This window comes from Stegostoma tigrinum, chromosome 3 (assembly GCF_030684315.1).
Source record: "Stegostoma tigrinum isolate sSteTig4 chromosome 3, sSteTig4.hap1, whole genome shotgun sequence".
In the NCBI taxonomy this organism is placed as follows: Eukaryota; Metazoa; Chordata; class Chondrichthyes; order Orectolobiformes; family Stegostomatidae; genus Stegostoma; species Stegostoma tigrinum.
The window spans coordinates 25,054,666-25,126,754 of NC_081356.1; the positions used below are offsets into that span (position 1 = coordinate 25,054,666).

A 72,089-nucleotide genomic window follows, 5' to 3' on the forward strand; every position below is an offset into this window, starting at 1 on the left:
GACCTTTTGGGCCTACTCATCCATGATGACCAGATATCCTAAATAAATCTCGTCCCATTTACCAGCATTTTCAGAAGGATGTGGTTGCTTTGGAGGGGGTACAGGAAAGGTTTACCAGGATGTTACCTGGTATGGGGGATTTTAACTATGAAGTAAGGTTGGATAGACAGGGTTTGTTTTCACAGGAATACAGGAGGTTGAAGGTCGGCCTGTTAGAAGTTTATGACATTTCGAACGGCATAGATAGATCGGAAAGTATGAGGCTTTTTCCCAGGGTGGAGAGGTCAGTTACTAGGGAGGCACAGGTTCAAGGTGCAGAGGGTGGGGTGGGGGAGTGGTGGAACAGACTGCAAAGTTTAAAAGAGATGTGCAAGGTGAGTTTTTCACACAAATGGTGGTGACTGCCTGGAAGAGGAAGTCGAAGTGGACACAATAACAGCATTCAAGAAGCACCTGACAAATACACGAATAGGAAGGGAATAGGGGGATACAGATCCTGTAGGTGAAGACAGAATGGAAGGACAAAATGTGTCAGCACAGGCTTGGAGGTCGGAAAGGCCTGAAGCTCTGCTATGTTATTCTTTGTTCTTCGATTGGTTTATTGGTTGAGAAATCATGGCTTCTATTTCTGACAATAACAATAATTAAAATGTATTCAAAATACCAATCTGTGAATATATTATTTAAGTAGATTACAGATCAACTACAGGTTTACTGAGAACAAATGTCATTGAGATCAGCCAGGTAAAAGATTTCATTTATTTCATAATTTTAAATGTGGACAGACTTTACTCAAGTTGGAGTGGGAAGAGCGATAGAATACATCAATAAAATTCATCTCAACTCATTTCCACTAAGGATCTTAGGACTTTTAATGTAAAAAACTCAGGTATCTTATTCATGCAGCAAACAGAAGTCAAATTCACAACAGATCAGAGATTTAACCAGTTCCTGATCTTAACATCATCTACAGTTAGTCACTAACAGTCCCCATTAACAGCTATTTACCATCCTAATCAGATCATTATCAACTCCTTTGTGTATCCAATTGCTCTTCTCACTCTTTGGACTCTATCCTTTATGCAATCATTTACTCCCTACCCCATCCCCCTCCCTATTTTCTGCACATAAACCAACATTTTGCTGGTATCAAAAAAAATAGTTCTGAGGAAGGGTCAAAGAACCCAAACATTAGGTCTGACTTCTTTCTTTACAGAAGCTGAACTTTCCAGCAACTTCTGTTTTTGTTCCTGATCTTAAGAACTTCCAACAATATATTTTTTAAAATTATTTTTTAACAAGTTGAATGCCGTTTTCTAAAATATATTATCACCATTCTATTGGGGAAACTATTGTCCCTTATTTGATACACAGCAAAAATGAGAGATGACATGTCCCTGCTGGAATATACATGATGTTTCAAAGTTTCATGGCATAACGTACTTAACAAGAGTTCGAAACCACATTGCAAACACATGGTAGAAATAATTTAATTACCATTTGATTGTTTATTATATTGTTTGTTATATTTGTATTCATTACAGGGGGTCACTGTCAAGGTCAATTTATTGTCCATCCCTCGTTGTCCTTGACAGCCTAGTGGTGAGCTGTCTTCTTAAACCACTGCAATTTATGTCATATGTTCCAACAATGCTGTAGGTAAGAATTTTGATCAAGCATCAATGAAGTAATAAGCTGGATTTGGTGTGTCACTATTTGTTCAATATGGGGTGGAACAAATATAATTGGCTGCTAGAAAAATAATTTTGATAAGTATGCTTTTGCCCTTAAACTGTATTCCTGGGATTAAGAATCAATGTTGAGTACTCCCAAGGCCAAACCAAACCCTCCCTTACTGTATAAGCATAATATATCTTTCCTGTAAGTGGACAGCCCACATTCAGGGGCTTGAGGGCTCCAGCATTCTGACTAAGAGATGACTGTGAATGTTATTATGACAGGCTATTGCTTCACTGGTCCATGGAGTTGGCACCTGAAATTTGGTACCAAATTCCAGAATTGAGTGAGTAAGTGCAAAAACCAGCAGTCTTCTTTATATGGTGTAATTACATAAGGAAACATCCCAAGACAGTTCATAGAGGCATTGGAAAACAAAATGATACCAAATCACATAAGACAAGGCCAGATGGCCTATGGCTTGGTGACAATGGAAGATTTTAAGGAGTACCTTTGAGGAGAAAAGTGAGATACAGAAATGGCTTAGGGATGCAACTGAACTTTGTGGCATAAGCAACTGAAGATATAGTCAACAATAGAGGAGTCTTTAAAATCAGGGATACTCAAGTGGTGAGAATTAGAGACCAGATATTTCAGGGGGCTGAAGATGGAAGGAAAGGTAGAGACTGTTTGAAGGGGTGAAGTTATGGAGGGACTTGAAAACAAAAATGAAAATTCTAAAAAGGTTTTGCTTAACCACTGGAGGTCAGCCAGTAACGGGTTGATGTGCAAGTGGAATTTTGTGCAAGTCAGTACAAAGGCAGCAGACTTTTAGATGGGTTCAATTTGGATGTAGGATGTGTATGTCAGGAAAAAATGTGTTTAAATAATCAGGTCTGGGGCTTACAAAGGCATAGATGATGAATCACCAGAGAAGCTGAGGCAAGGTTGGATTCAGGAGATGCTATGACTTGGAAAGATGTGTTCTTAATGATGACACAGAAAAAAAAAGTCAACTTCTTGATCCTGATGACAATCCACCCAAGGTAGTGAATTTTACACCCCACTTAGACCAGTGTATTTGAAGGTCAGGGAGCTCAAAAAATAAAACTGGTGGTTTGCCCATCAAGTTCTTGTCCACCTGAGATCTGTCTCCCAAAGTATATCTGTGCGTGAGCCTATTGAAGCTTTTTGGAGGCCAAATAGTTAACACATCTTCTTTTGTGCCCTCCAGGCTGTCCATCCAAAATCTCCAAACTTCATGGCACACTAGCATCCATAACACTTCTCTGGCTTGTGACTGTAGTTCCAGCAGGAGTCACAACCCAACACTGGCCAGAGTCTTTGTACAGCAGGGCTTCCTCCGAGCTGAACATAGAAGACCAACTCTTAAGGCTGTTCTTAGTATACTACTGTGCATGACAGCTGGGTTTCTAGTTGGTGTGTTGTCAATAACTGTTACAAGAGAGACTGTATAATCCATCCTTATAACATTCACCCTATGCAAAGATATTTCTAGAGCATGACAAATAGTTTTACTTATACCCTCAAGGAAATATATGCTGTCCAGGAAAGGTTAACTGAGCTGATTCCTGTAATGGGGACAATTATCTTATGAGAAGAGACAGAATGACCTAAAGCTATATTTTCTAGAGTTAAGAAGAATGAAAGGTGATCTCAACAAAACATACGAAATTCTAAAACAGCCCAACAGAAGTGACAGTGGATAGACTTTCCTCTATCTGGGGAGTTATAAACTAGGGGTCACAACTTCAGAATTGCTCAATTTAGGACTGAGATGAAGAGGCATTTTGGAAAACTCTCGAGTATGCTCTGAATTGAGATATTGAATATATTCAATTAAAATAAAGTAGGTTTTGATCACTCAGGAATAGTGCGCAGGAAGTCGAGCTGAGGTAGATCATCAACCATGAACTTAATGAGTGGCGGAGCAGGCTCTTGCTGCTGACTGGCTTATTCCTGCTCCTATTTCTCAGGAGAACTGTGGGGAACACCACAGTTTGGTATTCCTTTATTGCATTTTGATTTGATGCCCAGGTCACAACCAAGTTGTCGATCTTAGTTCTATTTTTGTTTTCTTTTCTAAGTGTTTGATACAGCTGAGCAATTTACTCAGCTATTTCATCAATCAACTCAGTTAGATACCTAGTGGTGATAGTAGAGACATTCATAATCTATCCTAAGTAATAACAGATTTCCTGTTTAAAAAAATTTGGTTGTTCAGACAATCAAACATCGTACTCCCTCCCCCACCCCCCCACCTTGGTACAAACTTCTATTTCAGTTTCTTCCATTAAATTCTCAAACAGTCGATGGAAAACTTAAGTGTAAAATAATTTGTGAGGAAAATGCAAAAAGGTTGCAAAGGAATATATTTCAGCTATATTATTGGACATAAGGGTGACAAATCTAATATAAAGTTGGAAGCAAGGAAAAGGACACAAGGTTCTTACAACAAAAATCATGAAGCTAAAAGCACGCACAGCAAGTACTGAGGGCAACAAATGACTTGTCTTTGCAAGGGGTTTGTAGCACAAGACATGGAGGACTTGCTACAATTTATATGGCTTTGGTGAGACAACACCCGAAATGGCTTATTGGTCTTGTTACCAAGGGCAGGATATATATGCCTTAGGAACGAAGCAACCAACAATCACCAAATTGTTTTGTTGGGATGGGAGGACTGTCCCGAGAGAACATAGTGCAAATAAATGTGCCTATGTTATTTAGAGTTAAGTAATGAGCTGGAGAATTAAAACAAAGATCTTGAAGGAGTTTTACAGTGTAGATGCTGAGATGTTGTCAATGCAAATACGGAAAGGTGAAGGTTTCTTAGTTCAGCCATTATATGTTTGCACACTTCTGTATGGGATCTAATCTTAATCAATGAAAATAAGTATGTATGTTCTGAAAACTTTGAAAAGTATGGATTTGAAATACCCTAGAACATGCTAGCCTTGGAGTACTGGATTCTATCAATGTTATTTTGCACTAGGTAAAACCCGAGATTGCATAAGATGTGCTCATGGGCAAGGTGTTCTGATTCCAGTTTTGCAGAAAGGGCAATCAGGACAAGAGATTTTTTCCTATTGAGACGCATTCAAATCATCTCACATAGATATGGAACTAAGCATTCTTACGTTTGATACATAGTTTATTAATATGATGCATTCTAATAGGATTATGACTGAAGGCGGCTGTAGACGCCAACTTCATATTTAGCAATGATGTGATGGGATCTCCCATTGAGGTTTGGGACATTTGTGGAGCCTCTTCCTCTGATTAGTTGTTTAATTTCCCACCACAGTTTGGCTTCCTAGGTTCAGTGCTATTAAGTTTTATTTATGGACTGCTGCTCCATGGTTGTGTCAAATACAAACATTCTAAACTATTTGTTGGTTTGACACTAATTCAATACATGCATTATCATAATTACATCTTCATGTTAATTAGCTATCTGCAATAAGCAGATACATAATCATTCACAATGTGAAATGCAATACACTTGTCTCTAAAGTGACATTAATACATCACGTTCTTGTACACTTGTGTAGAAAGATTTTCCAAAAATAAATGAATGTAAGCCTGGCTTTAATTTCTCAGCTATAGCCATGATAATAGCCAAGTCACCTTCCACTGCAAGGTCAAGATCAGTTTTCAGATTGCGCAAGGATTTGAATGGTTTCTTTCCCTTCTGGCTAAAGAAATAAACAGGAAAAAAAAAGTCAGTATCAAAACAAAACATCAGATTTTATCAAACACTGCCATTCAGGTCATCATGCTTGTATCAGCTGTCAAAACAGCTACCTATTTAGTTCAATGTCACTGCCCTTTTATAAATAGTCTGTCTTTTTTTAATAATTTATTATGCATTAGGCCTAAACTAACATTTCTGGCAGAACAATTCAAGTCCTAACAACCTAGTTTAAAAATGCAAGTACTGCTTTGCAAAACAGAAATGAAGGGAGTGCAACAACTGTACATCTATACCCTCCAGTCAGGTATTAAAATACTAAGCAGTATTTTACCTATTTATGTTATAAACACCCACAATTTTCAGCACTTCCAAATGGTGTACTTGAACTTTTCTGTGGTGTAAACCAGTTCCAACCATCTTCTAAATCAGCGTGTTTCCTTGCTTTTCCAATACATTTTGTACTGTGCTCGAGTTCATAAAATTACACATAATACTGTGTTTTGTTTTATCATATGAAAACAGTTCTAATATTTACCCACGTTTAAAGTTTAGCTATTTGGCATATATGTCTTCACTTTAATCTTTTACAACACCTTTAGAGGTTGAGGCATGGGAATTGGAAATACATGATTTCATCATCTACTTATTCTGCCTGTACAGGTTAGAAGATATACATTACCTTTGATTAAATGCATTATTTACCTTCATAAAGAGCATTCTTAATGAATACCTAAATACTCTCATTAAATTTAAAAGTAAATGACTGCATTTAAAGGTCCTGGGTATGATTTTAAATTTTCTATTCAAGAGGAAAACTGAACAATAATTACACATGGCAACTTTAATAATACTCAATATTTTAATCAAGATGCATGTAGTCACTATTTCTAAAGAAAAGGAAACCTTTTTATTGCCATGGCCAGGTGCACTTCTAATATCACCACCTGAGGGAATCGATTAAATATTTAATTATAGATAATTCTAGGAAAATAACAATAAGCTAAGGATAGTTATTTAGAAGTGTAATCCCAAGTACATCAATACATAAGCAACAGTAAAATATATTTTTACTCATTGAAGATATGACTTTTGGCAATGGCTACTGAGCAGAGAACACCTGCTGAAGGTAACAGCCACACAAAACAAGTAAAACAACAAAATATGTTATTGCTTCAGACAACTGTTGGCAGTTATCCTGTCTAACTGTATAAAATATAATCAGTTGTGAAAAAGCGCTAAACACACTGGCAAATGTTATTTAGCCAAAAAAAAACAAATTTTATATTTTAAAAAGCTGCAAGAATATTGCCATAAGAATTGCAGCCTATCTGGTTAGTCCTATGATCAAATATCCCCGTGAACAATTTATTCAAACATATAATTTTCCATTATGTTTTCCAAGCCATCTTTTTTCTGCAAAACAATGAAAAAGTGTGTTTACTGGAAAATTATTTAACTATTTTTACTGCATGATAATTCTGAATTTATGACTAAGTACTGAAAGCTTACATGAGGATCATTATATTTCTGCAGCTATGATGTCACAGCATCAAACCTGTACAGAAGTTTAAGCAGAATGCATATTGTTATTTGATACAATTGACAAAGTTAATGCTTACTATGCTCTTATTTATCAGAGCTGGACTTTTGTGTAGATTATTGTTGAATTTACTTTTTAAACAAGTGTTAATCCCAGCTCAGTTACAGGAAACTGTTTCAGGATTGTAATGTTTTGATGGTGTGTACAATTGCTTTCAAGTGGAAGGTAGTATGCAGAGAATTACAGAACTAGTCGGCTTATAGTTTGAGACAATATTAAAATGTTAAACCATCAATGAGATTAAGCTGACTGGTTTCCTCTTTATCAGAATATCTTGTAATGCTCAATGGCAAGGAAATGACACAAGTAATAACGAAGCAACATTATGGAAGAGAGGGACTGCATTTGCATTTATCAAGTTCTCATTTTTAAATTTGTGTTTGTGTTCCTTAAAATTGCGACTAAGAGAAACAACACTGTGAATCATAGGTTCCTACAGACACCAATGTTAAAACTGCAGCTGGGCACCTTTCAGATATTCATTGCCCAGAAATAAGACGACACACAGGTTCAAGTGCCATATCTTAAGTGTACATTGCTGCATATTCCTCGGAGAACCAGCTTTCAAAATAAAACTTATCATTAAACATCTATAGGGCGGCACAGTGGTTCAGTGGTTAGCACTGCAGCCTCACAGCGCCAGGGACCCGGGTTCAATTCCAACCTCGGGCGACTGTCTGTGTGGAGTTTGCACATTCTCCCCGTGTCTGCGTGGGTTTCCTCCGGGTGCTCCGGTTTCCTCCCACAGTCCAAAGATGTGCAGGTTAGGTGGATTGGCCATGCTAAATTGCCCATAGTGTTCAGGGGTGTGTAGGTTATAGGGGGATGCTTTAAGGGGCGGTGTGGACTTGTTGGGCCGAAGGGCCTGTTTCCACGCTGTAGGGAATCTAATCTAATCATAAAAGAAATTCTTGGGTACTTCAGGACCTTTCATGTTACAACATTAACTTGGAACAGTGTACATTCTTCAATGCCTACATTTATAAACAAAATAATCCAACTTTTTAAAAAAGTACTACAATATAAAGGCAAATGCTGTAAATAAATACTAATATTACATTAACCTGAAGAAGTGTTAATTAACCAGGTTCCATCTAGTGGCAGCATTGTTCAGTGCAGATAGTAGCTGAAGTCCAGAACTACTTGCACCAATGAACATGTGCTACCAGGATTTCAGGCTGTCTTCAAAAATAGGAGCTAGGAAAACAGTTGCAAGTTCCCTGTGGTGGAAAGAGTCACCAACATTTTAAAGGCTAAAACCCGGGTGGGGGAGAGAGGTGGGGAGGAGTGAGGACAAGAGCAGGAGTTGGGGGTGATGAAGGTCTGATGGCAGGTGCAGGAATGAGAGGAAGGCCAGTGTGCAAGAGTAGTCCCAAGTGGCATGAGACTTTAGAAGTAAAAATGGAGGATGGGAATGGAAGTCAGAGAAAAGACAGATTTCAGGAGTAAGTGGGGAAGCAAAGGGAAGAAGGTTTTGAGGGTAGGCAAGGCTCAAAACAGGGTGGACCGTGCAAAACAAAATTAAAGAGAAACAACAATAAACAGTATATTGTCACTATTTTAGCAAACATTACCCAAATCAACTTTAAACGAAGACTTAATGTTAAATATTTAGGAGGGCAGTTACTCAAAGCGTTTAGATAAGTAGAGATATATTCAAAATCCACTAAATCCTATGATTTTAAAATAATAAAAGTCAGAAAATAAATTTTTGCATACGTTTCATCCTCAATGTATTTTATCACTGTTTGAGCCTTTCTGTGAAGAACAAGGAGGAACTGTGACAAAAAAATGCTCCTGAGGGTCAAGCCTGATTTGAGCTGAAAAATCTGTAAAACAGAAATGTTCAATTCACAATTTTACTAATCTAATTCAAAATTTATATCAAAACAGCTGGTTTATGTGAATATTTTGAAACTGCTATTTTGTAACATTTCATAGAAAACAAAAAACTCTTGGTCAAACTATATTCTAGATAATACTGTACCAAAGATGTTTGTGATCAAATACAAGAACTAATCTTCCATAAAAATATTAAAAAGCTATTATACAAAGTCAGCAGTGAAAATTGTTCACCATTACATCATATTTCCACAATTTCATACCTGATCTAAAAACGACTTTACCAATGTATCTCGATACATCATGTCCTGGAAGATATTCCTGAAACAATTTATTGAAATGCAATTTAAACGTAAATACCAACAAATTACAGAAATAAAGTTATAATAGAAAAAGTAATTTACATAAAAATTAAGCGATTTGTGTATTGTTTGTTTACTCCATTTAATGAAATTAATCTGGGGCTAAATTACTTTAAACTGCAGTATTCCACAACCACTTAGGGAAAAAAAATTTAATTTCTTAACATTGAATTTATTAGTATAGATGTTTACTGACAATTATTGGCATCTACCACCCACGAAGGAATGACGTAATCTGTAAATAATGGTACAGCCCGTCAATCTAGCCTAATCCATATGGATGACTGACAACTTCACAGTTTGTTATGCATGACTACAGTTATACCACTCCCAGAAAAGCAGTGGTGTGACAGCTGCAGAAACGTATGATGTTTTAAGTACGATTTGGTAGCAAATCTCAAGGTAAGAAAACTTGTGGTTCACTGTTGCAATGTTTTCTTGCACTTCTTTAATTTGGGAATGAGGGGTGTCAATTATTTCCAAGTTGGAATTACTTAGGTAACTATTTAACAATAAACACAAAGAAATATTGTACAGAGAAGCAACACACGTCAATCCACAATAAAACAGCAAAATTCTAGGCTGGTGAATTAAAACCACAAAACCAGAAAACCACAATTATCCACACATATTCCTGTATTGATTTTTACAATAAGTGGAATATAGTAAACAGTAGATGGATTCATTTTCAGAAACCATAAATAACCAAAGTGTGCTGTGTGTACAGAGCTATGAAGTGACTGCAAAATAATTACTCAGGCCAAGGAATTATACGAAGTCATAGGAAAATATAGGAATTAAGTTTTTAATACTTTAGTTTCAGCCCTTGTTAAAAATGTATACTGAGAACAGGGCTGATATCTAAAGATAAAGTTTTAACCATCTTTTCTTCGAAAACACTAAAATCACTTCTAAACAGGGATGCCTCCATGATAGATATCATTTTTTAAAATCATATAGGATTTCACAAGTATCTGGAATATATCATGAGAAGGGATGGGTAATCAATATAGTTAGGTTGCTGTGAGTGATATTCTTCATTGTATCTGAACTGCGTAAACAAAGAAACCCCGATATTAGTGACAGCGTTGGATTGTGTCATTATAGAATATGATGCAAGAACTGTGGCTTTGGCAATTTTAATCCATGCCAGAGCCACACAGCTCCTGACCTCATTATAGCATTGCTCCAAACATGAAAAAAAATGACTTATGGAAGAGAGATGACAGCAGCTGCCCTTGACAGCAAGACAGCTTTTGACTGAGTATGACATCAACTGGAGTTAATGGAAATCAGGGAAGTTAGTTGGATTGTTGAAATCAATCACCACAATTCAAGGAAATCAATACAGGTCAAAATCCTGGAACTCCTTTCCTAACAGCACTCTAGGTGCCCCCACACTCCAAAGATTGCAGCAATTCAAAAAGGTAGTCATGAGCAGCCTTCGATGGAAGCTGCAAGGGTAATAAAAATGCTGGTCTTGATAGTGTTGTCCACAACCCATGGATGAAAATAAGTAATGAAACATTACATAAATCTATAAGCAGGGTACATCATTTACCCAGATTTGATTAATAACTTGCAAAACGAGAAGACATTGCTCCTGATACTTTTGATTTCTGAACTGTACATTATATTGAGATTTCTAAGCTGTGACCATTTCAAAATTTTGAAACTTTCAAGGTGAGCAGAAAACAGAATCTAGCATATCTCACTTAATTCCTAATCTTGTCAATAAATGATGAAAGAAAATTTCTATATTCCTTCACCACAAATACCATACTAAAGGCAATAAAGTGTGTAACTTAAATAATGAGTCACCATATTCAGCATGCTTTCTTCCAACCTATAGGAAACATGATGCTTTGAATAGTGATAGCATCTTGCTTCATTCCTAGTATTTGATTTGGCAAGGTAATGTAAAGCCAAGACTGAAAGGTGGAGGAAAAAAAATTGTTCTTTTGGTAAATTTATTAATGAGAATTACAGTTTTCTTTCGTTGCTTCCACTTCTTCAAAATATTGACAAAAATATTGAATTTCAGGTTAGCTTACTAAATTGTTACACATTCTAGTAGAAAATATAATACAGCACTAAAGCAAAACACCTAGCGTTGCAGAATATAACTATCAAATATTGGATGCTGTTCCAATGTCTTTGCTCTAAAAATAATCCAGCTCATCCATTCCACACAAATAAACATAACGTATGTGTTTTCTTGCTGTTTTTGAAAAAAACCTTGATTTGAAATACTTACAGATCAGGAGTAAAACTCTCATCCATATGTATTACAGTATCAGGCATCACATCTTCTTCTGATGCAGTCTTTTGCAGTTTGTGAAGTTCCTGGCTAATGTAATTCTGCTGGTTATAAATGTGTTCATGACATGGGGCCATCTGCTTCACTGTATTCACATCAACATCAATGTGCGTGGTTGGGTATGGAGCATACATAATTTGACGGAAAGGCAGCACAAAGCTACCAGTAGCATCCTGAGAACATTAAAGTTCACATTTGTAATTATCAGAACCATCAATTCTAAGTACTTGCTTTTAGTAATGATTGAAGGCAAAGAGTATACGGTAGGACAACTGAGGAACAGTGGATAACTTTCAAAGTGATTTTTCACAGTGCTCAACAAAAGCATTTACCAGTGAAAAGGAAGGACTGTAGAAAAAAGGATAGTCAGCCATGGATAACTAAATAAGTAAAGGAGGGTACCAAATTGAAAGCAAATACATACAAAGTGGCAAAGATTAGTCAGAAACTAGAGGATTGGAAAATCTTTAAACGTCAACAGAAAGCTGAATAAAGCTATAAAGGATTAGGACGGTAAACTAGCTCGGAGTATAAAAACAGATAACAAAGGTTTCTACCAATGTATAAAATGAGAATGTGTGGCTAAGGTAAACATTGGCCCTTTAGAGCATGAGAAGGGGGATTTAATATTGGGAAATGAGGAGACGGCCAAGGCGTTGAACAGATATTGTGTGTCTGTCTTCACAATGGAAGACACAAATAACATGCCAAAACATGATGACAAGGAAATTATGGTAGGTGATGACCTAGAAACTAACATTATCACTGAAGAGGTAATGTTAGGATAAAAAGTGCACGGCATTACAGGCCATAATTGTCATGGACTGAGGATTGGCTAACTAACAGGAAGCAAACAATGGGGATAAATGGGTGTTTTTCCAGTTGGTGATTAGTGACTAGTGATGTGCCTCAGTGTTCAAATTGCAATTGTTTACAATTTACATAGATGGTTTTGAGTTAGGGCCAATAGCAGTGTGTCAGAGTTCACAGATGACATTAAAATGAGTGGTAGAGCAAAGTGTGCAGAGGACACAAAGTCTGTAGAGGAATATAGATAGGTTAATGGAGTGGGCAAGGCTCTGGCAGATGGAATACAATGTTGGTAAGTGTGAAGTCATCCATTTTGGTAGGAATATCAGTAAAATGGATTATTATTTAATGGTGAAAAATTGCAGCATGCTGCTGTCTTCAGGCTACCTTGCTGAATGTTTTTAAGACAAAAATAGATAGATTTTTGAACAGTAAAGGAATTAAGGGTATGGTCAGCAGGTGGATAAGTGGAGCTGAGTCCATGAAAAGATCAGCCATGATTTTACTGAATGGCAGAGCAAGCTCGACAGGCCAGATGGTCTACCCCTGCTCCTATTTCTCATCTTATCACTGTAACGGACCCGGTCATTTAAGCCAAGCTGTTAGCTCTTAATAGTTACAATCATGATCACAGTAAGAAAATGCTGAATGAGCCAACAGCCTCTTGAAGTAAAGTCCATCAATTTCCAGGCAGTAGGCAATAGCTACTGATCAGAACTCTGCCAAAATATTCAGAAGTCATTTGTTCATTCAGAAAGAAAAGCAGTAGAGCACATTATCTCGGGTGACATGAAAGGGAAAATAAAAATTGAGCGGAAATCAACCCAACACATTGAACATCCTGAGATAATGGGAACTGCAGATGCTGGAGATTCCAAGATAATAAAATGTGAGGCTGGATGAACACAGCAGGCCAAGCAGCATCTCAGGAGCACAAAAGCTGACGTTTCGGGCCTAGACCCTTCATCAGAGAGGGGGATGGGGGGGAGGGAACTGGAATAAATAGGGAGAGAGGGGGAGGCGGACCGAAGATGGAGAGTAAAGAAGATAGGTGGAGAGGGTGTAGGTGGGGAGGTAGGGAGGGGATAGGTCAGTCCAGGGAAGACGGACAGGTCAAGGAGGTGGGATGAGGTTAGTAGGTAGCTGGGGGTGCGGCTTGGGGTGGGAGGAAGGGATGGGTGAGAGGAAGAACCGGTTAGGGAGGCAGAGACAGGTTGGACTGGTTTTGGGATGCAGTGGGTGGGGGGGAAGAGCTGGGCTGGTTGTGTGGTGCAGTGGGGGGAGGGGATGAACTGGGCTGGTTGAGGGATGCAGTGGGGGAAGGGGAGATTTTGAAACTGGTGAAGTCCACATTGATACCATATGGCTGCAGGGTTCCCAGGCGGAATATGAGTTGCTGTTCCTGCAACCTTCGGGTGGCATCATTGTGGCAGTGCAGGAGGCCCATGATGGACATGTCATCAAGAGAATGGGAGGGGGAGTGGAAATGGTTTGCGACTGGGAGGTGCAGTTGTTTGTTGCGAACTGAGCGGAGGTGTTCTGCAAAGCGGTCCCCAAGCCTCCGCTTGGTTTCCCCAATGTAGAGAAAGCCGCACCGGGTACAGTGGATGCAGTATACCACATTGGCAGATGTGCAGGTGAACCTCTGCTTAATGTGGAATGTCATCTTGGGGCCTGGGATAGGGGTGAGGGAGGAGGTGTGGGGACAAGTGTAGCATTTCCTGCGGTTGCAGGGGAAGGTGCCGGGTGTGGTGGGGTTGGAGGGCAGTGTGGAGCGAACAAGGGAGTCACGGAGAGAGTGGTCTCTCCGGAAAGCAGACAGGGGTGGGGATGGAAAAATGTCTTGGGTGGTGGGGTCGGATTGTAAATGGCGGAAGTGTCGGAGGATAATGCGTTGTATCCGGAGGTTGGTAGGGTGGTGTGTGAGAACGAGGGGGATCCTCTTGGGGCGGTTGTGGCGGGGGCGGGGTGTGAGGGATGTGTCGCGGGAAATGCGGGAGACGCGGTCAAGGGCGTTCTCAATCACCGTGGGGGGGAAGTTGCGGTCCTTAAAGAACTTGGACATCTGGGATGTGCGGGAGTGGAATGTCTTATCGTGGGAGCAGATGCGGCGGAGGCGGAGGAATTGGGAATAGGGGATGGAATTTTTGCAGGAGGGTGGGTGGGAGGAGGTGTATTCTAGGTAGCTGTGGGAGTCGGTGGGCTTGTAATGGACATCAGTTACAAGCTGGTTGCCTGAGATGGAGACTGAGAGGTCCAGGAAGGTGAGGGATGTGCTGGAGATGGCCCAGGTGAACTGAAGGTTGGGGTGGAAGGTGTTGGTGAAGTGGATGAACTGTTCGAGCTCCTCTGGGGAGCAAGAGGCGGCGCCGATACAGTCATCAATGTACCGGAGGAAGAGGTGGGGTTTGGGGCCTGTGTAGGTGCGGAAGATGGACTGTTCCACGTAACCTACAAAGAGGCAGGCATAGCTGGGGCCCATGCGGGTGCCCATGGCCACCCCCTTAGTCTGTAGGAAGTGGGAGGAGTCAAAAGAGAAGTTGTTGAGTGTGAGGACGAGTTCCGCTAGGCGGATGAGAGTGTCGGTGGAGGGGGCCTGGTCGGGCCTGCGGGACAGGAAGAAGCGGAGGGCCTTGAGGCCATCTCCATGCGGAATGCAGGTGTACAGGGACTGGACGTCCATGGTGAATATGAGGTGTTGGGGGCCAGGGAATTGGAAGTCCTGGAGGAGGTGGAGGGCGTGGGTGGTGTCACGGACATAGGTGGGGAGTTCCTGGACCAAAGGGGAGAAAATGGAGTCCAGATAGGTGGAGATGAGTTCGGTGGGGCAGGAGCAGGCTGAGACGATGGGTCGACCAGGGCAGGCAGGTTTGTGGATTTTGGGAAGGAGATAGAAACGGGCCGTGCGGGGTTGGGGAACAATGAGGTTGGAGGCTGTGGGTGGGAGGTCCCCTGAGGTGATGAGGTCATGAATGGTGTTGGAGATGATGGTTTGGTGCTCGGGTGTGGGGTCATGATCGAGGAGGCGGTAGGAGGTGGTGTCGGAGAGTTGGCGTCTGGCCTCGGCGATGTAGAGGTCAGTACGCCATACTACCACTGCGCCACCCTTGTCTGCGGGTTTGATGGTGAGGTTGGGGTTGGAGCGGAGGGAGCGGAGGGCTGCCCGTTCTGCGGGGGAGAGGTTGGAGTGGGTCACATTGAACATCCTACTGGCCGGAGGAAGGAGATTAAAGAAAGTAATGGAGAAAAAAAACTAAAAATTGCAGGTGTGAAGAAAAAAATTTGATTATCACTATGAACATAATCTTACCTTTAAAAGGCCCTGAATAAAGAGACCTGAATCATATTTGAAAGAACCACAGGCATTAGCAAGTCGTGAGCATTTTCGTTCAGTTGGAGGCAAGAAAAGGCACAATGTTCGAACCATCTGTGAATACACAGAAATAGACAACAGATTATACATCGGTTATAACCAGTCAAACAGGCTAAATGGTGATACAGTGGTTTGCTCTGTTCACACAAAGGTTCCAGGCCACTGCATCAAAATGACCTTTCAATCACAATTTCTAGTTTTCAAAAAACGTCACAGTTAATTTGTGGCTAAGTGTAAGTAGTGATGAATAACTAACACCGGTCATGAAATGCTGAACGTTAAATCCAGTACATTTTGTACAACAATTACTATATTCTGAAATAATAATTCATTATTTGATTTCTAAAAGGAGTTGGAGAGAGCACTTTGGGTGAAAGGGTCACAGGACGTGGGGGAAAAGCTGAACGATTGATCGAGTTGCATGATCAGCCACTATCATAGCGAATGGTGGAGCAGGCTCGAATGGCCTACTTCTCCTTTTCTCTTTGTTTCTATGTAATTGGATATACTATTTTACACTCTAATCTGCATGCCAAAAGTTGATATTTTTCTCTTGTGCTGTAAAATTTCTGCCTCTATTGTGTTAATCTCTGGCCAATAAAAAAAAGATGGCATTGAAGTAAAATTAAATATTTAGTAGACAATAGATAGAAGTAATATTTTATTTAATATGTACACACATTGACTGGAATGAATTATTATTCATAGGATTACTGATATTAATAGTATGATCTATCGCACAGAAGAGCAGGATTATTACACGTTTAAATAACAAAAGCATCAAACAGCAAGTTTAAGCCAAAAATCAGTTAACTTTTCTTTTTTATTCCCTTAAAAGTTAATAATCAGAATGCCTGAAGAAAAAGTGAAATAATGCAAAAACACTTCCATGGTGAAAACAAATTATTTGGGATACTAGATACTTTAATATTGTTCATCAAAAAAATCTTGGAATAAACAATAGGTTTGAGTATTTAAATGCTCTCTAGAACAACAGTTATTACAAAACTTCAAATATTTATTTCATCCTACAAACCACGTTATAAATTTGTGTCCAAAATTTTATTTTGATGCCCAATGATATCAATCCCTAGCTAAAAACACCAATGCAGTGTAATATACAAGCTTGGATAAAAGACTGCCTAACCTACAGAGAACAGAGTTGGGATACAGGAGTGATTTTTAGGTGGACAAACAGTAGCAGAGCAATGCTGGAATCAGTGCTGGGCTTCAACAATTTACAAATGATTCGGATGAGCGGACTGAATATATTGGAGCTAAATTTTCCGATTAAAGAAAGACAGATAGGAAAGAAAATTATAAAGAGGCTGTAAGAAGTCTGCAAAAGGACGTGGGCAGGTTAAGCAACTGGGCAAACAAACTGGCAATCGAGTATAAGATGCGAAAATGTCAAATTGTCTACTTTGGCAGAAATAATAGAAAAGCAGGATATTAATTAAATGAAAAGAGATGGCAAAAGACTTCAGTGCAAAGGAATCTGCAAGCTTGTACAAGAATCACAAAAGGTTAATATTGCAGCACAGCAAGTAATTAGGAAGGCAATGGTTTATGGGGAAGTCTTGTTACAGCCATACAAAGTATTTGTGCGATCGCACCTAGCATATTGTGAAGAGGTTTGTTCTCCTTACTTAAGTTTTTATAAACTTAACTTTGGAAACAGAAATGCTTCACCAAGCTGCTTCATAAAAATGAGGGAAGGGTGAGCAGTTAGCGCTTGTATCCATTAAAGTTTAGAAGCATGACCGATGATCTTACTGAAATATAAAAGATTTGGTTCAAACATGACAAGATAAAACTGGCAGGATGGAGGGAATCTCAAACTAAGTGACAGTTTAAAAATAAGGGGTCTCCCATATAAGATGGAGAGGAGGAATATATTTTCTCAGAAAGCTATTATTCTTTGGAATTCTTCAACTCAACGAGCAGCAGGAGCTGGGTCACTAACTGTTAGACAGATTTTTCTTCGACAAATGAGTTAAGGGTTATGGAGGACAGCCATAATCTTGTTTAATGGTGGAATAGGCTCAATAGGCCAAGCCAATATCCCGAGTGCTCCTCCAAGTTTGTAGACAGTTTGCATGCATTCTGTGATAGAACACCCTTAGAGTGAGAGGTGTCTCCTAAGCAGTCTTTGCCCTCCTTCTGTGCCATTTTCTGTGGGGTATTTGACTGGCCCATGGAAGAGGAAAGACATGATATAGAATTGTCAAGATAATATAAAGTTAACCCATCATCGATCAAATTTCATTGGATGCTGACATCAAACCAACACAAGTGACGGTTTTCTACTGTGTGACGGAAATATTTAAATTCACCACTAGGCATCTGGGAGACATGATGATCAAGCATTCTGAGACTTGGCTTCCTTGTCAGAGTCACCCCACTTCTGTAGGTGACAACAGAGAGAAGGCTGGAGGGCTGCTCCCATTTACACAATTAGAGACAAACAGCACAGAAACAGATCCTTCAGTCCAACTCACCCATGCTGATGAAATTTCCCAAAGTAAACCGGTCCCATTTACTTGTGTTTGGCCCATATCTCCCTAAACCATTCCAATTGATGTACCTATACAAAAAAGTCTTTTAATGTTGTAAGTGTACCTGCATCTAAATTCCCTTTGGCAATTCATTCCACGTACAAAGCACTCTGAAAAAAAGTTGCTCCTCAGGTGCACTTTAAATCTTTCTCCTCTCACCTTAGAAATATACCCCCTAGTTTTGAACTCCTCTACCCTGGAGAAAAGATCTTTGCTTTTCACCTTATCAGTGGCCCTCATGATATTAGAAACCTCTATAAAGGTCACCCCTCAACCTTCTATGCTCCAACAAAATAAGTCCCATCATAATTTTATAACTCAAACCGTCAAGTCCTGGCAATATCATAGTAAATCTTTTCTGAACCTTCAAGCTGATAGAAGCAGACATAACTCTACACCTCCTGTACAACCTCAACTCAACTTCCCAAACCCCACACACAATGGACTGCACAGGGAAGGCAGTGTGCTAAATGCCTTCTTAACCACCTTGTCTACCAATTCTTTTAAAGTTGTCATTATGTACCTGAACCCCTAGGTCTCTCTTCGACAAAACTACGTTGGGCCCTACCATTAACTATAGAAGTCCTGCCAGTATTTGTGTTACCAAATGTAATACCTTGCATTTATTTAAATTAAACTCCATCTGGCACTCCTCAGCCCATTGATCACAATCTCTTGGTTATCTTAGACAACCTTCTATTTCTCTGTCTCTCCCTGGTGTTCTGAACTCTATTCTGCAAGGAGGAAGAGAAAAGGCCCATCAGTGAGAATAATGGCATTCACTGAATGGATGCCCGGGAAGATTGTGAGAAAGTAGACTGCAAGGGAAAGGCTTAGCAATGTCATCATATTCGAATAGGATGTGTGTTAGATTGTAGATCAGAAGTGGAAATGCCTAGAGAGAGAGTAATGGGTGCACCTGAAAGCCAAATTGGTGTCAGATTGACATGCAGGTGTAGACTTGGGAAGGCACTGCGACAGGAATTCGAGTTAGACACACATCAGGATGTACTTGAATGTGTTGTGCAACTCACCTTTCCTGATTTGATCAGGTCACTAAAATCACAGCACTAAGCAGGAGAGGGCACCACGCACCTGAAGCTAATCTCTGCAATCTCCAGTAACATCTCAATCTTTGCAACACGTCCTTCCTCCCATTGGCAGAGAGAAGAATCTCCCTGCAGACCCTTAAACAGTGGAAGATTGGCAAGGAGAAAATATCAGGAACATCCTTAAGATGTTGAGGATCTATTGTACTAATTTATTTCTCAGCTGAAACTGTGGACCTTCAAAACAGAATATACTATTCTTTTGAATAACAACACTTACTTACAAGCGTAAAACCAGAACAGCAGTCAATTTGGAACAGAAGAACAAAAATGTCATCACCTCAAGAGAAGGTTGTTAAAAACAAGTTCTGGTTTGAATGGAAAGAAATACCTTGTTCACTTTTTCTGGATTGCTTCCTATGACAACAGAACACCCACATGTCTGCAAGTGAGAACTAATGGCCCTGCAAAACAAACAAATGTTCCCATCATTAGAAGAGAACACATCTCCAATATGTACTTGTAACAGGATTTAATACTTAGCTTGACATCTAAAGTAGCTGATACGATTCAGAATCTCTCTCATAAGTCAGGTTCTGTAAGGAACAGGCAAGTGCAATCCAAGAGACCTTTGCTTGCATATACTAAAAGCAACCCAGGCACCTAAATTTCATCTTGAAGAGACCAACATTCCAGTTGTTGCATGACTAGCATCATAGCTTTCCCCTGCCTCAGTGTGGCTTCCTCCTTTGTGTAATCAGCCATTTCTTCAGCAGGAAACTAACATCATTCATCCTTGTAGGTCTGAAGGAAATAGCAGAAAACAGTAACATCTGGCAGTGGCCAAAAATGTACACAGTTTAATTACCCCCATAGCAACAAGCACACTCCTACAGGATTTTCAGCCAGTAGTGACAGTCCACCCAGGGACCACGAATGCAATAATTCCTTGGGCACAATGGAACTCTGTTATGGTGCTGATGCCTGTCGCTCTCTCAGAATGACTAGCCAAGCTGGTTATAAACTTCACCGGTTGTCACTCCTGAAGAGGGCATTAATTCTTATACGATTGCAGTGCTAAGCCTTTGATTGTGAGGCGGTGCACGTATCTTGGAGTGAACCGAAGTGTAGAAATTCAGAACGATTACTATCTTGACAGCTACTAACTTTGGTTGGCTCACCCACTCGAGGACACACAGAATTGCCACATTTTCCAAGGACAGATGAAGTAGTCAGAAATGCCAGCACCTGCAGGAAGGTTGCCGGCTACTAGTACACCCTTCCAGCAATGTTGCCCCTTTCCCTCACAGGTCTTGTGCCCTGTTTGCTGTATGTCCTTCTGCCTCTTCCACAAGACCAAGCTGCGCCTACAGGAACCAGGAGATTACTTTTGTTTTTCATCTTCTGGTCATCTTTCTCTCCTCCAATTCTCCTTTTTGCTGGAGAATTTTCAGAATGGATGCTTTTCTGGCTGACTGTGCACTGAATGTACAATGGAAACACCTTTTTAATGGGGTTGTGAAAACCCAAAGTTCCCAAGCCCCTCCTAAATCTCCAAGATGGCCCTGCCAGCAGGTCCAAGGGAGCAAAGGGAGGGACTGTCAAGACCAGCAGGAGGTGTCAGGTGAATTTGGGGGCTGTCATGAGATATTTTTGGGGGGGGGGGTGGGGCGGCGGTGGGGGTGCTTGTGTTCAGTATCCTGGGACCAGTAGCATTGGATGTCCCAAGGTGGTGTACATGGTCACCTGCATTTTGGTCAGTTGGTGGGGAAGGGGGGTCAGGTGGGGGCAGGGGATTGTGTCTCAGAAAAGATTTAGTTAACACAAATGTTGGTTCTTCACAGTCAGAAACAGGGAAGGCTATAAATGGCGAGTAAACAGATGGTAGACCAATTAATTAAAGATTTTGCTTCAGTCTTTGTAAAAGAGGACACAAATAACATTCCTAAAACATTGAAGAACAAGAGGTTCAGTGAAAAGGATGATCTGAAGATAATCAGTATTAACAGGGAAATAGTGCTGGTGAAATTGATGAGATCAAAAAACAACAAATCCCTAGGCTCTAATAATCTACATTCCAGAGTACTTAAGAAAGTGGGCTTGAAATAATGGATGTATTGGTGATCATCTTCCAAGATTATAAAGACTGCAGACAGTTCTTACAGACTGGGGGATAGCTAGTGTAACTGCAATATTGATAAAAGGAGAAAAGAAAGTAAACAAGGAATTGTAGATTGGTTAGCATACGTAGTGGGGAAAACGCTGGAGTACATCATAAAAGATCTAATAGCACAGCACTTGGAAACCAGCAACAGGATAGGTCAGTCAGCATGGATTTTTGAAAGGGAAATCTGCTTGACAAAATTTACTGGATTTTTCCAAGGAAATAACTAATCAGGTTGATAAGGGCAGCCAGAGGATATTGGTTTACTTGGGCTTTCAACAAGACCAAACATAAGAGATTAGAGTATAAAATTAAAATGTATTGGAATGGGGGTAATGTACTTACAAGGATAGAGAACTGAAGATGGGTGACTGGATTGGAAATGTTAACTCATTTCTCATCACAGATCCTGACAGACCTGATGTTTTCTAGCATTTTCTGCTTTTGTTTTGGATAGAGAACTGGTTGGCAGACAAGAAACTAAAAACAAAAAGTATGGATAATTTGGCCTTCTTCTGAGTGGCAAACAGTGACTAGTGGGGCTTTTAGATAAGAGAGCATAATGTGATATCGCCAAACTGGCAGATGACAAAGCTGGGTGGGAGGAAGAATTGTAAAGAAGATGCAGAGATGCTTCAGTCTGATTTGGACAAGTTGAGTGAATGAATAAATGCATGGCAGATGAAGTGTACAATGTGAATAAATGGAGGTTATTCACTTTGATGGCAAAAACAGGCATGCATATTATCTGACTAGTGACAAATTGATAAAGGAGGAGGTGCAACAAGAGCTGTGTGTTCTTGTATACCAGTTGCTGAAAGCAAGCATGCAGGTGCAACACGTAAAAAAGAAAACAATGGTATGTTGGTCTTGACAGCAAGAAGATTCGAGTACAGGAGCAGGGATGTCTAACTGTAATTGCACAGAATCTAAATGGCCTGTTTCCACACTGTAGGAATTTTGATTCTATGAATCTGGTGAGATCACATCTGGGATTCTTTATGGAGTTGGGTCTCCTTATCTGAGAGCAGGTGTTCTGGCTCCATGGAGAAGTGCAACAAAGGTTTACAAGACAGATTCCTGTGATGACAAGATTGACTTTTGAAGAGAAATTTGTTTGATTAAATGCCCTGGAGTTCAGAAGAATGAAGGAGGGCTCTCATAGAAACCTTCAAAATTCTAATAGGACCAGATTGGGTAAATGTAGGAAGGATGGTCCTAATGGCCAGAGAGTTCAGAACCAGGGATCACAGTTTAAGAATTTAGCATTTATGACTGATATGATGAGAAATTTCTTCACCTACAGAGTGGTGAGCCTTGTGGAATTATCTGCTCCAGAAAGTGGTTGAGAACAAAACATTGAATGTTGTGAAGAAAAAAAAATGAGATATGGTTCTTAAAGTTAAAGAGATCAAAAGGCCTTAGATCAGAGATGAAGAGAAATTTCTTCAGCCAAAGGGCGGTGAATCTGTAGAACTTACTGCTGCACAAGGCTGTGGAGGCTAAGTTATTGAGTGCCTTTAAGATAGAGATAGGTAGTTTCTTGATTGGTAAGGGGGTCAAGGGTTATGGGACAGGGCAGGAGAATGGGGTTGAGAAACAAATCAGCCTTGATCAAACAGCAGAGCAGACTCAATGGGCTAAATGGCCTAATTCTGCTCCTATATCTTCTGATCTTCTCGGTCTGGGGAGAAAATGGTAGCAGAGTACTGAGTTGGATTGTCAGCTACGACTATATCAAGTGGTGGCACAAGCTCAAAGGGTTGAATGACTAACTCTTGCTCATATTTTTTGTTTCTTGGTCTCCAGGTGTACAGTGGAGTGTCAGGTCTCCCAGGAGTAGCAATGAGGTGTCAGGTCTGCAGTGAGATGTTTTGTTAGATCAGAGTCTGTGGTTTGTCTTAAGAGAAATGGAGCCGGTGTACTTGCAAGTGTGGGAGTTGGAGTCAGTTTAAATAGTTATTTCATATTTAATTGCCTAACTTTTCCTGACTAAATATGTACTTAACTGCAGTGGAACATTGAAAACTCTTAGCTTTAAATGGATATTTTCAGAGGGTTTCAACCACAGTGGGCTTAAATTTCCTTGGCAATTCACTCAGATTCTGCAACATCAAGGATTCCTGAGGGTCCCACATGCACAACTCCCACCTACACTGTAGATATGAAATCTGGGTCAGAGTTCTTTAACAAATAAGTACAGGTGTACTGCAATGCTAAAGGACAAACAGATTGAGATACAGATCACTGACTGCGACTAAAACTGAGCTCTCATACTACATGCAACTTCCATAATTCAAAATGAACACTCACTTGTGCAGAAAATCTTCACGGCAGCTGTCACCAATATCATCATCATTCAAAAGGGTATCCTTAATCTGAATCAAATTAAAATTCAATTTAGTAACATACCCATAAATTCTAAACCACACAGCAGTAGTATGACCACCATTCCAAACATCTAAAAATAAAAAAAAACAAGTGAGGGAAAAACAGGAAGAGACAGAGAATTCCAATTATAAAAATAAATCAATATAAATTCAGGTAGTTATTAGTCATATAGCAGAGAGGCCCTTAGTCCATTGAAACTGCACAACCACTCTCACTAATCCCACTTTCCAGCATTCGGCCCATAACCTTGAATGTCATGACATTAAGTGCTCTTCCATTAAATGGAGAATTACAAAATGGAAATTGAGAAATATTTTGAATTTACTATTATTGTTACTATTTATTGTTAATGTTTATGTACTTTAAAGTGAAAATGCATGTGAGGATCATTAAAAAAAACAAAACAACTTATTGCCTTCTTACAGAAATTGAAAGGGAAACAAATAGGAGACAATAGATGTAGATCTAATTGAGGGGAAATTTGAACGCTAAAAAGTAGTGAGCCCTACTAATCCCAAGTCAATTAATTTTATGTTTTGATGCAGGCAAAGGTAACAAATACCTGCCACTGACAAGGAGGTTTGAATTCTTGATTATGAATGTGAAATAAGATTAGTGGAAATATAAAACACAGTAAAAGGAAAAACAAAGATAGTTTGCTGTTTGGAATTAATCAAGTAGATTTCAAATAAAATGCAGATCATATAGAAACAAACTGTCAATCTTAAATCTAAACAATAAATTAGAGAAGTTAAACAGCCAAAAGGAAAACTTTTAATTTTGAAAATATACATCAGCTAATAGTTGCAAGAAAAGTTGAATGAAAACAAGAAACTGGAAGCAAACAACAAAAAGCTTTTGGGTAGGTGTAATAAAATTAAAAATTATGCTTTCATCGTTGAACATGTAAGGAGTCTTAAAGATGGAATCTTTGAAGATTTGGAATGGAAATTGTAAGCTATTTGCACTGCAAAATGCTTTAGGATAATTTCTTACCATTACATGGAGTGGTAGGATATTCATCAGAGCTTACATGAAAGAAAATAGTGGTTAGTAACAAAATGCTTGTAGAAAATACTACATCCAAATAATCAATATAATATGAAATAAATAAATACAAAATAATGAAAAATAGTTTGGGGGTTATCTGCAGTATGTATTTTATGCTTATCAGTTAACTTGCAACCAAAATGCAATTACTCATCCACCACTCTAAAACAGCAAATGTACTGTAGCCAAACTCATATAGGTAACACCTCTGAAGGATGGTGAAGGAAAAGTACATATACCTTGTGTTCAAATGCCATAATATACATAACTAAGTGATACAGAAGGCATTTGATTTCATGAAATCTATTAATGAAAGAAAATTGATATTTGTCCTGGGTGATTGTGTCAACACATATGGGAACATAAACATGCAATGCCACCGAACGGCAAGACAAGCCACAGATTTCACTTTACCCACAGTAACAAGATTAAAGTAAGGTGCCGTGAGATCTCTCTGAAGGCACCAGAAAAGTTTTGTATCTGTTCACAAGTTTCAAGACAGACTAAGAACTTACAAAACTTCTTTCCCTCATTTTTCCCACCTAATCTCCATCTCCATCTCCAAAAATAATCTCAATTTTGTTTCTTTCTCCAGACTCTTCAGTGACCCCTAACTGTTGTTTTGAAAATTGAACATCGCACTGCAATGTCTGCCTTGAGTGATAGCATTTTACGTGGTCATGAAGTTATTGGCTTCGAGGCCCACTCCGGATACTTGAACGTTTTGTTTGGATTGTACAGTAGCAAATGCATCTTTCACACGTGAAGTCAAACTGAGAATCGGTTTAACCTACAACCAACATCAGTAAAATTAATTGCCTGACACTATTACAACATTTATGGTGGCTGGGAAAACGTCAGTTTATATGCAGAAAATAGGGATGTGGGTGGGGTAGGGAGTAAACGATAAGATAGAGCGCAAAGACAGAGAAAGACAGTTGGACAGCCAAAGGAGTTACTAACGAACGTCCAACTGTCTGTCTCTCTCTGGGCTCTATCCTGTCGTTTATTCCCTACCCCACCCACTTCCCTATTTTCTGTAAATAAACTGATGTTTTCCCAAACACCTTCAATTCTGAGGAAGGGTCACTAGACCCGAAACATTAACTGTTTTCTCTTTCACAGATGCTGCCAGACCTGCTGAGCTTTTCCAGCAACTTTGTTTTTGTCTCTGATTTACAGCATCCACAGTTCTTTTGGTTTTTACCATTACAACATTGCTGTGTTCAGATCAGTTGTCCCAGTTACCAACATTATAACATTCACATCTTAAAAGTGCTTCTTTGGTTGTAAAGTCCATAGGATGTTCTGAAATTTAAAAAGGGCTATGTAAAAGCAGAGAGAATACTACCAGAATCACTTCCAAGGATAGGTTAGAATCTCTTACTGCCCAAAATATTGTTTCTTTACTGGAAACTTCTGGAGTACTAATATATTGTTAAAAACTTCTAAACCTGTTTCTCTGTTACCTACTCCTCATTCAAACGTCTTACCGTTTTCATCCTTCAACTACTGCTAGGTTTATATTTGTTTTGGTTCAAATGAATGGCTATTCTCAATGATTTAGATGTTCACCTTAATTTGTATTCATTCCTCCAATTTCTCTGATGGGTGAAGTTGAACTAAAAAGGACTAGCTGCCTCAGCATAAGAAGTCAGAAGCCCCAGTGCTTGAAATGGACATCTAATTATACAGATCAAAATTATGTGTATATCATGAAGGAAAACACTTGGACGCCTCAAAGCAGCCTATAAGCATTCATTTATATATATTTGCTTCAGGTGCAGTGACAAGTTATTTCTACCTTGTATAATGCCATAATCAAGCAAGACAATGCATCATTATAATTATGTAAACTTAATTGACGTCATCAGTACTGCAGACAAAGAATAACCAAAAGGGATGCATCAATCTCAGCTAAACATTTGTTGGTGAAAAGTTGAAATTCTTAAAACCAGTAGGTAAGTCAACTAATTTTTTATCTTTTAATTTCTCCTAGAGGCAGATTTTATAAATAATGCAAACAAAGCTTCACCAAGCATTGTTATGAAATGCTATTAGACAGTTAGAACATTTAAATGACCAGTTCCAATCACACTGATCACCATACGTCGTAAAATTCCATTTATCTATATATTACAACTCCTACTAGTCTTATGTCAGAAATGTCACCACTTCCTCTTCATTCTTTTAAATCATTCATAGGGGATTACTGGCAAAGCCCAGTCTTTATTGCCAATCCTTAACTGTTCTTGGGAAGGAAGTGATGAATCATTTTGAATGTAACTGATCGGCTTGCTAAACCATTTCAGAGGACAGATAGCAATTAACCACATTACAGTTTGTCTAGAGTCACATGCAGGCCAGACCACACAAGGACAGCAAATGCCTTCCCTTGAAGGATCAAACTAAATGGTATTTTGCTACAATCCAGCTGTTTAATGGGGAAAAAGTACTGATACTAGGGTTTTTAATTCAAGTTTACTTACATTTAAACTCTGCATAGGCCATTGTGGGATTCATATTCACAACCCAAAACTGTGTTCCAGGCCTCTGGATTACTAGTTCAGGACCAACTACTACGTAACTTACACCCTTGTCCTTCTCCATCCATTGATTCACCTACAAGGTTGCAATATTTCCTAGACAGACCTATTTCAAAAATTTCTAAATAAATATGAGATTTGATTCCACAGCAAGTGAACAGTGAATATTAATACATGAAATGAAGTAAATGAAAAGCCAAGATATGGGCATCTTATTTTTCATTGCATCTGCCATGCAACTTAAGATTCTGAAATGTGAAAACATTTTAACAAACAACATGTTTCAACACAAACTAAATTCCATTCTCCTCGTGAGTTTCAAGCACAAACTTACTTGAACTTGTTCAAGAACGCCATGTGTTTTCATGGATGAAAATAACTCCATGACAGGTGTGATCTCTGTTGTTAAGAAAGATATAATGCTCTGTCCCTAAGAGGAAACAGTACATAAGTGTATTAAGTATAACAGTGATTTATATGCTTGGATATAGCTTGTAAAAACATGATGCTCCAAGATCCACTTTTAGGTCAATTAAAGAGCAAATGGAGAATAGCAAATAAGGTAATGACGAGGTACGCTTATTTAAGAGCAATTACTAACTGTAATGATAGCAAATTGCAAATCACAAAATTGAAAGAGCTCTCCTGATTGGATAAATTAACTGCACTAAGAGTAGCTAAGTCGCACAGACTAGGTCAGAGCCAGAATAAATTATCGGTCAATGCTGAATTAGTTTTTCTCAGCCATTATGGCAGTAGACTGCTACAACTAGCCGGAGGTTACAAAAGGGGGAAATATGAAACATCATATACACATGGGTGTTTAGATCTAGTTTGAATGTGATGCCAGTATCATTCTTCCTCTGAAGGGAGAAGATTCTCCAATTTTTGAAGGTTATTACACATTGTTAGTTTTATTTAATCTCTAGGTTTCCCAAGAGATTGAATTAACTAGAAATGTACAATAACAGGGAAGCATCTTTTAAAACGATTCGGAAATTGCTTAAGCAGTGGGAGTGCTTCAAGTGTCTCTCCTTGTCATTTCCTCCCCGCTTGGATAGAATTTTCAGTTTTAGTTTTGGCTCATCCAATGGTTCAAGTGAATTCACTGGAGGAGTAACATTAACTGTTAAATTTATTATTGAAGTAAGCCTGCATCTATCAAGTAGTTAGTTATTTTCCCCATCCAACCAGTGCAGTAAAACCATAGTAGTGATACTTATTGTAGGCCATTTAGAGCTGAAATGGGAAGAAATTTCTTCATCCTGACAGTAATGAGCCTGTGGAATTGTGTGTCATGGAAAGCAGTTGAGGCCAAAACAATGAATATTTTCAAGAAGTTATGCATAGTTCTCAGGACTAAAATTGGCCTGTGAGGGGAAAAGTGGGATCAGGACACTGAGTTGGATGATCAGCCAATTATACCAAATGATAGGACAAGTTCCAAGGACCAAATGGCCTACTCTTAATTGAAAATACTTACTGATTTCTTGCCTAAAATGAAATATTTCATGGTAATGGTGTTCCATAGCATAGTATAGTGCAGTTCCTCAGCCACTTTACAGGGAATTTCCAGACCATCAGGGAGCAGACAAAACAAATGTCCACAGGGAAACATGTGAACAGCAGCCAAGATGGGAAGCATTTAGAATCCCTATGACTTGTTAATTTGGTCCAAACAGAACTGCAAAGCGTAAATCTCATACAAGTTCACTGAGCAGATACCAGCTAAAGGAAAAATCACCTACCCAAACACCTAGTTGTCAGGCCTGTTAAAATCCAATACGTTTCAGCAAAATTACCTCACATTTTTCCTCAATCTTTCCTTGCAGGACAAAAATAACTGACTTTTTCAGTACATAACAAGGTCATTTGACCCATCTCATCTGTACTGGCTCTGGGAAGAGCTATCTAGCTAGTCCCATTCTCCTGTCCTTTCTCCCTTGTCCTCTACATTCATCATTGTCAAATACATATCCAGCTCACTTTAAGCCTCCTACAGAATCCATCTCCACCACTCTCCCAGGCAGCGCATTTCAAATCCTAACAACTATGTAAACAAGTTTCTCCTCATCTCACTCCTAGCTCTCTCGCTGACAGTCTTGAAATTATGGTGTCTAGTTATTGACATAACAACTAATGGAAACAGAATCTTAACCTTATCAAAATTGTGAATAATTTTGAACACCTCAAAAAAGGTCACTTCTTAACCTTCTCTGTTCCAAAGGAGAATAAGCCTAATTTCTCTAATCTTTATATCTGAAGTCCCTCATTTCTGCTAAGAGTCTAGCAAATCTCCTTTGAACTCTCTCCACGGATTAACATCCTTCCTTAAACAAGGTGTCCAAAAGTGAACATAATACTCCCGATATGGTCTGACCAATGATTTGTAGAAGAATAGCCTCTCTTCTTTGCTTATATATTCTATGCCTTTATTTATAAACCAAAGCATGCTATAATCCTTCTTAACAACTGTAACTACTTTCCAGGCCACCTTCAGGAGAATCATAAACCCCAAGGAACCCTCTTCCTAACGCTCAATAACACAGGTGCTTCTGAACCCCAGTATTCCTTAGTCCCTTACCATTTAAAAACATTAAATTTTTTTGTTTTCCTGTATTACATTTCACTATATTGCATTTGCTATGTTCTTGCCCAGTTGCTTATCCTGTAATGTTCTTTTGGGAAGGAAATCTGCCATCCTTATCCAATCTGGCACACATTTAACACCAACAGGAAGAGTAGGTCTCTTGATCCTGCTCTGCCATTCAACACTCCTCACATCCAACTTTCTTGCCTTTCCCCACTATCCTTGATTCCCCTACTGATCAAGCATCTATCTTATCTTAAACATACAAAGGGATTCTGTCCCCACAGCACTATGGCAATGGATTCCAAAGACTCTCAATCCTCCTCAACTCAGTCTCAAATTAGTGTTTCTGAAGGAAGGTCTAGGCCCGAAATGTCAGCTTTCCTGCTCCTCTGATGGTGCTTGGCCTGCTGTGTTCATCCAGCTCTATACCTTGTTATCTCATATCCTACTATCTCTTAAATTAGTACCCCTTTGTTCTGACACCATGCCCTCTGGTCCGAGACCCTCTCTGCATTTACTCAGTCAAGCCCCTTAAGAATCCTATATATTTCAATGAGATCACATCTGATTCTTCTCAATTAGAATGAGTAGAGTTTATTTTTACTCTTAAGACAATCCCTCTATACCAAGGATTATCCTCGTGAAACTTCTTTGAACTGTCTTCAATGAAATAATACTTGTTCCTAAATAAGGGGACCAAAATTGATCTCAGTACTGCAGATGTGGTCTCACCAGCAGCTTGCAGTAAGACTTGCAACTCTTATACTTTAACCCTCTTGAAATAAGGGGCAACATTCCATTAGCCTTCTTGATTGCCTGTTGTAGTGCACAAGTACTCCCCATACCCCATCCCTTTGTGTTGCAACTTTGCTTCATTTAATACTCCCTTTGTTCTCCTTTCTAAACTTCACATTTTCCCACATTATACCCCATTTGCCAACTTCTGGCCCACTTACTTAACCTATCAGTATTTTTCTCTAAACTGTTTGTATTCCTCTCGTAACCTACCGATCAACCTTTCTGGATTACCTGCAAATTTGGCTCGAGTGCATTTTCTTTCTTTCTTTCTAAAAGTCATTAACATAAACTGCAAACAGGTGTAGTGCCGATACCGATGCCTGTGAAAGCCCAGTGGCTACAGGCTGCCAGCCTCAAAAGAACCCCGCATTTCTACTCACTGTTTCCTGCCATTTAGCCAATTTGTTATTCATGTCAATATACCACCTCCAAAACTATATGCTCATATTTTGTGACAACCTTTTATGGGTACCTTGTCAAACACCTTTTGGAAGTCCAAATGCAATACTTTGGTTGAGACTTCCTTGAAAAACTCTAAAATTTGTCAGACACCATTTCCCTTTTATGAAGCCATGCTGACTTTGCTTGATTAGATTTTCTAAATGTTCTGCTATTACTTCCTTAATAATTGATTCCAATCCTTTTTCAACAATAAAACGTTAGGCTAATCCCACTACAGACACCTGCTTTATGCCTCTAATATTGGCAGCTTATTTTAACAGAATCCAGCTACTTTTTGAACAATTATAGCCAATGCATCCACTATCTCTACAGATGCCTTTTTTAGGATCCTAGGATGCAAGCCATCAGGGCCAGGGGACTTATCTGCCTATAGCCCTATTAGTTTGTCTAATATTACTTTTCTATTGATGGGCAGTGGTACTTAATTCCACCTCCATATTATTTAGTATTAAAGGGCTGTTGGAAATATCTTCCACCATAAAAATCAACGCCTCCTCTGCCATTTTCTTGCTCCCTATAATCATCTACGCCTAGTTATATTTTCTAAATGGGCCTTTGTTCAGTGTGACCTCGCTCTTCCTTTTTAATGTAAAAAGCTGTTTTTGTCTGTTTTTACATTCTTCACCAGTCTACCCTCAGTTTATTTTCTCTATTATCTTTGCCTTCTCTTTTGCTGGATTCTGAATTTATCTATATTGTCAGGGCTATCACTGACTTTTGCCTCCAGATATGCATTTTCTTTCAGTTTAATAAACACCTTAACTTCCTTGGTTAGCTATGGTTGGTTTAACTCTCTTAGAATCTTTCCTACTAACTGGGGTATATTTTTGCTGACAGTCTTGCACTACTTCCTTAAACGTCTTTCCCACTATCCACCCCGGTCACTTTAACTAACTCTATCCTCATTTCATTATTATTCCACTTTTTAAAATAAAAGTTAAACAGTTGTTTCTGACCCATGTTTCTAATTCTTAAGCTGAATATTAAATTCAATCATGTTACAACCACAGCCTCCGAGGGGATCTTTTACTCTGAAGTCATTTAGATCTTCCTTATTATCCATTATCGGATTCAAGATAGCATGCTCCCTGGTCCGGTCGATGACATGTTGCTCTAGGAGAGTAACTCTAATGCACCCTATCCTTTCTAATTTGATTAACCCAATCAACAAGATAATTATTATTGCTCCATTCTCTTTGCACGTTCCTTTATTTGTTGATTTATATTCTTCACTGCAGAGTGGCTATTATTTAAGAGTTTGCATGATACTCCTATCAATGTCTTCTCTCCCTTGCTTTTTTATTTCCATCCAATGAACTCTACATCATCTGGATCATAGTTCACAACTGTCCTCCACATCACTCAGTCTCAACTGCCCTCAGTGATCAGAACAAAAATGCTCAAAAATCTCAAAAGAATTAAACCACATGAAGCGCCCAGCATTGACCTTGGCAATGAAAATGACAACAGCAAATTCAATCCCCTCAATTCTGCAAAGTCCTCCTCAACGTCTGCGGGCTCGTGCCAAAATTAGGAAAGCTCTTTCACGTACGATTCAAGCAACAGCTGGGCACTGTAAGGTCCTCTGGGTATGACTGTGTCCCCAACACATCACTACCACTAGATGTGTTCTGTCCCACCAGCAGGACAGACCTTGCAGAGATGGTGGCAAAGTAGTATATAGTTGCAAAGAAGCTTCCCTGAGAGTCTTCAACATTAGACTCCATTGGATCTGGAGTCAATGGCATCAGGTCAAATGTGTACAAGGAAATCTCCTGATTAGCATGGACCACACCATATCACTACCAAACCCCAGATCCCAACATTCTGTACAGGATATATCAGAATGAGTGGCCACTGCACACAGTCTTTGTACAGAAAATTTTACATGGAGGTTATACTCCATTGTGTTGCATGGGACTACCACCATGCTAAATAGGATAGATTTCAAATAGACTGAGCAAATTAGCAGATCTCAACCGAGCATCATAAGGTGCTGTCGCCTATCAGCACCTGGTGAATTGTAGCCCAACATAAGTTGCAGCCTCATGGCCTGGCATATCTCTCATTCTAGCATTTCTATCACTGAAGTCAGATTAAACTTGGTTCAACAAAAATTGCAGTAAAATGATACAAGGACTTATCAATAGTGCTATCAAATGTCATGTTCAAAGGTTATAAAGGTTCATATTCCATCTTACATCTGATCGTTTGAAGGCATGGTCCTTTATAATAAACTAAAGGCTTAATATGAACCCTAACACTATGTACCTGAGGAATGTAATGTCTGTGCATAACAGTTTGTGGAAATAAGCAACGGTTGGATTTTTCAATACCATAATATCCCTACGCAATTCCTTATGTTATTGGAGATAGCAGCAGACTCAAAAAACTGCAACTGTTCATTTTGACTGATGTATTCCTTTTATATCTTTCAAAAGGATTTCAGCTTTGATTCCTCATCTTCAGTTTGTTTAAGTTTTTTTAGGAAACTATGAAATTTAAGTTTCCAATTGTGCATCAATATACACAACCATGCCTTGTGCTGGTACACTTTCAGGTTGTCCATCAGCTAAGCTTATCTTCTGCATTTTTTTCTCCACAAAGAACTTGTTTTGATTTAAAAGCTTCATTAGGGTTGATTTCCGTCTGTAGAGGCTGAGGATGTGGTCCTGAAATGATTGCAATTTTGTGTGAAATTGAAATGGTCAAGGTATGTGGAAAGATAGTCACTTATCTTGACTAACTAGTCTTCCCAAAGAGTGGGGAGTGATGTATTACAACAGGCAGCTGGGGTGTTGGGTCAACAAGACTGTTTCAGTGATACACTATTGCAACATTCCGTTGCAGTCAGTCAAGGGTGACTATGACTGAATGTGTAAATTTTCAGTTATTGATGTCTAAAACATTGAAGTACCCCAGTTTGTGTTTGTTTTTTTGAGATTAGGTTGACCCTTCCTTTTGTCCCACTTGTAAATTTTTCAATGGTTGCAGAAGATTAAAATTGTTAATTTCTGCTTTCAAGCAGATGCTTATGTTTTCCTTTATTACCTTGAGTTCAAAGGTTAAGTAGAGATCCCTTATTCTCATCTAGATTGTATGAATTAGCAGGTTGGACCACAATCAAACCTGGAATCTTCAGGTCCGCATGATTCAATTGCCACATCAACACTGAAGGATTTAAGCAGAGTTGTCCACCTCTTAAGATGACCTGCTTTGAATAGACTGATGACTACGTGATCAGAGATCACTACTCTGCTGCTTCTGACACTGCAAGAAAAATATTAGAAATAGACACAGAGCACAGGACTGGCTATGTCACCCAAGCATTTTGGCAAATTATTTTATAAATAATTAAATGAAGGATACGTCATTCCCTTCTCCATAATTTTCAAGGTGTAGACTCACTAACATTTTTCAATCATCTTGCATATCAAGAAAAGTAGCTAATGTTTGCAGATCCAAAGTAAGAAAATCAGAACACAAAGCATTTATTTACTCAGGACTCACCTTATACATCCATATTCTTCCTTTTCTAATAATGTGTGTTAGTCTGTCCACACACAATCTGTGCAGAGGTAGGTAGAAACTCAGTTCAGTTTGTGGCAATATCACTGACAGAGCATAAGTACTACGGTCACCATTCATATTACCATCAAATATCAACGAGATGATGATTACACCTTTCTCAGACAGTACAAAAAATTTGACATCGATAGCTCCACTTTTGGCACTCCGAAGAATCTCGCCATTTAAGGTGTGGTTTGCCAAAAATGTTATTTCTCCATCACTTAGCAGCAGCTGTTCGCTTTTTGGAGCCCAGATATGTCTCACTCTCGGACCAAGAATGTTGTCCCAGTATGCAAAAGTAGCAGCCAACAAAGGTGACCCACTGTCCAAGGGAATCTCTGTTTTTGCAACAGCTGGTGACTGAGGTGGACAGGCAGAAGACATATTTGCAACTTAAACACCTAAATCAAGAGACTGAAAACAGTACCTGGTAAAGAGAAAAACACACAAAAATAATTTCACCGGATACATTTGCAATCTGTATCCTGCTCAATATAGACTCTCACTTCAACCTTTCTGAGCAACTCTGTAAGCCTATTTGTAAATGTCTCTTTCACCCTAGGTTTCCTCTTTTCATTTTCTCCTCAGCTTCTATCAGTCTGACTTTTTCTGTCTGCCCCACTCCTTAACACACGTTGTCTTTCTTCCTCTCTCCATTCCTTCACATTCTCCTCCAACCATTCTCCCAATCCTCCACCTTTTTCTGTCAAACCTCCCTCCACTTTCTCCATTTCCTTTCCCCTCATATCTCGCTCGCCCTTCAACCTCTCAGCTGCCGCATCCACTCCACTCCACTCTGTCTATCCCAATACTTCCTCTCTAAGTTTGACTGTCCTCAACGCATCCTACTCCCCTTCCCCTCTAAATCTATTTCACTTCCTCCCTCCTGCTCTCTTCCCTCCCAACAACCTCCTCCCCATCTGTCTAACTTACGCCATCCATCTGCTTCTCAAACTTTCCTCCGTCCTCATTCTCCCTTCCAAACCCATCCGTCTTGTTCTCACTCCTTCCTCCCTCCCTCTTGGTAACTCTCCTTTCTTACATTTCCCCAACTCATCGCTCCCAGACCTTCTCACCTGCCCGCACCATCTTCCCTTCCACAGCTTATCCTCCACCTACACCCCTTTTCTACCCCAAAAAACCCACCTACATACTCTTCTCCTCCCTCCCGTCCCTGTCTCTCTCCTTCCCAGCCCGTTCTCTCGCTCTCCCCCAAACATCCTCACTCTACACCCACTCTCACACTCCCAACCCTCTCTCCAAAACCGCACCACTTCCTCCGAATTCCGTACACCGCCCTTTCTAACACTCCATCATCCCTAACCTCAATTTTCCCTCGTCTCCACCGTGTTCTACATCTCTACTTTTACATTTTTCCGAGAGCTGACTGCATGTAAACACGGAACCGAACAAGACCATGGACGTCACTTCCGCTCCCATGTGGAAATGGGCGGCAGTTTAACTGCTGCACATTCGAATCGGTGGGCGGTTTAACGGCTTCAGCAGGCGGACTGGGTACGGTACTCTTTATCTCTGTCACTCCCTCTTGTTCCAATTCTTAACCTGATTCAAACTGAGTACGAAGTATTGGTTTTAATTTCAGAAAAGGTAGTGGTCATTCCACCAGGTCAAAAAAAATGGTAAACTCAGGAACAAGTATCACACGCGACCTCACACAAACAACAAAGCGATAATGACCAAACAGTTTTGTCCGTGTTGATGGACGGCTAAAAATTTGCCAAAATATCATTGACAATTTGCTTACCGTTCTTCAAAATAGTACCACAGGATCTTTATCATCGACGTGCGACAGCAGCCGTTTAAGATCTCTAAGAAGCAGCACTTCCAACAGTACACAGTACTGGACTGGAGTGATATCCTTGAATTTAGTTTTCGCATTCAAAGGAGTTATGGAGATGTATAGCACGGAAACAGACCCTTTGGTTCAACTCGTCCAGGCCGACCAAATAGGGACCATTCATCTAGTCCTATTTGCCAGCGTTTGGCCCAAATCCCTCTCAATCTTGACTATCCAAATACCCATCCAAAGGTTTTTTAAATAGTGTAATTGTACCAGCCTCCACTACTTCTTCAGGCAACTCATTTCATACAACTACCACATAAGAATTTTATTATAATGGAAGAATTTATATTCATATAATGTTTCATAACTTCAGGTCTTCTCAGAGCCGTTTGCAGCCAAATAAGCCATATTGGACTCTAATCATTGTCGCAAAGCGCGAAACACAGCAACCAATTTATTCAAAGTAGATTCTCACAGACAGCAATCTTAAGATGATGGCATGGTCAGGAATATTTGGGGCAGATAATGTCACTGCCCAGGCCATGGCTGCGATACCCTAGTTGATGACAACAATCATGTGTTTGATCACAGAATCCAAAGCCAGGTTGAAGTCTAGCATTTAACAAACAGTTTTGAAGGGCACAATCAACTGTTAAAATGGTGTTTCCATGATAGTAGGCACTGCAGATATTGGAGAATCTGCGATAACAAGGTGTAGAGGTGGATGAACACAGCAGGCCAAGCAGCATCAAAAGAGCAGGAAAGCTGACATTTCAGGCATAGACCCTTCATAAAATTCATTCGCCCAGCTCTACTCCTTGTTATCTGTTAAAATGGTGCACTGCCCCATGTCACCATGTCATTGAAGCCCATCCTAGAATGACAGGTGGCTTTTGGATATGTTTCAGGAATGGAAAAGAATGCACACGGAACATGGATTCAGAGCTAGATAAACAATGCCAACAGTGAACGTATCACAAATATTATTAAGGTAGTACTGTTATCAGTACAGTGTTAAGGTCCAGTTTAAAGTCCCACCTGAGCTGGAAATACATCACAACATGTCTGAACAGATTGATTTAATACACTTAGATTAAAGAGGCGGCTCATCTTTTTCAGAACTGTAGTGGAGTGGATTAATTCAAGCCTGTTTTCACTGCTGAGTTTACAGACATGAATTTAATCTGTGATGGCTTGGAAAAGGTGCAAAATTAAATACAGTAGACAGATTCTTTCCAAGTGATTGGTGATGAACTGAACTATCACAATGAAGTGTGCTATTCTAAACAACGTTTACACTCAGAATCCTAGAGATATACAGAAACAGATCCTTCAGTCAAACTAGTCCATGCCAACCAGCTATCCTAAATTAATCTCGTCCCATTTGCTGGCATTTGGCCCATATCCCTCTAAACCCTTCCTATTCATGTACCCATCCTATGCCTCTGAAATGTTGTAATTGTACTAGCATCCACCACTACTTCTGGCAGCTCATGCCATACATGCACCACCCTCTGTGAGAAAAAGTTGCCCCTTAGGTCCCTTTTAAATCTTTCCCCTCTCACCTTAAACCTATGCCCTCTAGTTTTGGACTACCCCATTCCACTGAAAACACTTTGTCTGTTCACCTATCCATGATTTTATAAGCCTCTATAAGGTCACCCCTCAGCCTCTGACGCTCCAAGCAAAATAGCCCCAGTCAACTTAACCTGTCCCTATAACTCAAACCCTGGCAACGTCTTTGAAAATCTTTTCCAATCCTTTTCAAGATTCACAACATTTTTCCGAGAGCAGCAGTACCAGAATTGCAGAGTATTTCAGTAGTGGTCTAACTGATGTCCTGTACAGCTGCAGCATGAGCTCCCAATTCCTATACTCAATGCACTGACCAATAAAGGCAAGCATATCTAACACCTTCTTCATTATCCTTCCTACATATGCATTTCCAAAATACAGCCCCTCACATTTATCTAAAATAAACTGTCACTCCTTGGCCATTAGTCAATTTGGTCAAGATCCAATTGTATTCAGAGATAACCTTCCTCACTGTGCACAACACCTCCACTTATGGTGTCATCTGCAAACTTACTAACCATATCTCCTAGATTCACATCCAAGTCATTTATATAAATGACAAAAAGCATTGGACCCAGCACTGATCCATGTGGTACACCGCTAGTCACAGGTTTCCAGTCTGAAAAGCAACCCTCCACCACTACCCTCTGTCTTCTACTTTCGAGCCAGTCCTGTATCTAAATATTTAGTTCTCCCTCTATTCCATGTGGTTCAACCTTGCTAACCTGTGTACCGTGAGGAATCTTGTCAAACACCTTACTGAAGTCCATTTTGATCATATCCACCACTCTGCCCTCACAATCCTCTTCATTACTCCTTAAAAAAACTCAATCAAGTTAGGGAGACGTGATTTCCCATGCACAAGATCATGTTGCCTAACCCTAATCAGCCCTTGCCTTTCCTAATACATGCAAATCCTGTCCCTTCAACAACTTGTCCACCACTGATCTCAGGCTCACTGATCTGTCATCTCCAAGATTTTCCTTACCACCTTTCTCAAATAGTGGCACTACATTAACAAACCTCCAGTCTTCTGACACCTCAGCTGTTGCTATCGATGATACAAATATCTTAGCAAGGAGGCCAGCAATCATTTTCCTAGCTTCCTACAGAGTTCTGTGGTATTCCTGATCAGGTCCTGGGGATTCAATCACCTTCATACATTTTAAGGCATCCAACACCATCTCCTTTGTAAATATAAACATTTTTCAGATGTCACTATTGGGCAGCACAGTGGCTCTGTGGTTAGCACTGCAGCCTCAGTGCCAGAGACCCGGGTTTGACTCCAGCCTCAGGCAACTGTCTGAGTGGAGTTTGCACATTCTTCCCATGTCTGCATAGGTTTCCTCGGGGTGCTCTGGTTTCCTCCCACAGTCCAAAGATGTGCAGGTTAGGTGGAATGGCTATGCCAAATTGCCCATAGTGTTCAGGGGTGTGTGGGTTATAGGGGGATGGGTCTGGGTGGGATGCTTCAAGGGGTGGTGTGGACTTGTTGGGCCAAAGCGCCTGTTTCCACACTGTAGGGAATCTAATCTATTTATTTCCCCATATTCTCCATCTTTTATATCCTTCTTCATAGTAAACACTGATGCAAAATACTTGTTTAGTAATTCTTCCATCTCCTGCAGTTCCACACAGGCAACCTTGCTGCTATGTACAGTCCCTGTACACCTGCATTCCGCATGGAGATGGCCTCAAGGCCCTTCGCTTCTTCCTGTCCCGCAGGCCCGACCAGTCCCCCTCCACCGACACTCTCATCCGCCTAGCTGAACTCGTCCTCACACTCAACAACTTCTCTTTTGACTCCTCCCACTTCCTACAGACTAAGGGGGTGGCCATGGGCACCCGCATGGGCCCCAGCTATGCCTGCCTCTTTGTAGGTTACGTGGAACAGTCCCTCTTCCGCACCTACACAGGCCCCAAACCCCACTTCTTCCTCCGGTACATTGATGACTGTATTGGCGCCGCCTCTTGCTCCCCAGAGGGGCTCGAACAGTTCATCCACTTCACCAACACCTTCCACCCCAACCTTCAGTTCACCTGGGCCATCTCCAGCACATCCCTCACCTTCCTGGACCTCTCAGTCTCCATCTCAGGCAACCAGCTTGTAACTGATGTCCATTTCAAGCCCACCGACTCCCACAGCTACCTAGAATACACCTCCTCCCACCCACCCTCCTGCAAAAATTCCATCCCCTATTCCCAATTCCTCCGCCTCCGCCGCATCTGCTCCCACGATAAGACATTCCACTCCCGCACATCCCAGATGTCCAAGTTCTTTAAGGACCGCAACTTTCCCCCCACAGTGATCGAGAACGCCCTTGACCGCGTCTCCCATATTTCCCACAACACATCTCTCACACCCCGCCCCCGCCACAACCGCCGTAAGAGGATCCCCCTCGTTCTCACACACCACCCTACCAACCTCCGGATACAACGCATCATCCTCCGACACTTCCGCCATTTACAATCCGACCCCACCACCCAAGACATTTTTCCATCCCCTCCCCTGTCTGCTTTCCGGAGAGACCACTCTCTCCGTGACTCCCTTGTTCGCTCCACACTGCCCTCCAACCCCACCACACCCGGCACCTTCCCCTGCAACCGCAGGAAATGCTACACTTGTCCCCACACCTCCTCCCTCACCCCTATCCCAGGCCCCAAGATGACATTCCACATTAAGCAGAGGTTCACCTGCACATCTGCCAATGTGGTATACTGCATCCACTGTACCCGGTGCGGCTTTCTCTACATTGGGGAAACCAAGCGGAGGCTTGGGGGCCGCTTTGCAGAACACCTCCGCTCAGTTCGCAACAAACAACTGCACCTCCCAGTCGCAAACCATTTCCACTCCCCCTCCCATTCTCTAGATGACATGTCCATCATGGGCCTCCTGCACTGCCACAATGATGCCACCCGAAGGTTGCAGGAACGGCAACTCATATTCCGCCTGGGAACCCTGCAGCCTAATGGTATCAATGTGGACTTCACCAGTTTCAAAATCTCCCCTTCCCCTACTGCATCCCTAAACCAGTCCAGTTCGTCCCCTCCCACCACTGCACCACACAACCAGCCCAGCTCTTCCCCCCCACCCACTGCATCCCAAAACCAGTCCAACTTGTCTCTGCCTCCCTAACCAGTTCTTCTTCTCACCCATCCCTTCCGCCCACCCCAAGCCGCACCCCCATCTACCTACTAACCTCATCCCACCTCCTTGACCTGTCCGTCTTCCCTGGACTGACCTATCCCCTCCCTACCTCGCCACCTCCCCACCTATCTTCTTTACTCTCCATCTTCGGTCTGCCTCCCCCTCTCTCCCCCTATTTATTCCAGTTCCCTTTCCCCATCCCCCTCTCTGATGAAGGGTCTAGGCCCGAAACGTCAGCTTTTGTGCTCCTGAGATGCTGCTTGGCCTGCTGTGTTCATCCAGTCTCACATTTTATCATCTTGGAATTCTCCAGCATCTGCAGTTCCCATTATCTCTGATGCTATTTAAGGGGCCCTATTTTCTCCCTAGTTACCCTTTTGTTCTTAATGTATTTTTAGAATCCCATTGGACTCTCCTTAACCCTATTTACCAAAGCTATCTCATGTCCCCGTTTTGTCATCCTGATTCCCTCTTAAGTATACTCCTTACTGTCTTTAAACTCTTCACGGGATTCACTCGCTCCGTGCCTGACATATGCTTTCTTTTTATTCTTGATCAAAATCTCAATTTCTGTAATTATCCAGCATTCCCTACACCTACCAGCTTTGCCCTTCACCCTAATAAGAACAGTGATCAGAGATAGTGGGAACTGAAGAGGCTGCAGAATCCAAGATAACAAAGTGTGGGGCTGGATGAACAGAGCAGGCCAAGCAGCATCTCAGGAGCACAAAAGCTGACGTTTCGGGCCTAGACCCTTCATCAGAAAAGGGGGATGGTGAGAGGATTCTGAAATAAATAGGGAGAGGGGGAGGCGGATTGAAGTTGGATAGGGGAGAAGATAGGTGGAGAGGAGTGTATGGGTGGGGAGGTAGGGAGGAGATAGGTCAGTCTGGGGAGGACGGACAAGTCAATGGGGCAAGATGAGGTTAGCGGGTAGGAAATGGAGGTGCGGCTTGAGGTGGGAGGAGGGGATAAGTGAGTGGAAGAACAGGTTAGGCAGGCAGGGACAAGCTGGGCTGGTTTTGGGATGCAGTTGGGGGAGGGAACCCCAACGTCAAGTTCACCTGGACCATTTCCAACACATCCCATACCTTCCTGGACCTTTGTCTCCATCTCAGACAACCACCTACGTACCGATGTCCATTTCAAGCCCACCGACTTCCACAGCTACCTTGAATACATCTCCTCCCACCCACCTTCCTGCAAAAATTCCATCCCCTATTCCCAATTCCTTCGCCTCCGCCGCATCTGCTCCCAGGATGAGACATTTCACTCCCACACATCCCAGATGTCCTCGCTTTTCAAGGGCCACAACTCCCCCGCAGTGATCGAGAATGCCCTCGACTACGTCTCCTGCATTTCCCGCACCTCATCCCTCACACCCTGCCCTCACAGTAACCGCCAAAAGCGAATCCCCTAGTCTCACATTCCACCCTACCAACCTCCAGATACAACACATCATCCTCCAACACTTCCACCATTTACAATCCAACCCCACCACCAAAGACATTGTTCCCACCCCACCCTTGTCTGTCTTCTGGAGAGGCCACTCTCTCCACGACTCCCTTGTCTGCTCCAACCCCACCACACCTGGCACTTTCCCCTGCAACTGCAGGAAGTGCTACACCTGCCCCCGACACCACCTCCCTTGCCCCCATCCCAGACCCCAAGATGACTTTCCACATCAAGCAGATGTTCACCTGCATATCCACCAATGTGGTATACTGCATGCACTGTACACAGTGTGGCTCCCTCTATATTGGGGAAACCAGGCAGAGGCTTGGGGACCGCTTTGCAGAACACCTGTACTCAGTTCACAGTAAAGAACTACACCTCCCAGTCACGAACCATTTCAACTCCCCCTCCCATTCCTTCGACGACATGTCCATCCTGGGCCTCCTGCAGTGCCATAATGATGCCACCCGTAGGTTGCAGGAACAGCAACTCATATTCTGCTTGGGAACCCTGCAGCCCAATGGTATCAATGTGGATTTCACCAGCTTCAATATCTCCCCTTCCCTCCACTGTATCCCAAAACCAGCCCAATTCATCCCTGCCTGCCTAACCTGTTCTTCCTCTCACCTATCCCCTCCTCCCACCTCCATTTCCTACCTACTAACCTCATCCCACCACCTTGACCTGTCCATCCTCACCCAACTGACCTATCCCCTCCCTACCTCCCCACTTATCTTCTCCTCTATCCATCCTCAGTCCTCCTCCCCTCTCCCTATTTATTTCAGAATCCTCTCCCCAACCCCTTTTCTGATGAAGGGTCTAGGCCCAAAACATCAGCTTTTGTGCTCCTAAGATGCTGCTTGGCTTGCTCTGTTCATCCAGCCCCACACTTTGTTATCTAAGAACATACAGTCCCTGGACTCTTGTTATCTTATTTTTGAATGCTTCCCATTTTCAAGCCATTTCTTTACCTGCAAATATCCACCCCCAATCAACTTTTGCAAGTTCTTGCCTAATGATGCCAAAATTGGCTTTACTCTAATTTAGAACTTTAACTGAAATTGCTGGAAAAGCTGAGCAGGTCTGGCAACATCTGTGAAGGAAAAATAATCAGTTAACATTTCAGGTCCAGTGACCCTTCCTCAGAACCAATGATAGCAGTGAAAATATCAGTTTATATGCAGAAAATAGGGAGGGGCGTGGGCCAGAGAGTAAATGATAGGATAGAGCCAAAGGAGAGTGAAGAATGGTTGGACAAACAAAGGAATTGATAATGATCTGGCTAGCAGGGTGAATAGTTGTTAATTGGCCGGTTGTTAGTCACTGTTGTTATTCACCCTCCTTGCCAGATTGTTATCAACTTCTTTGACTATCCAACTGTTCTTCTCTCTGTTTAGGCTCTACTCTATCATTTACTCCCTCCCCCACCCCGCCCTATTTCCTGTATATAAACAGATGTTTTCACAGCTGTCATTGGTTCTGAGGAAGTGTCACCAGACCCGAAATGTTAACTCTGATTTTTTTTTGTTCACAGATGCTGCCAGATATGCTGAGCTTTTCCAGCAACTTCTGTTTTTGTTCCTGATTTACACCATAAGCAGTTCTTTTGGTTTTAATTTAGAACTTTAACTTTTAGATCCAGTCTACCCTTTTCCATCACTATTTTTAAAACTAATAGAATTATGGTCACTGGCCCCAAAGTGCTCCCCGACTGACACCTCAGTCACCTGCCCTGCCTTATTTCCCAAGAGTAGGCCAAGTTTTACTTCTTCTCTAGTACTTACATCCACATACTGAATTAGAGTATTTTCTTGTACACACTTAACAAATTCCTCTCCATCCAAGCCCTTAATACTATATCAGTCCCAGTCTATGTTTGGAAAGTTAAAATCCCCTGTCATAATGACCCTATTATTCTTACAAATAATTGAGATTCTCTTACAAATTTGTTTCTCAATTTATCACTGACCATTGGGGGTTGGGGGAATGGCTGTGGTACAATCGTTGTGATTTCTGAAGAAGGGTGCTGGCCTGAAATGTCAGCTTTCCTACTCCTCTGATGCTGCCTGGCCTGCTGTATTCCTGTAGCTCCACACTGAATTATCTCTGACTCCAGCATCGGCAGTTCTTACTATCTTATGAAAAGATTTCCTCTGTAAGAAGGAATTTGTAATTTTTAAATAATATATGTATTGCTTGACTGTTGACACCAGGTGGAACTACAGGGCAACACTACGGATATATTACACATTGATGTAGTACTTGACTCCTCCACTGAGTGGCTTCGTATAAAAACAGAACAAACTATATTGACGCAGTAACCTAAGTAACTGGAAAGGAAACAGCCCAAGAGATGACATGCAAATATATCAGTTCAGGTGTGCTAAACTCATGCACTTGAATTCTTTGAGGGTACCAGAGCCAATACAAATCATGTTAAGATGATGGATATTTGTCTTGAAATATATACTGTATTTCTATGAATATAGTACAGAAATTATGCCAGTATCAGTGAAAATTCATTGTCATGTTTATAATACAATCCTTTTAAATTGTAGTTTGATGTCCTTACACCGCTGCTAGCCAAATCTGCATAAAATGGATTTCCCGCAATACCCAGAGATTAATGATACATCATATTTCACAAAAGCATGCTGAAACCAATATACCAAAACCTATTTGCGCAAGTCAGACCTTGGCTTCATAACAGCAAGCCAGTGAGTATATTTCAATTAATGTCTCCAGGTGAAACAGACAATAGATGCTAGATGCCATTTAATTGCTAACGTTTGTGTACCTGTACATATACAATTATTGCATGAGTTTTACCAGGAATGAAGATAGGTCTGCGAAGATCATGTAAAGATGACAAAACTGAAGTGAGACAGAATTGTTTAAATAACCTCACCAGCCCTGATGGTCCTGGGAAACTAAGTAGAATAGCAATGTTAGGAAACATCTGATGTGGTTGCTTGCAAGAGGATTGTCTGACATGAAGGCAGTGGAATCCAAAATGAAGTTGTATATTGAATTATTAATTGGCATGGTATTAAGAAACTGGAGTATAGTTACCAATTGCAATGCAGTAATTAGGTACCTTGAAACAAAACAAATCTTCCAGGAACCTTTCCTGAGCTGCTCCTAACCCTATGTTTGTTAATGACTTAAACTAAATGAATATTTGAATTAGTCGAAGTCACAAAAATGAATACTGTTGTAAGCAGATAAGATCACATTCCCTATAGTATAGAAACAGGCCCTTTGGCCCAACAAGTCCACACTGCCCCTTGAAGCATCCCACTCAGACCCATTCCCCTATAACCCACACACCACTGAACACTACAGGCAATTTAGCATGGCCGATCCACCTAGCCTGCACATCTTTGGACTGTGGGAGGAAACCGGAGCACCCGGAGGAAACCCTCACAGACATGGGGAGAATGTGCAAACTCCACACACACAGTCACCCGAGGTTGGAATCGAACTCAGGTCCCTGGTGCTGTGAGGCTGCAGTGCTAACCACTGAACCACCATGCTGCCGTGCTGTCAATTATTAACGAACAACATTTTTCTGGCATCTCGGACATGGACTGCTAAATCATATTTAAAGGGAGGACTAATGCCCATTTAATGCATTTAAATCATTAAACTGCAGTTTTTAAGAACATTAGAATCAGGAGCCATCTGGCCCTTCGAGCCTGCTCCGCCATTCAATAGGATCACGGCTGATCTTTTCATGGACTCAGATCCACTTACCCGCATTCTCACTGTATCCCTTAATTCCTTTATTGTTCAAAAAAAACCCCTTAGCTTTAAAAATGTTTACTGAAGTAGCATCAACTACTTCATTGGGCAAGGAATTCCATAGATTAACAACGCTCTGGGTGAAGACGTTCTTTCTCAATTCAGTCCTCGCTCTAATCTTGAGGCTATGCCCTCTTGTCCTAGCTTCACCTGCCAGTGGAAACATCCTCTCTACGTCTATTTTATCTATTCCCTTCATAATTTTATATGTTTCTGTAAAATACCCCCTCAGTCTTCTGAATTCCAATGAATATAATCCCAATCTACTCAGTCTCTCCTCATAAGCCAACCCCCTCAACGCCGGAATCAACCTCGTGAACCTCCTCTGCAACCCCTCCAGTGCCAGTACATCCTTTAGACCATCCTTTTGTTAGATGCCTGTGTTATTAGTTTTGAAATTAATTTAATTAATTAATGATAAACATGACGCAATCTGAGGGACATCCTATCATTTGGAAGTGTGAAGCCAGATTTTGCTGCACATTTACCAGATTTCAGGAATCATGCATGACAGAAATGCAAACAGTAATGAGAAGTATTTCATGCTGAAGGGAAATTTTCAGTTAATATGTGACTAAGAGTGTCCTAACCAACATTTTGCAGGTGTACTTGGTCTGCTGACGTCCAAAGATTGTCCTCGAGCCCTTGTGAACTTAAAATAAACCTACAAGTACCATAACAAGAAACCAGAAGAAAAAAATCATCAGGGATTTCTTTTCTTGAAAACAGTTTTACTTCTATTTAAATTTACCAGCTGTATATATATCTTGGAAATAGAGCGGCAAAAAAAGGTTATTTGACTGAGTAGGGCAGTTGATAATCTGTGGTAATGTCATGAAACCTCCACTAATAAATCAGTGTCAATCATTACATAACAATCAGACAACCTGGTTAGTTATTCTCTTCTTGAAAGATGAAAGTTGTTGAGACCATTTTCAACATTCTTACCCTCTTAACGTTCGCTCAAGTCAGATTTTCAATGTAAGGCAGTTCGTATTGCTCCATGATCACCAGCAACATTTCACTATTTCAATCAAGTGGTAACCAAGTATGTACGCATATACAGTGAGACTAGGTAGCCATTGCAGAGTTGATCTTGCCCAAGAGACTTGTAATTACGTACCACAACTTAAGGACATTCCAAAGCACTTTGCAGCCAACTAAGTACTTCTGAAGTGGTTTAGATATCATAACATTAGAAATGCCTGAAAAGGAAGACTCCACACACTCACTCAGAAATAAAAGTGCAACCACTGACCTATAGCTAACTCATAGGTTACCTGAATTTGGTGTTCACAGATATATGCTATCGGCAGGGAGTTCTTAGGTAGTGACTCTGTCTAAATTTTCCCCCCTTACCTAGCAGTTACAAGAATCATATTAAAGCACTCAAATAGCAACATTGTTGGTCTGCAGCGAGTAGGGTGAGCAGGGATTTGGAAGGATGATGAAAAATTAGTTTCATACTGCAGAGTAAAGTTCAGAATCTACTTCTCCTTATAGGAGAAGAATGCTGAACTGTAGGAGAAAAGACAAAGCAATGAAATGCTTTGGAGCCAGTCCAGAAAATTTTATGAAAGTAAATAATCGTATTCACGCCTTTCAAATTCTCTACCACTCTGCAGAGTATTATGAAAAAATACAGAACCAAAAGCTAAAATCTTTAAACACCATGACCTCAGGCATTACATTGACAAGAAAATAAAAGTAAAATTTTGCAGATACTGTAAATTTGAAATGAAAACAAGTACTGAAATACTCAGCAAGTTTTCTCATCATCTGTGGAGAGATATAAAGTCAGTGTTTCAATATGATTCTTTTCCTGAATTTAAGGTGCATGGAATTATGGTAGGATTTATACTATCAATAATGCAGGGGTGGCGAATAAAGGAGAAGATCTGGGATAGGGCTGAAGTCTAGAGAGATTAAATGACAAAGATATCAAAGAACAAAAGGCAAAGTATTAAGACAAAAAAATCCTGTCAGTCGGATCCTTGGCTGTTATGTTGTCAGATCAATGCCTTCACCAGAAACATAGGTTTGATTTGATGTGTTGTTGCAGTCATAACAGGTGAGGCTACACCTAGAATATTGTGTGCAGTTTTGGTCTCCTTTTCTGAGGAAGGATGCTGTTGCTGTTTAGGGAGTGCGGCATAGGTTTACCAGGCTGATTCTGGAGATGGCAGGACTAATGTTTGAGGAGAGATTGACGAGGTTAGGATCACTTGCACTGGATTTCAGATGAATGAAGGGGAGTATCATAAACACTTATAAAATTTCAACTGGACTAGACGGGGTGGATGCAGGGAGGATGTTCTCACTGGTGAGTGTGTCCAGAACCAGGGTCACAGTCTGGGGATTGTAAGTGGACCATTTAGGATGGAGATGAGGAGACGTTTCTTCACCCAAAGAGTGGTGACCCTGTGAAATTCATTACTACAGGAAGAAGTTGATGCTAAAACATTGAATGTTTTCAAGAGCTGACTAGATATAGCACTTGGGGTGAATGGGATCAAAATTTATGCAGAGAAGGCAGGATTGTGCTATTGACTTGAATGATCAGCAATGAATGGCAGAACAAGTGCAAAGGACTGAATGGCCTCCTCCTATCTTATATGTTTCTATGTTTCCATTCCAACTATGGAATGGACCTGCCTCCTCACCTGAAAGTGGCGATAATAACAAGCCACCACTGACAACAGTTACCAAGAAAACGGCTCAGTCTGAGGCTCTGACGAACAATGAGCTAAACACCTGCCTTTGCAGAGCATACATGACGGAGAAGAAGAAAGAAACAAAACATTTGTTCAGAGTGAGTGCTAAGGGCAAAATAATGAAAGGCCCTGCCTGAAAACAAAACATGTAAAACAAAAAAATTCAGATTGGCATGTAGCAAAAGTGAAAAATCAAAATGACGGTGAAACAGAGTTCTTGGTCTAAAATTGTGTAAAATAATGCTGAGTCAAGTATGTTGTGAATTGTCTAATTAGCCAATGAGGGAGCTATTCCACAAGCTTACATTGATCTTCACTGGATCACTGTAGCAGGCCAACGTCAGAAATATAAGTTTGCAAGTAAGGGAGTGAATTACAGTGGTAAGCAACCAAAGTTCAGGCTCATGAATGTGGAGCGAACAGGGGTGCTACAAAGAGGAAACTACATGGGGAGCAATGAACATAGTTTCAAAGTCGGAGTAGTATATCACTACTTCACCTCAGGAGAATGTTTGGAATGTGAGTAAAGAGAGAGGGCAAAAGGAAAGGTGTTAGATTCCCTGTAATTGCATGGAATGGTGCCAAGCGACAGGGACAAGGTATTTGGGTGAGTTTGCAGTGAACGAGGGTTCTGTGGTGGGAACAGTCCTTTATGAATGGTAACAGGGAAGGAAAAATGTGTTTGATGGTGTTATTATGCTGGAGCTGGTAGAAATGGTGCCAGATGAATGCAAAGGCTGGTGGAGTAGGGGCAAGGACAAAGGGAACACTATTAGCATTTCGAAAGGAGGGAAGGGAATGAATGAGAAAAAAAGTTCAGAAAATGATTTGGACATGGTTGAGGGATTTGACAAACAAAGTTAGTTGAGCAAAAAAGGAAGATATATCAGAAGTTCAGTTTTGGAATGTTGTACCATCAGAAGAGCTGTGATAGAGATAGAGAAACTGGGAGAACAAAATGGATTCCTTATAGGGTGTAACACATGAGCAAATGTAGTTGAGGTAGCTATGAAAATATTTGGGCTTATGAGTTTTGAGAAGATTTGTAGCTCAGGTTGAGGTTCTGGATGTGAGTTTGCTCGCTGAGCTGGAAGGTTAGTTTTCAGACGTTTTGTCACCATTCTAGGTAACATAATCAGTGAGCCTCCGATGAAGCGCTGGTGTTATGTCTCGCTTTCTATTTGTCTGTTTAGGTTTCCTTGGGTTGGTGATGTCATTTCCTGTTCATTTTCTCAGAGGATGGTAGATTGGCTCCAAATCAATGTGTTTGTTGATGGAGTTCTGGTTGGAATGCCATGCTTTGAAGAATTCTTGTGCGTGTCTCTGTTTGGCTTGTCCTAGGATGGATGTGTTGTCCCAATCAAAGTGGTGTCCTTCCTCATCTGTATGTAAGGATACTAGTGATAGTGGGTCATGTTGTTTTGTGGCTAGTTGATGTTCATTCTACTATCCTCTGAGAAAAAGAACAGGAAATGACATCACCAACCCAAGGAAACCTAAACAGATAAATAGAAAGCGGGACATAACACCAGCGCTTCACTGGAGGCTCACTGTTGATGTTACCTAGAATGGTGACTGATTATCTGGGAACAAACCTTCCAGCTCAGTGAACCAGCTTGCATCCGGAACAAAATAAAGACCCGCTCTTTTGTGGACCGAGAAGAGGACAGCACGACTGTGTTGGAGGTGGAAGGAAGACGTCAGGTTGGCTGTGCACCCTTGCATCCGGTGGATCTTATTGCTGGCTTCGGCCTAACGCTGGTTCAGGGGAGCAGCCAAGCTGCAACGATGGCTGCAGCGAGTGCTCGTGCCCTGGGTCAGGGGGTCCGGAACATCATCTGCGTTTCCGTGAAGAAGGTGCACCTGTGGACCGCACCTTCTTCGTGAAGAGGGTCCTGTTGGACTGTTGTGGGTTCGCTGCTGTGGACATTTACTGCCTGCAGGATTTCCCTGGAGGAGGTTTTTACGATGTAATCTTCAGGAGTGCCAAGCTTTGCGAGCGCTTCCTGGAGGTTTTCAAGGAGAAAGGAGGTGAGGGCCCCCGTCTCTGTACTGACTGCTGTCCCGCTGTTCGTGATGCCGGTGCAGAGGAGCCATATGGTGACTGTACACATGTACAACCCACATGTGCCAGCAGTTATGTCCTGATGTTCCTCGGAAGGTATGTGAAGGTGGAAGGGGACCTAACCAACATCATGGACCCCTTCGGGATCTGGACCAGTAAGAGGCAGGTCAAGGTGATGCTGAGGATGGGCGCAGACGGGAACATCGTACACCCACCGTCCAGCTTCACGATCGGTGGGAGCAAGGGCTACCTGACCTACACAGGGCAACCTAAAGTCTGCCATGCCTGTGGTAGGTCAGGTCACGTGGTGGCTGACTGCAAAGCCACCATCTGCAGGGAGGAGGGACACCTTGTAAAGGATTGCCCAAAAGTAAAAAGCTGCAACCTTTGCGGGGAAGTGGGCCACCTCTATAGGGCATGCCCGCGGCGGGGGACCACCTACGCCCAGGTCACCAGCAGAGGCAATGCGGGGCAAGCCCCCTCGGAGGAGAGGAAGGCACCGGGCCCCTGCAAGGACCCCCCTAATGTGCAAGAGGGCCAGGTTGTGCAGGAGGGCCAAGCCCCGCAGGACGGACCCAAGGCCAGCAAATCGTCTCTGCAGGCTCCGCTCCCCCAGACAACCCGGAGTCGATGGAGGCGGCGACAGGTGACCCAGGGGAGTGGACTTTGGTCCGGAAGGCGAGGAGGAAGGCGTGCCGGCGGGCCCCACACCGCAACTATCAGGTGGGAAGAGGCAGCTACAGGGGGGCTATAAGAGCTCCTCTGACGAGGGAGATTTGGAGGAGGCCCGCCCAAAGCAGAAGCTAAAGATCTCAAGGGAGAAGGAAAGCAGCATCTTGCTTCCAGGTGACGGGAGGCGCCCTGAGGCTCCGTCCGACACCCAGCCACGCGCCGCTGGCGCCCTGGAGGGCCCCCCAGAACGTTCAGGCAGGAAGGAGGAAACAGCATGTCCCCAGCCTGACCCAGAGCTGGACTCTCCTGCCTCCATACCCCCAACGGGGGGATGCCACCCAGAAGGCAGCACGGACGGTTTCCTGAGCCCGGAGAGCGTCCAGCAGTTCGCCCTGGCAATGGGCATGAAGGGACAGATGGAGGGGCTGGACCTTGAACTCGGGGAGGGTACTGCGATCACTACCCACAATGGGGGTACGAGTTGTGAGCGTTAATGTGCGCAGCGTCAAGTCCGCCGCAAGATGTGTGTCCACGTTGTCCTACCTGACCGCCGTCAGGGCAGACCTCCTGTTTCTGCAGGAGTGCGGGATACCGCACCTCAGCAGGTACGGGAAATGGTCGGGCGCCTGGACCTGTGGGCCTTCGATCTGTTCGGGGGGTAATGACTGTCACTCCTTGGGCCTGGCTATTCTGCTGTGGGGGCGCAACTTCACCATCTAAGTTCAGGAGGTGGTGGGGGGGGCGCCTCCTAGTGGCAGATGTCACCTACAGGAACGCTCCCCTAAGGCTGATCAACATGTACGCCCCGGCGGTACGGAGTGAGCGGTTGGCCATCCTGCAGCGGCTTCCACCCTTGCTGGCTACGTCCAGGCCGTCATCCTAGGCGGAGACTTCAACTGCATCATCGATGCAGATGGAAGATCCGGCATGGGGACAGCGGGTGGGGGGAGTCAACTGGACGTCACGTCCAGATTCCTGATGGGCACGGTGAAGGACGCCAAGCTGCTCGACGTATTCAGCACCCCTGCAGATGGAGCGCAGTGGAGATACACCTGGTGACGGCCAGATGGGTCTATCCGCTGAAGGATAGACTTCCTGTTTGTGTCACGGGCGTTCTCAGTCAGGTCCACTGGCGTCGAGCTGGTTTTCTTCTCTGACCAGTGCCTCCTGCTGGCTAACTGTCACTTACAGGACGACCAGCCAACCGGCAAGGGGTCGTGGAAGCTCAACACAACTCTGTTGACCCCAGAGAACGTCAAGCTTAAGAGGGAATACGTCGGTTGGAGAACCGTGAAACCCCTCTTTGAGTCTCCAGGCGACTGGTGGGAGACAGTGAAGGAGAACATCAAGAGGTTCTTTGTCCTCAAGGGTGTTTGGAAGGCGAGAGAGAAGCGGGGAAAGCTGTCGCGCTCCAGAAAAGGATGCAGAACCTGCTCCTTCTGCAGTCGATGGGGGTCTATGTCACGGAGGACCTCCACGAGGTGAGGGGCCAGCAAGCCTCGCTCTTCGCCGTGGAGGCCCCCAGGATAATCTTCCGGTCCAGGGTCCGCTCCGTGGAGCAGGACAAGACGTGCTCGCGTTTCTTCTTTCAGAAGGTGCACAAAGAGAGCTCTGTGCTTAGCCGGCTGAAGGAGGACGATGGCTTGGTGACGTCGTCTCGGCCCGACATTTTGAGGATCAGCAGATCCTTCTATGCCTCTGAGTTGTTCCTGTCATCTATCACGGAGGCCTTAGACTACGGCACGAGGGAGTGGCTGACCGGCCGATATCCCTGGACGAGCATGCAAGTCCATGAGGAAGGGCATCATCACCCTCATTTACAAGAGGAAGTGGGAGAGGGAAGAAATTAAGAATTGGCGTCCCATTTCATTAGTGAACGTGGACTACAAAATCCTGGCCAAGGTCATAGCCAACCGGGTCAGGTCTGTCCTGGAGTCGGTGATTCACCCTGACCAAACCTGTGCTGTGCCGGGCAGGAAGATCGCTGAGAGCCTCACGCTCATCAGGGATACGATCGCCTACCTTCAGGACAGGAGGGTGGACACCTGCCTCGTCAGCCTGGACCAGGAGAAGGCCTTCGACAGGGTCTCTCATGGTTATATGAGGGACGTCCTCTCCAAATTGGGGTTCGGGGAGGGCATCTGCAATTGGATCCGGCTGCTCTACACCAACACCGTTAGCGCAGTCTCGATCAATGGGTGGGAATCGGACAGTTTTCCCGTCAGATCTGGAGTCAGGCAGGTCTGCCCGCTCTCTCCTGCCTTGTTCATGTGCTGTATGAAGCCCTTCGCCACATCCATCAGGAAGGACGTGATCCTGAAGGGCGTGACTATCCCAGGCAGCGGAGGCCTTCAGGTCAAGACCTCCCTGTACGTGGACGACGTCGCCGTCTTCTGCACTGATCGTCGGTCGGTGAGTTGACTGTTGGACATCTGTGGCCAGTTTGAACTGGCCTCGGGTGCCAAAGTCAATAGGGGTAAGAGCGAGGCCCTGTTCTTCGGGAACTGGGACGACTGCTCCTTCATCCCCTTCACCGTCAGGACAGACTACCTGAAGGTGCTGGGTGTTTGGTTCGGTGGAGCTGGAGCGTGCACTAAGACTTGGGAGGAGCGTATCACCAAACTGAAGCAGAAGCTGAGCAGGTGGACGGTCCGGTCCCTCTCCATCGCGAGTTAGAACTTGGTTGTCAGGTGCGAGGGACTTTCAGTACTGTTGTATGTGGCGCAGGCCTGGCCTATTCCCTGGAACTGCACTGCTGCGGTCACCCGGGCCATCTTCCACTTCATTTGGGGGTTGAGGATGGACCGGGTCTGCAGGGACACCATGTACAAAGTCCTGGAAAATGGGGGAAAGGACGTACCGAATGCCACCCTCGCCCTGATGGCTACCTTTGTGTGTGGCTGCATCAAGCTGTGCGTAGATCCTCAGTACACAAACACCAAGTGCCACTACTTACTGAGGTTCTCCCTGTCCCCGGTGTTGCGAAGGATGGACCTGGTCTCGTTGCCGCGGAACGCTCCGAGTAGTTGGACCGTCCAGGACCACCTGTCCTTCCTGGAGAAATTTTTGAAAGGAAACACCTTTGACCACAGGGCCGTCAGGCAATGGTCAGCACGTAGTATCCTCGAGACCCTTCGGGAAAAGGAGAGGGTGGATCCCGTCGTGTGGTTCCCCACGCAGACTGCCAAAGTCATTTGGCAGAATGTCTCATGGCCAGAACTTTCAAACAAGCACAAGGACATTGCTTGGCTGGCGGTGAGAGGGGCTCTGCCAGTGAGATCCTTTATGCATGCCCGAATCTCTGTGCCACCACACACTGCCCTCGAGGTGGCTGCGGGGGGGACGAGACTGTCAATCACCTCCTTCTGGAGCGTGCCTATGCGCAGGAGGTCTGGAGGGGGATGCAGTGGTATTTGTTGAAGTTCGTCCCGAGCAGCTCCATGACGCGGGACTCCGTGCCCTATGGGCTGTTTCCCGGGACGCACACCGAGACCAACATCAACTGCGCCTGGAGGATCATTAATGCGGTGAAAGACGCTCTTTGGTCTGCCTGCAACTTGCTGGTCTGCCAGCTGAAAGAATTGACCCCGACCGAGTGTTGCAAGTTGGCGCACTCCAAGGTCCAGGACTACGTGCTGAGGGACGCGCGAAAGCTTGGGGCAGCCGCGGCCAAGGCGCGATGGGGAAAGACCACGGTATGAAACCCTTCGTCCAGAATAGAAAAAAAGGGCCCTATCTGGTAACTGGGCCCAACTGGCGCCTTCCCCAACTGGTCAGGGGGCCAACGGGGACTGTGCGGGGAGACGAGTGCCATGGTATTTTCTTTGCTTTTTTTTTTCTTCTTTGTTTTGTTTTTGCCTCTAGTTGGTGTACGTACTCCCTGGGTAACCGTAAGCAGCTTGCATGACTGGGTAGGTGTATAAATGTTTTATTTTTTGTACATTCTGTGAATAAAGTGTATTTTTTCAAATAAAAAAAGTGACGAAATGTCTGAAAACTAACCTTCCAGCTCAGCGAGCAAACTCACATCCATTTGGGCTGATATTTAAAATTGATAGATTGGGTATTCCCCACAACAGAGGCAGAGAAGTTGAGAAAGTCATTGGAGGGGTTTGGTTTCAGAGATTCACCAGATGGAGGTGAGAAAAAGGTGGAAGTTGGCAGTTATTAAAAGTTTATTAAATTTTATAGTCATGAGAGAGCAAGAAACAGCATTCACACAATCATTCAATATGCTTGTGAAAAAGTTGAGTGCTCCAGGAGCATTACTTTTCATTCTGTTCTTGGAAGGAGGATGGTGGCAAACATGATTAAATGCATTAATGTCTCTAAACACAAAGCAAACAGATTGTTGCCATGGTTCATATTCAATACTATTCAGCTAAGAATGGGTTTGTGAAAAGCTGACTGACTTTTGTTGTTTAATTATTAATTACAATGCTCTACACCTGTCTTAATCTTTTATGAGAAGGCGTGTCAGCTCCAAATTATTTATCGGTCTTTAAATTAAATCGCCTTTTAATAAACTCCTGATCATCGCTATTCAGAACAGTACTTTTGACTCTTCCCCTTGTGGTGCATATTTTTGCCATGTAGCAGGAGTTGCTCACAATTGTGTCACAGAAAAAGCTGTGTGTTATTGTTCATATTAACTAAATTATTCAACAGCTATTGGGCAGTGAAATTCAGAGCTAAGAGGTGTTTTTCTCCAATCTGAAGTCTCCATGACATGCACTGCTGATTGAATTATTTTTTATCAGTGGTTATGTGTTAGATTCAGATTTGAAAACGCCTTTTGGCACTGCTGTGTTCTGAACAAACTATTTGTTATGTGATGATTTTGTAATATTCTGTACTTGCAATGATCCTGTTTCTCACTCATCTTAGAATTACTTAACCATAATCTAAGTACCTTATCCGAACAAAATAAAGAACTGCTGTTGTTAAAAATCTACAACAAAAGCAGAAATTGCTGGAGAAACTCAGCATGTCTTGCAGCACCTGTGGAGAGCCTCGTAACCCTTCTTCAGAACAGCAAGTGTCTGCAAGGTTTTGTGGAAGGGTAATCCCATTACCTTACACTTTTCTGGAGTGAATTCCATTTGCCATCACTTACCCAGTCCGTTCATACCCTCCTGCAGTTCACGGCTCTCCTCCTCACTATTTAGCACCCTGCCAATCTTTTTTTTTGTCATCCACAAACTTCTGATTATACTGGATGTGAGTTTGCTCGCTGAGCTGGGAGGTTAGTTTTCAGACGTTTCGTCACCATTCTAGGTAACATCATCAGTGAGCCTCTGATGAAGCTTCATCAGAGGCTCACTGATGCTGTTACCTAGAATGGTGACGAAACGTCTGAAAACTAACCTCCCAGCTCAGCGAGCAAACTCACGTCCAGAAACTCAACTTGAGCTACAAATCTTCTCAAAACTCACTTCTGATTATACTCCCTACATTTAAGTCCACATCATTAATACATTCAATGAACAGCAGAGACCCCAAAGAAGTACAAACTTTCAGATCCTTCTAGATTTTAAGAGCCGTTTAAAGGTTTAATCCAAAGGTATTAATCATGACAGAGAGCTCAAAGCCATGGTTTGCTCCTCCTGCCCCTCCATGTGGGAAGGCAGGCACATTTCCATTGTCCAGGGCTAGCACGTGTGCACGAAGTGTCTTCAGCTCCAGCTCCTGGAAACCTGGACTTTGGAACTGGAGCAGCGGCTGTGGACACTGGACCATCTGCAAAGCTGAGAGTATCATGGACAGCATGTGCAGAGATGCCATCACACCACAGGCTAAGACTCTGCAGGCAGAAAGATGACCACCAGGCAGAGTAATATGACTCGGCAGGCAATGCAAGAACCCCTATGGCCATTTCCCTGCAAACAGATATACTACTTTGGATAATGTTGAGGGAAAATGGCCTCTCAGTGGAAACCAGTAACAATCAAATTTGTTGCACCTAATGAGATGGGAGGGGAAAGTGTGTTAATGCAATATTTGTAGAAAATTCAGTTGTAAAGGGAATAGATAGGCAAATATGTGGCCACAAACAAAACTGTTGCCTCCCTGGTGCTAAGAATGTCTAAAAGCACCTTCAGGACATCTGAGAGTAGGAAGGTAAACAATCAGTGGTTGTGGTACACATCAGTACCAATGACAATAAGAAAGCGATGAGATGCTAAAAGTAAAATAAGGAGAGTTAGGAAGTAAGCTGGAAGTATTACCTCAAAAGTAATGATCTCAGGACTACTGCCGCATTCTTGTGAGAGTAGAAATCCAAGATATATCAGATAAATATGTGGATGGAAAGATGGTGTAGGGAGAAAGGTTTCAGATTTCTGAGACATTGGCACCATTTCTATAGAAGGTGGAACCAATACAAACTGGGCATTTAACTCCTGCGCAGGAGATGGACAGATGCCCTAGGGTTAGTATTTGCTTGTATGGTTGAGGTATGCTTGAACTGAAATGATGGGGTGTGGGGCTGGAACCTAAGATGGGTGACAAGAGAAAGAGAAACAAGGATAACAATAAAAGAAAGAGCAGTAAAATGCGAAGATAGTGGGATAATTAACAATGAGAGGCAAATAGAATCACTGTTCAAATAAAAGTTTGGATGATTGCAAATGACAAAAAAGCAAGTCTAAAGGCTTTGTATCTTAATATACAAAACATTTCGAGTAAAGTAGATGAACTGATAGCACAAATCAAGGTGATTCTTACAGTCATAACGGAGACATGGCCACAAGAAAATCAGACCTGAGAACTTAACATTCAGAGATACTTGACGTTTCAAAAACGCAGGAGTGAAGGAAAAGGCAATGGGGTAGCAGTGTTAATGAGAAATGAAATTAGGACAGATGTGACAGATGACCTAGCCTCAGTAGAGTCCATTTAGGTGGAGGTAAATAGCAGCAAGAGAAAGAAGACATTGGTAGGATTAGTGTACAGCTCCCAAACAGTAGTAACACTGTAGGAAAGGGTATAAATCACCAATGATAGGAGCAGATAAAAAGAATAGAACAGTAATGTGGGTGACTTTGATCTTCATGTTGATTGGATTAATCAAATTGGAAAGGGTAGCTGTAACAAAAAAAATCATAGAGCGCATTCGGGACAGTTTCCTAGAGCAACATGCCAATCAGGGAATAAACTATCCCGGATGTTATAATGGACAATGAGATGAGTTTAACAAATGACCTCTGAATGAAAGATCCTGAGAAGGAGGGAACATTATAGAATTTAATATTCAATTTTGAGTGTGAAAATCTTGAACTGAAAACAACTGATTTTAAATTAGATAACGAGGATATAAATAGCTAAAGTGGAGTGGGCAGACAAATTAGCAGGAAAAACAGTAAACAAGCAGCTCCCAATTTAAGACTGAGATAAGGAGGAATTTCTTCTCTCAAAGATTTAAGTCCTTGGACCTCGCTGTCATAGAGAGCTGTGGAGGCAGAGTCCTATTTTAAGCTAAGATAGATAGATTCTTGATTAATAGAGGATTCAAGGGTTATTGGCAAAGGGCAGGAAAGTGGATGTGAGAAATGTCAGATCAGCCATGATCCTTTTGAATGGTGAAGCAGCTTCCAGAGGCTGAATGACCTATTGTGTTCCCATTCCTTTGGTTTTCTACCTTCACACTCTGTTTCCTGCCTTTCAGCCAAATTTGAATCCATCATGCCATTTTGCCTTGGATCACATGGGTTCTTACTTTCTTGACCAGTCTGCCATGAGGGTACTTTGTGGAAAGCCTTGCTAAAATAATGTCAAATGCATTGCATTCACCAGTGCTCCTCAAAAGGTTTTGGTCAAATTTGTAAAATATAACCTTCCCCTAACAAATCCATGCTGACTATATATAATTATTCTGTATCTCTCCAAGTTCAGATATATTCTGCCCTCAAGATTCTTTCTTATAACTTCCACATTCATGAGATTAAGCTGAGTGGCCTACTGTATAATTTCCTGGTCTTACCTTCCTTGCAATTTAAATAATGGGGTCAACATTAACAGTCCTCTGGCACCTCACCTGTTGCCAAAGAGGATTTGAAAATTGCTGGGTTTATTCACTTTTAAGTCTGCTAAATCTGCTAGTACAACTTTTCTCTCCATCTTAATTTCTTCAAATATTTCATAGCCTTCCTCTCTGGTGTCTATCTGATGAAGGGTCTAGGCCCGAAACGTCAGCTTTTGTGCTCCTGAGATGCTGCTTGGCCTGCTGAGTTCATCCAGCCTCACATTTTGTTGTCTTGGATTCTCCAGCATCTGCAGTTCCCATTATCTCTATTCCTGCATTGTCTTTTTCTACTGCAAAGATTACTACAGAGTATTCATTGAGCACATCTTTCAAGTCTATACACAAATTATCTCTGTTATCAGCAAGGGGCTTTACTCTTTCCCAAATTATTTCCTTGGCTTTATGTATTTTTAAAAAAAGAGCTTATAGGTTTTCCCTGAATCTACCAGCCAATGTTTTCTCATGCATTCTCTTAGCTTTCTTATTTCTCTTTATAAGATCGCCCCAGCACTTTTCCTAGGGAACCTGCAGCATTGAGCCCTCAATATTTGCTATAAGCTTCTCTTTTTTAAAAAAATCCTAACATTTATGCCCATTGACATCCAGGTTTCCCTAATGTTGGTCCCACACTTTGTGTTTGTGTGTTTGCTCTGTATTATCAGTATTTCCTCCTCAAATGCCTCCTTTGCCTTACCTGTCAGTTGGGCCAAATTATATCATATCTTAGTAAAATTAGCCTTATATCAGTTTAGAACTTTTATTCTCACTCACCTCTTTCCTTTTCCATAAGTATCCTAAATCTAACTACGTTATGATCACTATCTCCAAAATGCTTCCCTTACTGGTAAGCCTTCCACCGACAAGGGCTCATTTCCAGAACTGGACCCCTCCCTTGCTGGGCTTTTTACATACTGGCTAAAAAAGTTCTTCTGGGTGCAAATTAAGAATTTTGTTCCCTCTCTATCTAACACACTGAAACTTTTCTATTTAATATTTGGTAATCACTGCCTGTAGTACTGCCTTATTATTCCTACATTTTTCTGAAACTTGATTACATATCCATGGCAGTTTTGGGTCCTATTGTACACATCCAAATGCATGTTTGCCCTTTTGTCAGCAATTCAGCCCCGCAAATGTGCTCTGCCATTTGAAATGATCATGGCTGATGTAATCTTGGCTTCAGACTCACTTTCCTGCCGGCTGTTCATAACCCTTCAACCCATTACTAATTACAAAACAAAGTTCTTTATCTATCCCCTCAGACTATTTTAGAGCCAGGATTATTCATCTGCCGATTTTGCCTATCTTTCAGACAAGGCACTGTCATCGCTATGATGTCAATAACCCACATGCTTATCTGTGCTCTCAGCTCAACTGTCTTATTCCTCAGGCTCTTTACAGTAAAATGTATTCCAATTAGCCTTATCAAACTCACTTCTATATTATCTAGTTCATGTTTCCTCTGCCTTCCAGATTCACTTATTAGCATTTTAAATTCTAATCCCATTTTAGCTTCCCTTCGAATGATTTGTCAGATCCTGTTCTTGAATGAATCAAATTTAAATCTGCCACAACAGCAATAACAAACCTCCTCATGAGGATGTTGGTCGTGTGCCTGTGCAGATGCACCTGTACCTGTGCACCCTACCTGTACAGGGGTCCCATCTCCCTTAAAGGTTGTCCCAAAGGAATTTAATGCCTTCATTCTAGCTATATCGGTCCAATCTTTCTAAGACTATATGAGATGGAAGCAGAATCAGGCCTTTCAGCCCATTGAGTTTGCTCCACCATTCAATGAGATCATGACTGATCTGATAATCCTCACCTTCACTTTTCTCTCTTTCCTCCTTGATTCCCTCACTGATTAAAAATCTGCCTATCTCATCTTGAATTGCTTTATGTCTCAGTGCCTACAGCCCTCTGTCGTGTGGAATTCCGTAAATTTTGGTACAATCTAAGAGAAGAAATTCCTCGTCTTCGCTGTTTTAAGTGAGTGACCTGTTTTTCTGAGATTATGCCCTAGCCTCTCTCACAAGAGGAAACAACTTTTCTGTATTGAACAATCATGTGTCTAAGAACCTTGTAATTTTGTAATTAGGGTGTCTCTCATTCTTCTGAATTTCAATAAGTACAGGCTTAACCTACTCAACCTCTTCATAAGATCATCTTTCCATATCTTAGATCAGCCAAGTGAACTTTCTCTGGATAGCCTCAAATGTCATAGAACATTACAGCACAGTACAGGCGCTTCGACCCTCGATGTTGTGCCGACCTGTCATACCGATCTGAAGCCCATCTAACCTACACTATTCCATGTACGTCCATATGCTTATCTAATGACAACTTAAATGTACTCAAAGTTGGCAAATCTACTACCGTTGCAGGCAAAGCGTTCCATTCCCTTACTACTCTCTGAGTAAAGAAACCACCTCTGACATCTGTCCTATATCTTTCACCCCTCAATTTAAAGCTATGCCCCCTCGTGCTCGCCGTCACCATCCTAGGAAAAAGGCTCTCCCTAGCCACCCTATCTAACCCTCTGATTATTTTATATGTTTCAATTAAGTCACCTCTCAACCTTCTTCTCTCTAACGAAAACAGCCTCAAGTCCCTCAGCCTTTCCTCGTAAGACCTTCCCTCCATACCAGGCAACATCCTAGTGACTCTCCTCTGCACCCTTTCCAAAGCTTCCACATCCTTCTTATAATGCGGTGACCAGAACTGTACGCAATACTCCCAAGTGCAGCCGCACCAGAGTTTTGTACAGCTGCAGCATAAAATATATATCATTTCTTAGATAAGGGGCACAAAATGGTTCATAGCATTCCAACTTTGGTCTGACCACTGCCTTGTATAGTTTCAACTAAACCTTACTTTTATATTCCATTCCCTATGAAATAAAAGCCAACTTTCAATTAGCCTCCCCTATTACTGCTGAACTTGGATGCAAGCTTTTTGTGATTTACGCACGAGGTCTTGCAAATCCTTCTGTGCTATAGCTTTCAACAAACTTTCTCCATTTAAATAATACTAATAACAAAACTTAAATGAACTCAGTGGCATTGCTGGACCTGTGTGAGAGCAGACCAACCGGTAAATATAAATTTACAGTGAGGCACAAGGCTGACATTTACCAGGGACTTAGAGGCAGCGCCAGATCTGTGTAGGAGCAGACTGAGCGATAAGTAAAAATTTACAGTGAGGAACCTACACTTACTGGGAACTCAGAGACAGCTATCTAGGACTTACATATTCAGCTGCTAGGGGAGAAAAATTGGAGTAACATTCCCGAAAAATGGTGAGTTGATTAGCAGTTAAGGAAATACATTGGGGACTGTGCCTAACAGGAAGTAAACTAGGAAAGTATTATTAAGGAATTAACAGAGAAGCACCAGAGATAGGTAATAGCCAGGGGCAGCATTATAAACTGAGATAATTAATAATAAGTAAGAATAGGATAAGTAAGCTAAGTAGAATAAGAGAAGGGAACTAAAGTTAAGGGGACTGTCTTTAGTATCAAGTAATTCAAAAAATTGACAGGTAAAACTGAATTTAAGTTTAAGACATGGCAGTTGAGATTAGCTGAGTGGAGATGTGTGACCTGTCATATGTGGGATTGATAGTCCCAAAGATAGGAAGTGCTCCCAATTACAGGAAACTTGAGCTCTGGGTTTCAGAGCTCAAGCAGCAGCTAGACACAGTATGGCACATCCATGAGTGTTATGTGGTTAGCACATTTAGAGGTAGTGACACCAAAGCTCCAGGGATTGGAGGATCAAAGGGAAGGGTGACACCAAGAGTTATGAAAATTGTAGATGATATTTTTTATTCGTTTTGTGGGATGTGGGCATTGCTGGCTGGCCAGTATTTATTGCTCATCCCGAGTTGCCCTTGAGAAGGTGGTGGTGAGCTAACTTCTGAACCGCTGCAGTCCTCCTGCTGTGGGCTGACCCACAATGCCATTGGGGAGGGAACTCTAGGATTTGGACCCAGCCACAATGAACGGCAATATATTTTCAGATCAGGGTGCTGAGTGGCTTGGACGGGAACTTGAAGGTGGCGTTGTTCTCATGTATCTGCTGCACTTGTCCTTTTAAATGGAAGTGGTCGTGAGTTTGCAAGGTCCTGTCTGGGGATCAATTGGTGAATTCCTGTAGTCGATAGTACACACTGCTGCTACTGACTGTTGGTGTGGAGTGAGTGGATGGTTGTGGATGCAATGCAAATCAAGCGGGCTTCTTTGTCCTGGCTGGTGTCAAGCTTCTTGAGTGTTATTGGAGCTGCGTTCATTGAAGCAAGTGTGGATCATTCCATCACAATCCTGACTTGTGCCTTAGAGATGGTGGATAGGCTTTCGGGAGTCAGGAGTTGAGTTTCTTACCACAGTATTCCTAGCCTGTGGCCTGCTCCAGTAGACTCTGCATTTATGCATTGAGTCCAGTTGACCTTCAGATCAATGATAACTCCCAAGATGTTGATAATGGGGGTTCAATGATGGTAACACCATTGAATGTCAAGGTGTGGTAGATAGGTTGTCTCTTATTGGTGAAGTTCATATCCTGGCATTTGAATGGTGAGAATATTACTTGTCAGCCCAAGCGTTGATATCATCCTGATCTTGTTGCATTTGTGCACAGACTGTTTCAGTGTCTGAGGAATAAGGAATGGTGCATTGTGCAATCATCAGTGAACATCCCCACTTCTGACCTTATGATGGAAGGAAAGTCATTGATGAAGCAGCTGAAGATGGTTGGGCCTAAGATACTACCCTGAGAAACTCCTGGAGCTGAGATGACTGATGTCTAACAATCATTACCATCTTTCTGTGTGCCAGATATGACTCTAACCACCAGAGAGTTTGCCCCTCATTACTATTGATTCCAGTTTTGCTAGGGCTCCTTGATGAAGTACTCCATCGAATACAGCCTTGATGTCAAAGGGTGTCATTCCCAGCCTCACCTCTGGAATTCAGCTCATTTGTCCACGTTTGAACCAAGGCTGTAATGTGGTCGAGAACTGAGTGGCCCTGGTGGAAACCAAACTGGGCATCACTGACAGGTTATTGCTGAGCAGTTGCTGCTTGCTAGCACTATTGATCACACCTATCACTTTACTGTTGATCGAGAGTAGACTGATGTGGCGATAATTGACCAGGTTGGATTTGCCCTGCTTTTTATGTACAGGACATATTTGGACAATTTTCTACATTGTTGGTTAGATGCCAGTGTTGTAAATGCATTGGAACAACTTGGCTAGGGAAGTGGCAAATCTTGGAGCACAAACCTTCGGTACAATTGCTGGAATGTTGTCAGAACCTGTAGTCTTTGCACTATTCAGTGCCTCCAGCCATTTCTTGATATCACATGGAGTGAATCGAATTAGCTGAAGACTTGTATCTGTAATGCTGGGGACCACTGGAGGAGGCTGAGATGGATCATCGACTTGGCACTTCTGGCTGAAGATTACTGTGAAAGCTTCAGCCTTATCTTTTGTGCTAATGTGCTGGGCTGTTCCATCAGTGAGGATGGGGATATTTGTGTAACTTCCTCTTCTAGTGAGTTTGCGACTGGATGTGGCAGGACTGCAGAGTTTAGATCTGATCCATTGGTTGTGGGATCACTTAGTTTTGCCTATCACTTGCTCCTCACGCTGTTTGGCACACAAGTAGTCCTGTTTGGTGGCTTCACCAGGTTGATACCTCATCTTCAGGTATGCCTGATGCTGTTCCTGATATGCCCTCTTGTATTCTCCATTGAACAAGGGTTGATCCCCTGGCTTGATGCTAATGGTTGAATGGGAGATATGCCAGATATAGATTGTGCTGGAGTACAGTTCTGCTGCTGTTGATGGCCCACATTGCCTCATGGATGCCTAGACTTGAGTTGCTAGATCTGTTTGAAGTCTGTCCCATTAGCAGTGATAGTGCCCCACAAGACAATGGAGGTTATTTTCAGTATGGAGGCAGGACTTTTTCTCCACAAGAACTGTGCGTTGATTGCTCTTACCAATACTGTCATGGACAGGTGCATCTGCAGCTGGCAGATTGGTAAGGATGAGATCGAGTATGCTGAATGTCTTATTGAATGTAATGAGTGATGTGAGATGTTGCAGTTAAAGGATAAGAATTTAACCTGAAATGTCCTCTGAAAGGTACAATTGTGAAATCCATCAATCTTACTTCATGTTCATTTGCATATTACCTTCAGCCAGCTGCCAGTCTATTTAAGGAGCCTGTTTAGTGTCCTCTGTCAGATACTAAAGACTGAGGAGACTAACCACCGCTCCCCCCACCTCACCACCCACCGTGGGGATTAAAATGACAAAAATGACAAGTTGGTAAATGCCTCTAAATAATCCACCTTGATTGCTTATCAACTAAAAGACGACGATTAACTTTAATTTCCTTTTATATCCACCCCTTCCAGAAGAATCTCATTACGAAGTATGTGCTGTCATTTAGCCATGTCAAAGTGATGCATGACTGATATGTGAGTTCTAAGGTAAAAGACAATCAGACAGTTATCAAAGAACCTCTGTAACCCATGCTTGTGCATGGTTGGACTGTTCAAGGGACACTAGTTCCCTGCCTTCTGCTCAGTAAAATAATCTTTTTTTAATGGAACTGCTCAGATCTAACATAATGGGAAAGGAAGGAAGATACTTTTAATGATAATTGTGTGGATACCAAGCATTGAAAAGAAATGGCAGTCAAGATAATAAAAGATTTAAAAAATGAAAACTACATTTTAATTTGAAATAGGTAATAGCAAAATAACTAGAAAAAAAAGAATGAAAGGAAACACTAAGTGGAAAAAGTTGAGGGAGAGCTTTTGGAATGGTAGCAGCATTAAAGTTGATCACTTAAATTTCAATTCTGGAGAGAACAATAATTTTTAAAAGGGAGTTAAATGCATTAAAAAATTAAAACAATCATACTATTGTCGTGATTCATTGGAGTAGTGTGCTGGAAATCAAGTCTCGCTATTACTTGAGATGCCACAGAAGTGAAAACTTAACAAAACCACTGAATTGTATGATTCTAACTAACCGTCTAATTCAGATAAAATAATATACACACTAAGTACTTGCATTGAAAAGGAAATCATTATTTATTGTAATAAAACTGTTTATAACACATGGCAAGAAAGAAATATGAATCACTAAGTTAGAAATCCATAAATTAAAATCTATTCTGAAATAACTCCACAGAGGCCAGTATACCATTACCATGTCACCCTTTATTTACACATGGAGAATCCTTGACACTTATCCAGCTTCCTCAGAGTCAGCTCTCCAAGTGAACAGAATATCTGACATGCCAGTTTGTATCTGTCAGCCAGGGCTTCCTGATTGGATCAGATTATCAGCTCCAATCAGGGAACTCATATTCTATGAAGTCCACCTGGCTGATTGCATCACAATCACTACATACCCCTTCATAAAATTCCTATGTACATGCAAACAGACACGGAAAGAGACAAGACAACAATATTAAGGATGGAAAAAGGGGTGAAAATTAAACAGGGAGAAACAGCTTGATAGCACCAATCTGAATGATAGGAGAAGATGAGTTTTTTTCTGGTTCCTTCTGCTTCCTTTCAGTTCTTGGTTGATAATATGAGGTTACTTGCACACCAATGTTGAATTTTATTAGCTGCTTAAGAAGTTGACTTTTTGGTGTCTTTGAAGGCCATATTTCCTTTTCTTTCTACAGGCAATTGAGGAGAGAGCAATTTACAGGGCAATGGTGAGTGAGAACAGCTACTAGGTGAGTTTCTGCCACTTATCCGTACAGGAGATGGGGAGAAAGATTGAGGTATTTTCTTTTTGGGTGCTAAATGTTTCTCCTCTATTGTCGATATAGAGGGATGCAACCCCTGTTCAATTACAGCATTTAAAAGGTGTCTGGATGGGTTTATGAAGAAAAAGGGTTTAGAGAGATATGGGCCAAATACTGGCAAATGGGACTAGATTAATTTAAGATATCTGGTCGTCCTGGACAATTTGTACCAAAGGTCTGTTTCCATGCTGTACGGCTCTATGACTTTGTGACTCTGTGTGCACTAAACACAGAAAACTAGCTTACAGGTTCAGCGAGTAATCAGGAAGCTTAATGAAATATTGGCCCTTATTTCAAGGGGGATTGGGGTACAATCGTTGGGAAGTTTTAGTCCAACTGTACAAGGTGCTGAGAAGACCAAATCTGGAATACTGTGAGCAGTTTTGGTTTCCTTATTGAAGGAAAGATATTGATCAGTTGAGGTAGTTCAGGGAAGGTGCACTCGGATGATCCGTGCTATGGAGGGATTGTCTTCTGAGCAAAGTCTAAACAGATTGAGATTCTGCTCACTGGAGATTAGAAGAATGAGAGGTGATCTCATTGAAACATATCAGATTCTTAATTGACTTGACAGGGTAAATGATGAGAGGATGTTTCCCCTCATGGGATAGTCTGGGACCAGAGAACATAATCTCAGAATAAAAAGGCCCCAAATTTAAGACTAAGACGAGGAGGAATTTCTTCTCTCAGAGTTTGACTCTTTGGAACTCTATGAGACACAGAGCTATGGGGACAGATCCCTTCTGTATGTTTACAATTGAGATAGATAGCTTCTTGATCCATAGGGGAATCAAGGGTTAAGGGGAAAATGCTGGAAAGTTGTCATTAGGAATGTCAGATCAGCCAGGAAGCAGAGAAGATACTACTCCTGGGTCCTATTTCTTATGGGCTTATGAGAACACAAAAAATTCCTACCCATTCACCTCCTTCTTCTTCACCAAATAAGACCCAAAACACACCTTCCAGGTGATGCAACATTTAAGTTGTACATCTTTCAATCTAGTCAACTGTATTTGTTTCTCATGATTCAGTCTCCTTCATACCGGCAGGTTCAAACACCGACTGGGTGACCATCTTATGGAATACCTCACTCTATCTGTAAGAATGACCCCTACTTTCCAATTGCTTATTAGTTCAATAAATCCTTCATTCCCCTGCTCACCTTTCCATCCTGAGCCTGCTACAATGTTCCGACAACACTTGGTGCAAACTGGAGAAACATCTCATACTCCGCATAGGCACTTTACAGCCTCCGGGATTCAATGTTGAGTTTCACAATTTTAGAATTCTTCATTTTTCTTACAACCCTCAGTCTGACCTGGTTATGTCTTGTTTGTGTCTTGTTGACATTGCCTGCAGCAGAACAGACACATTTTCTCTTTTCATATCTTCATTTTCATCCATTTAATGTCTCTGTCTGTCCTTTACCACCATTATTACTTTGCTTGTCTTTTGTTGTGGACATACCCACAGTTTATTTTAAAAACAGAAATTGCTGAAAAATCTCAGCAGGTCAGGCAGCATGTATGGAGAGAAAGCAGAGTTAATGTTTCAGGTCCATTGACTTTTCTTCAGAACTTATTCAGAACTTCCCCCATTCTCCACCACGCCAAACTCGTCTTCACTGAACAACTTCTCCTTTAACTCCTCTCACTTTCTTTAGGTCACAAGTGTTGCTACAGGTATGTACATGCATGGGTCCCAGCTATGCCTGTCTCTTTGTGGGGTAAGTGGACCATTTCTCATTTCAGATCTACTCTCGGCCCCACCTGTAACTCTTTCCCTGGTACATCAATGACGTCCTCAGTGCTGCTTTCGTCTGTCATGCAGAATTGGAAATTTTTATCAATTTTGCATCCAATTTCCACCCCATCTTTGCCTTCACTTTGTCCATCTCTGTCTTCTCCCTTCCCTTCCTAAATATTGCGGATTCCTTCGGCTAGCCATTAATATCTATTACAAATCCACCAACTCCGAGAGCTACATTGACCATACATCCTTACACCTTGCTTCTTGTATCTCCCTTCCATTCTCCCGGTTTCTCCATCTCTGTAAGCATCTATTCTAATAATGCCACCTTCTACAAGGGGGCCTCCACAATACCTAACTCCTTCTTCAACCGAGGATTCCCTCCACTGTGGTTGACAGATCCCAATGTGATGTCTGATCCATCTCCTACACTTTGACCCTCGTTCTTTGTCTTACCTCCCACAACAACAATGGGGTCTCCCTAGTCCTCATTTACTATCCCACCAGTAAATACATCCAAATGATCATTTGCCACCATTTCTGACACCTCCAGCTGATGCCTCCACCAGACATATATTCCCTTCTCCTCCCTTGTCAGCCTTCTGCAGAAAATATTCACACTGGGACACCTGGTCCACTTCTCCTCCACTCTCTACACTTCTCTCTCTTCCACAGAACATATTTGAACATGTTTTTTGAAAATATTTGTTCCTCCCCCAAGGCAGGTTCAAATTACACCTGCTCCAAGTTTTGTCAAAATATTTTGGTTAAAAATATACATATAACAAAAACGGGATCCTTGAGGCACAGTAGTAGTCTCCCTACTTCTAGGCCTGAAAGTTCAAGAGTCACCTGTCATAGAGGTTGATTTGAACAAGCTGATTTAATAAAAATGAACATGAGCTGAGTTGTGTGACTCTTTGTGAATAAACATTTATTAAAAGGAAAAGATTTTCTTGCATCCACAGGCTTAGATCTGAATTAACGGTAACTTTCTAACATGATTGAAAACGCTACAATGCACCTGTATTTTATAAAGAATTATAGCCTTTACAGGAACCAGTCCAACATTATTCCCATGTTGCACTGGGTTCACTTCTTCCCTTTCCTCTGATGCATAATATCCAGTGTTTGTCGGAGGTCATTTCCCTCAGTCTCCTGAGAATACCTGAATCAATTTATAGTAACAAGATCCCTCTGGCAACTCCTTCTTTAGAGCACACCAAGCAAATATTCCAGCCTCTTTAGGTCTGGTTCCTTTGACCAAGGGCTGCATGGTGGTACACTGGTTAGCACAGTTGCCTCATAGCAACAGGGTCCTGGATTTGACTCCAGGCTTGGGTGACTGTCCGTGTGGAGTTTACAAATTCTCCCTGTGTTTAGTTGGTTTCTGCCAGATGTTCTGGTTTTCTCCCACAGTCCGAAGATGTACTAGTTAGGCAGATTGGCCATGCTACTTTTGCCCCATAGCGTCCGTAGATGTACAGGTTAAGTGGATTAGCCATTGTAAAAGCAGAGTTACAGAGATAGGGTGGGTCAGGTGGGATGCTCTTCAGATGGCCCATGTAGACTCAATGGGGTGAATAGCCTCTTTCTGGACAGTAAGGATTCTGTTTCAATGAAAGTGCTTGCACAGCTATTTGGTAGATAACAGACCTTCTTCCTCGTATGATTGTGGCAATTACCATTTCCCTGTCCTTCACCAGGTGTCTTCCGATATTGGAACAAAGAACTGCAGATGCAGATCTGAAACAAAAACAGAAATTCAGCAGGCCTGGCAACATTTGTGAGGAGAAAACAGATTTAACGTTTTGAGTCCAGTGAATCTTCATCAGAACTGAAAGCAACTCAGAAAATGTGGTATTTATGCTGAAGATTAGGTTGGTTTTGGGAGTGGGGGGTGGTGTGTGCGGTGAGTGGAAGAAATGAGTTGATGGAGATAGGCGTAGGCAAACATGGCAATAATCGATAATAGGCCAGGCCACAAGGGAAGCTGAATAAGTGATAATGAGAGTTGAGAGTAGGAGAGATGCAGGCAACCCATGAAATGTGATAATAAGATAAGAATGAGCCTCAACTCATCTCATCTTGGATCCTGCAGCATTTAGGACTCAACATCGAGTTCAATAACTTTAGAGCCTGATTTCATCCTTCCATGTTTTTTACCCACCCCACACCCGCTCCTGTCATGACATGTAGTACAGCCAATCTATTCTCATTTACTTTCTGGCCTATTATCACAACACATGGGTTGCCTTCAGCATGGACTATCCATTCTCTTCTCCTGTCAGCTCTTGATATCACTTATTCAGCTTCTGTCTTGGTCCAATGTAAATAATCTCCTAGTTTGCCTACCT

General features: G+C 42.0%; 1 protein-coding gene and 1 long non-coding RNA gene across 2 annotated transcripts; one reads left to right on the plus strand and one right to left on the minus strand.

Annotated features, from left to right (window-relative positions):
- Positions 1-740: 740 nt before the first annotated feature.
- Positions 741-36,321, minus strand: c9orf72 (C9orf72-SMCR8 complex subunit). The gene is made up of 10 exons (XM_048526823.2): positions 36,208-36,321; positions 34,824-35,310; positions 27,795-27,890; positions 23,787-23,851; positions 19,701-19,773; positions 15,640-15,756; positions 11,457-11,692; positions 9,101-9,158; positions 8,715-8,824; positions 741-5,396 (listed from the first exon to the last, which is right to left on the minus strand). Exons 2-10 carry the CDS (start codon positions 35,265-35,267, stop codon positions 5,210-5,212), a joined length of 1,386 nt encoding a protein of 461 aa, XP_048382780.1. The 5' UTR covers positions 35,268-35,310; positions 36,208-36,321; the 3' UTR covers positions 741-5,209.
- LOC125450740 (uncharacterized) lies at positions 36,197-47,507 on the plus strand. The gene is made up of 3 exons (XR_007247139.2): positions 36,197-36,398; positions 45,424-45,582; positions 47,273-47,507. It is a non-coding gene; the product is annotated as an uncharacterized LOC125450740 (long non-coding RNA).
- The last annotated feature ends 24,582 nt before the right edge of the window (positions 47,508-72,089 follow it).

Coding starts and splice junctions, on each gene's coding strand:
- c9orf72 (XM_048526823.2), bottom strand. CDS start 35,267: ATGTCTTCTGCCTGTCCACCTCAGTCACCAGCTGTTGCAAAAACAGAG. Junction 27,891..34,823: donor GAAGAATATGGATGTATAAG/GTGAGTCCTGAG, acceptor GTTTCCTCTTAG/GGACAGAGCATTATATCTTT. Junction 23,852..27,794: donor GCGTTCTTGAACAAGTTCAA/GTAAGTTTGTGC, acceptor AATTTGATTCAG/ATTAAGGATACCCTTTTGAA.